The 71,928-nt window shown below is 38.2% G+C and overlaps 3 protein-coding genes across 4 annotated transcripts; 1 reads left to right on the top strand and 2 right to left on the bottom strand.

Moving 5' to 3' along the window:
• Positions 1 to 20,964: 20,964 nt before the first annotated feature.
• Positions 20,965 to 26,449, bottom strand: m6pr (mannose-6-phosphate receptor (cation dependent)). Its single transcript, XM_073847423.1, has 7 exons — positions 26,174 to 26,449; positions 25,455 to 25,621; positions 25,207 to 25,358; positions 24,766 to 24,872; positions 23,177 to 23,307; positions 22,933 to 23,059; positions 20,965 to 22,483 (listed from the first exon to the last, which is right to left on the bottom strand). Exons 2-7 carry the CDS (start codon positions 25,601 to 25,603, stop codon positions 22,358 to 22,360), a joined length of 792 nt encoding a protein of 263 aa, XP_073703524.1. The 5' UTR covers positions 25,604 to 25,621; positions 26,174 to 26,449; the 3' UTR covers positions 20,965 to 22,357.
• Positions 26,450 to 29,087: 2,638 nt separating this feature from the next.
• arhgef5 (Rho guanine nucleotide exchange factor (GEF) 5) lies at positions 29,088 to 53,626 on the top strand. Of its 2 annotated transcripts, none has more exons than XM_073846620.1 (15): positions 29,088 to 29,608; positions 30,485 to 33,213; positions 35,798 to 35,846; positions 36,751 to 36,791; positions 38,454 to 38,800; positions 40,792 to 40,952; positions 42,699 to 42,851; positions 42,953 to 43,082; positions 43,263 to 43,337; positions 43,460 to 43,549; positions 43,626 to 43,774; positions 43,907 to 44,050; positions 47,719 to 47,789; positions 47,879 to 47,983; positions 52,640 to 53,626. In XM_073846620.1, exons 2-15 carry the CDS (start codon positions 30,642 to 30,644, stop codon positions 52,774 to 52,776), a joined length of 4,224 nt encoding a protein of 1,407 aa, XP_073702721.1. In that variant the 5' UTR covers positions 29,088 to 29,608; positions 30,485 to 30,641; the 3' UTR covers positions 52,777 to 53,626. The 2 variants fall into 2 exon arrangements, with proteins under 2 accessions (XP_073702721.1, XP_073702720.1); XM_073846619.1 differs by having other exon boundaries at positions 30,485 to 33,606.
• Positions 53,627 to 53,781: 155 nt separating this feature from the next.
• ccdc106a (coiled-coil domain containing 106a) lies at positions 53,782 to 68,036 on the bottom strand. Its single transcript, XM_073846621.1, has 9 exons — positions 67,910 to 68,036; positions 67,335 to 67,412; positions 67,120 to 67,221; positions 64,279 to 64,464; positions 63,751 to 63,801; positions 61,823 to 62,053; positions 59,349 to 59,558; positions 58,964 to 59,267; positions 53,782 to 55,782 (listed from the first exon to the last, which is right to left on the bottom strand). Exons 2-9 carry the CDS (start codon positions 67,387 to 67,389, stop codon positions 55,758 to 55,760), a joined length of 1,164 nt encoding a protein of 387 aa, XP_073702722.1. The 5' UTR covers positions 67,390 to 67,412; positions 67,910 to 68,036; the 3' UTR covers positions 53,782 to 55,757.
• Positions 68,037 to 71,928: the final 3,892 nt, after the last annotated feature.

The raw sequence follows: 71,928 nt of genomic DNA, 5'->3' as shown, positions 1-71,928 counted from the left end.
AAGGGGTGAGTGTCTATGTTTTATCCACTTATTTGAAATTTGAAACTTGTGTAATACCAAACAGTCACAGACATCATTTTTAGAAATACAGATCTTTTAGTGGTTCCATGATTTTAAATGATCATTAACTACCAGCACATAACTAATTTCTGTTCACATTTTGAAGGGGAGGCAGAGCTCAATTGTAGACTGTTAGGTTATTTACAGTCAAGTCTGAAAGTATTCATGCCCCTGGCAAATTCTGACTTAAAGTTACTTTTATTCAACCAGCAAGTTTTTTTTTGACCGGAAATGACACAGGCTTCTCCCAAAAGATAATAAGACGATGTACAAGAAGCATCATTGTGGAACAAAAATATTTCTCAGCTTTTATTTACATTTGAACAAAAAGTGGCATGTCCAAAATTATTCATACCCTTCTCAATAATCAATAGAAAAGCCTTTATTGGCTATTACAGCAATCAAACGCCTATAAAGTGCTATAATTGCTGACCAGCTTTTTGCCCATTCATCTTTAGCGATGAGCTCCAACTCTTTCAGGTTGGAGGGTCTCCTTGCCATCACCCTGATCTTTAGCTCCCTCCACATATTCTCAATTGGATTTAAGTCAGGACTCTGGCTAGGCCGCTAACCATTTCATTACCACTTTTGCTGTGTGTTTTGGGTCGTTGTCGTGCTGAAATGTCCACTGGTGCCCAAGGTCAAGTTTCTCTGCAGACTGCCTGATGTTGTTGTTGAGAATTTTGATGTATTGCTCCTTTTTCATGCTGCCGTTCACTGTGATTAGGTTCCCTGGTCCACCGGCTGAAAAACACCCGCAAAACATTAGACTCCCACCACCATGTTTGACAGTGGGGATGGTGTTCTGAGGGTTGAAGGCTTTTCTTTTTTTACTCCAAATGAAGGCTACATCATTGTGGCCAAACAATTCAATTTTTGTTTCATCTGACCATAAAACAGAAGACCAAAAATCTTCTTCTTCTGACTTGTGAGCAGCCACAATGCGCAGCCGCAGGTCCTCAGTGAGCTCTTTTGTCTTAGCCATGACTGTCCATGAACCAACAGCAGAAAGCTTCTGTTTTTCACCTGTTTAGTTGATTAAAACAGCTGTTCCCAATGAATCAGGGTAATTAGGATGCTTTAGAACAGCTTGGACTATTTGGAATGGTATAGAACTTTGGACTTTCCCATAGAAAGCGACAGTTTGCAAAGGGTATGAATAATTTTGGACATGCCGCTTTTTGTTCAAATGTAAATAAAAGCTGAGGAATATTTTTTTTCCACAATGATGCCTCTTATACATCGTCTTATTATCTTTTGGGAGAAGCCTCTATCATTTCCGGTCAAAAAAAAAAAAACTTGCTGGTTGAATAAAAGTAACTTTAAGTCAGAATTTGGCAGGGGTATGAATAATCTGGGCTTGACTGTAAATGAGTCAGAAGACAACATTTTAAATAAACAACACACATACACGCATAATAGATACATTCGCTTCATTAGCTGATGACTTTTTCATTAATAAAATTACAATTCTCCACATCACAAACTGTCAAACACATCTTACCAACAAACTTAGATCGCTTCTCTTGTTGCCCTTCAACTGAAAATTACAACCAAAAGCTACACAATGTGACATTATATCAGGATTTTTTTTTTTTTAAGTTGTATATTCCAAATTGTGTCGAGGTAAAATTTGTAAATTAGCTAAAGGAGTGCAGCCGTTTCATGTCATCAAAATAATGGTGCCTCCCATAGTCCAAAATATGCAAATAACAATGTAGATTTTTTTTAAATAAAGGAAGTCTTTCATGGATTTTCTACTGCATATTTCAGTAAGAGACATCATTTACATTATATTATGCCATTCAAGTCACTTCCCTTTAAAAAACCCAGCACTTTTTAAAAAAACTACAGACTGGTATTCCTTCATTGCAAAAACACCTGAATGAGTTGTGTTCAACCAAGTCTCTGCCTTTCTCTCACAGAACAACCTTCTGGACAGCAACCAGTCTGGCTTCAGAAGTGGACAACAGGAACAAGAGAAGGAACCAGGAACCACACTCAAATGGTTCAAAAGTCTTACCTCTCAGATAGGTCCTTCAAGGAATCTTGGAGGGGTGTTCAAATCACAACATCTAGCTGCTGGGGTGCCTCAGGGCTCAGTTCTTGGACCCCTTCTCTTCTCTATCTACATGACATCACTATATCACCTTCAACTCAACCTTGCCAAGACAGAACTCCTTGTGGTTTTAGCCAACCCAGGAACTTAAAATACTAAAAGTCAGCCAGGAACCTTGGAGTTGCGACTGATGATCAGCTGAATTTACTGACCACATTGTGAAAAAATTACATGTCACAACTCTGTTCATCAGTTTGCACTGACTACCAATAGCTGTTCACATAAAATTCAAAGCATTGATGTTTGCCTACAAAACCACTGGCTCTGCATCCCTTTACCTAAATTCGCTACTTCAAATGTGCCCTCCAGAAGCTTGCGATCTGCCGGTGAACACTGCATTATAGTGCCGTCCCAAAGAGGCACAAAATCACTTTCACAGACATTTACCTTAACTGTTCCTTGCTGGTGGAATGACCTGCCCAACTCAATCCGAACAGCTGAGACTGAGTTCTTAGCCATCTTTAAGAAACGGCCAAAGACATCTCTTCCATCTACACTTGACCTTCTAACACCAGCAGTCTCTATTTTATTTCTGTTCTGTCTACTTATCTTATCTTCTCTTTTTTCGATTTATTATTTAAATAAATAAAAGCCTGAATTAATTTAATTGGGACATGTCACAGCACATAAATATTGTTGCACTTTTGTTGGTTTGATTGCTTCTCTTTTCTTAATTTGTAAGCGTCTGCTAAATGATTGAACGCGCGCGCACACACACACACACACACATTTTGCAACCATATTTAAATAGAGACATCTAGTGGTTATACTATGATATTACATTTTATTTTATTTATTCATTTCAACCTAATAGCAATAATCTACCTATTTTTAATTTACGTATAGTGCAGTAACTCAAAAAATAGCATAGTTTTTACATATTATTATATGCAAATATATGGTAATATAGATGGCAATAAATGGTGCATAATGGCCATGAAAAAAAGGAAACAAATTATTGAACTGAAATATGTGACCCTGGACCACAAAACCAGTAGCACGGGTATGTTCGTAGCAATAGCTAACAATACAAGTAAAAATCACGTTCCATGAAGATATTCTGTAAATTTCCTACCGTAAATATATCAAAACTTAATTTTTGATTATATGCATTGCTAAGAACTTCATTTGGACAACTTTAAAAGTGATTTTCTCAATATTTAGATTTTTTGCACCCTCAGATTCCAGATGTTCAAATTTTAAGATTTCCCAGTTGTAAAAAAGCATACATCAATAGAAAATCTTATTTATTCAGCTTTCAGGTGATGTATAAATCTCAATTTCCTTTTGACCCTTATGACTGGTTTTGTCGTCCAGAGTCACATAGTAATATTAATTTCACATTCATTCAGCCTGCCCTCATGACTAAGCATACAATCTCAATTGAATCTAAATCAAACAATGCATTTTTAAACCTGTTTCCCTGTTTGATTTTACTGTAAATCTCGATGCCCTCCAAAAGTTTGGAAACACCCCTGGCAAAGTGTGCTTTTGGATGATATCAGCATAGTGTGAATCATCTTTGGGCAATCCTTCAGGAGGCTTGGATTAATATATCAAGTCAATGTTTGAATAAACTGACAGCTCAGATGCCCAGATTATGCAGAGCTGTAATACCTGCTAATGGTGGATATTTTGATGGATCGAAAATTTAATTTTTTTCTATGTTGTAGCAGCAGTCTTGTCAGTTGTACTCAGTTGTACTCAGCAGCACTCCAGTCCTTTTTGTCTTTAGCCCAGGCGAGACGCTTCTGACGCTGTCTGTTCAGCGACAGCTGAAGGCCATGTCTTGCATACGTCTGTGCGTAGTGGTTCTTGAAGCACTGACTCCAGCTGCAGTCCACTCTTTGTGAATCTCCCCCACATTTTTGAATGGGTTTTGTATCACAATTCTCTCCAGGGTGCGGTATGATTTTGGTCTCTCCAATAGTGCCCTATTTGAGGGTATAGGGGGCGATTTCGGATACAGCCCTAGACTAAGGCCAGAGGTGGAGCTGGACATCAAGAGAGGTGGAGCTGAAGGCCATTTGGCTCTGCAGTGAGCAGTACTTGAGATATTTCCTTGCGGTTTGGCCTCTCATTTACACGAAAACCCCGTTTTTATCACAGAAAACGATTATTTCTAAAAACTCCGGCCAAATTGAAAACGCCGTTTTCAAGTTGTAGTGTGGACTGTGAAAAAGGAGGCTTTTGAAAACGATGACGCATATTTAGTCATGTGACGCATGTTGTACCAATAGACATCGTACTCGGTTACTAACGTAACCTCTGTTCTCTCTAGAGAGGGAACGAGTACTGCGTAAGTATCTTACGCTAGGGGAAAATCCTTTTCTGCGAGATATTGAAGCCAAAAATTATCCTTAATTTTGAAATAATGTAAAGCGCGTTGCAGCAGCATACAGACATAGGCAAAACAGCTTGCGCGCCTATTGGCTGCTCTGCGGCAACTGCAGCAGCCTATTAGAGCGAGGCCTGACGCGACGCCAGATCCAATGGGGGCATTTCGCGCCCTTTGCGTCGCTTCGCGCCCTTTTCGTAGCTTCCCGCCTAAAAGGCCGTGGTCTAGACCTATAAAGACCGCTCGTAGGCAGCTATTATCTGGTTTTTCATCATCGAAGCAACCAGAGCTTGCGCATGCACGGCAAGATACGCAGTACTCGTTCCCTCTCTAGAGAGAACAGAGGTTACGTTAGTAACCGAGTATGTTCTCTTACGAGAGGTCTCTCGTACTGCGTAAGTATCTTACGCTAGGGGACCCAGTGTAAAACGCCGTGCATGCTGAGATCTGACACCAAAGACCCAAGGGCGAAAGCCCGGGGTTCATACAGTTCATAATCACCTATAGAACTCACAGGGAGTCCGGAGAAGAGGGAGGGGCAACGCCGCACTCTTCCACATAGTGCAGCGTCACTCAGACGCTAAGTAAACGTACATACAGGGCGGGGTTACGGCCTGAGCTGACGTAAGAATAAGGGTCTTCACACAGTTTGCCCAGACACATCTTGTGCTATTACTTTCACTGTCGACCCTAGAGCTGTGCTCAGTAGACGCAGCATTCCGAGCTGATAACATCAGGTTAGACAACACTGAACATCTAGACTGACAGCAATCTGGCCTGTAAGGCGGGAACCTCCAGGTTGTAAAACCTTATAAATGTAGACGGAGAGGCCCAGCCCGCCGCCGTACAAATATCTTGCAAGGCAATCCCACTCGACCAAGCCCACGATGAGGCCACGCCCCTCGTGGAATGTGCTCTGACACCTAGAGGGCACTGCATGCCCTTGGAAGCATATGCCAACGCAATAGCATCAACTATCCATCTGGATAAGCTCTGTTTCGACGTGGCCAGTCCCTTGGGACGCCCGTAAAACGAAACAAAAAGCTGCTCTCTCTGTCTAAAAGCAGACGAGCGAGACACGTAAGCTCGTAATGCCCTGACTGGGCATAGGAGGCTCGCGTCCGTTTCCTCATCATTGACCGGTAGGGCTGACAGCACGATGACCTGTGCCTTAAACGGTGTGCTGAGTGATTTTGGAACGTAACCATGTTTGGGTTTGAGTATGACTTTAGAGTCATTAGGTCCAAATTCCATGCACGTCGCGCTCACAGAGAGTGCGTGCAAATCCCCTATGCGCTTCACTGAAGCGAGAGCCAGCAGAAACACAGTCTTAAGAGACAGGTATTTCAAATCAATCGTCTGCAGAGGCTCGAATGGTCTCTACACCCACAGACAGTACAACTACTGTGGAAAAAATTCGGCAGAGCGGAAGTAGACCTGTTTGCGTCTCCGAACAACGCTCACTGTCTGGAATTTTACTCAAAAAGCAGAGACGCGCTGGCCCACGAATGGCCCCGCCGTCATCTCTATGCTTTTCCCCACGTCTCTCTCCTACCTCAGGTGATAGAGAGGGTCAGGGAAAAAGGATGTTCAATACTGCTGATAGCGCCGTTTTGGGAAAACCAGCTTTTCATGGCCTCTAATACCACAGAAAGGTCCCATACGGGGACTGAGGGAGGTCTGGGGGGATTTAGTCTTCTAGCTCCCCTCAGGAAGCGAATAACTAAATCGTTCCTTCCTATTGACTGACCTAGCGTTGTGCTCGAAAACGCTGTTATGGCCGCCACATAGACTTTGAGCGTGGACGGGGTTCTGCCCTTGTCCAGCAGCTCTTGTAGAAAGGAAAGCACCTCCATCACACCACAGCTAGTGGGTGACGAGCCGCGAGCTGCGCACCAGCCTGAAAACACTGACCATTTTGAGGAATAGAGCCGTCTCGTAGAAGGGGCTCTAGCCTGCGTGATCGTGTTTAATACTCCTTTAGGGAGTTCATCATATATTCGCTGGTGGCCCAGACATGAAGGGACCACAGCTCTGGGTGAGGATGCCAAATCGAGCCGCTGGCCTGAGAGAGAAGGTCTCTCCTCACTGGTATCGGCCACGGGGCAGTGCTCGTCAGCTGCATCAGCGCTGGGAACCAGGGCTGGTTTTCCCAAAACGGCGCTATCAGCAGTATTGAACATCCTTTTTCCCTGACCCTCTCTATCACCTGAGGTAGGAGAGAGACGGGGGGAAAAGCATAGAGATGACGGCGGGGCCATTCGTGGGCCAGCGCGTCTCTGCTTTTTGAGTAAAATTCCAGACAGTGAGCGTTGTTCGGAGACGCAAACAGGTCTACTTCCGCTCTGCCGAATTTTTTCCACAGTAGTTGTACTGTCTGTGGGTGTAGAGACCATTCGCCTGCTGGAACATTGTTCCTGGACAGTCTGTCTGGCCCTATGTTTAGAAGCCCCGGCACATGCGCTGCTTTCAGCGAGCGCAGGTTGCGCTGAGCCCATACCAGGAGGCGTTCTGCAAGTCTGTATAGGTTTTTGGACCTGAGACCGCCCTGGCGATTTATATAGGAAACCACTGACATGTTGTCTGAGCGGACTAGTACATGGTTTCCTTTTATTAGGGGACAGAAGCGCATCAGCGCGTTCTGTACTGCCAGCATTTCGAGGCGGTTGATATGCAGGAGCTTTTCCCGTTCTGACCACTGGCCAAAAGACGGTCTGCCCTCGAGCAGAGCCCCCCATCCCGAGGTGGACGCGTCCGTAGACACCACTTTTATTCTCGAGGAAGTCCCCAGGCTTACACCTGACTGGTACCAGTCGACTGCTTTCCACGGTTTCAGGGCTGTGACACATTTCTGATTGACCGTGAGACGAAGCCGACCGGATGCCCACGCTTGACGCGGGACGCGCGCTTTCAGCCAGAACTGCAGTGGGCGCATACATAGCAGACCCAGCTGCAGAACTGATGACGCTGAGGCCATGAGACCCAGCATTTTCTGAAATTTTTTGAGCGGGACGGACGCGCCGCAGCGGAACGAGCCCACTGTGTGCTGAATGTCCGCTGCACGCTGTGATGACAGCCGCGCTATCATTGACAGCGAGTCCAATTCTGTGCCCAGGAAGGAAGTTTTCTGACTGGGGGACAGGGAGCTCTTCGCCCAATTGACTCTGAGACCCAAATTCTCGAGGTGATCGAGTAACATGGTCGTATGCTGTACAAGCACTGAGCGAGACTGCGCTAGAATCAGCCAATCGTCCAAATAGTTCAGTATGCGCACGCCTTTCAGTCTGAGAGGAACGAGCGCTGCGTCCATGCACTTCGTAAATGTACGGGGTGCCTGGGACAAACCGAACGGCAGGACTGTGTACTGATATGCCTGGCCCTCGAAGGCGAATCTCAAAAATCGCCTGTGACGTGACGCTATCTGTATTTGAAAATACGCGTCTTTCAGATCCACTGACACGAACCAGTCTCCTTGGCGAACTTGCGCAAGGATTTTTCTGGTCGTGAGCATCCTGAACCGACGCTTCACCAGCGCTTTGTTCAGTTGCCTTAGATCTAATATGGGTCTGAGACCACCAGGAACTTTTTCGGTACCAGGAAATATCTGCTGTACAGCCCTCCTTCGCTTTGAGCTTGAGAAAGGGGCTCTATGACCCCTTTGCTCAATAGTTTCGCCACTTCGGCTCGAAGCAGGTGTGCTGCTTCTGTCTGCATTGTGGTCTCGATGCGCCTTTTATAATGTCCAGCACCCATTTCGAAACCCCTGGAAGCTTTTCCCATGCGTTTGCATGAATAGCTAGAGGTTGAATACGAAGCGCGCTCCGTTCTTTCAGTAACGGAGTGGTTTCGGTGTGCTGTGGCACCAGAGACGTGCTCGTGACATTCGGGGCGTGGGGCACGCTGATAGCGGGAACTATTATGTCTGTGTGTGGATGTGGTTGTGTGGCAACAGGCACATTTTTTTTTTTTTTTTTTTTTTTTTTTTTTATTGCCAACAAATATACTATTTACAGGTGATACATCAAAGGCCAACAAAACATACATGACTGTAAACATGATTTGTGTGTGCATGTGAGTGTGCGTGTAAGTGGTAATTATAACTGTGTCGAGGTTGGAACACAAGGGAACATGTAGAAAAGTACCACAGACATAATAAAAAAAATAATAAAAATGATGATAGTAGTATTAACAAAAATTAGAGGATGGAGGGTGTGAATGGTACTCAGTGGTCAGGGTGAGTAATAATAGTAATGATAATAATAATAATAATAACATTTTAAATGAACTACTTTAATCAAGAATGAGGGGAGGTTTGAGGATCAAGAAGAGGGCAATTCTATTAATATAGTAATTTAGTAATATATAGGATATATAAATAGAATATCTATAAAATAAAATAAAAATAAGGTATTCCTTATTATTATAAATATATATATACATATATATACACATACATACATACATACATACATACATATATATATATATATATATATATACATTAGGGCTGTCAATCGATTAAAATTTTTAATCGCGATTAATCGCATGGTTGTCTTGAGTTAACTCGCGATTAATCGCACATTTTTATCTGTTCTAAATGTACCTTAAATTAACACTTTTTAAAGTTTTTAATACTCTAATCAACATTGGCATGGATGCTTTAAGCAAATATGTGCTTATTATCAGTGAAACCATACTTGACTAGACTAACTTGTTTCAAATGTCATAGATGTTTTTCAAATAACTTGTTCATGTCTATTAGACACATGAAAAAAAGAACATAGAAACACCAGGTTCCCATTACTTCTCTTTCTTTGCACTGAGCAATTTACTTACACAAGCCTGTTTACATTATTTGCAGGACAGGGCAGCTCACTTCTTCTGAACATGCAAAATCTACGTTTATTATTACATTTGTTTGCCTCTAGGTGCCCACATACTGTCATTTGATGCAGCCAAGTTCTCAACAAAACTGTTTCCATTGTTTTGATGTAATATTTCTGTTATCAGACAACCAAAGTAATATGAAATAATAACTGAAAAAAAATCCTGAATTATGATCATGATTCAATCACTGAAAAGAATCATTTACCGGCATCTGGACATAAGTCACTATTCCCTGCATTATTATCGTTGTTTTTAACTTCCTGTTTGAATGCCTTCAGGATCCTTTGACTTTTTAGGTGTTTAGCCATTTAAAGTTATGTGATCCCAAAAACCTGCTTCTTTTATGTTTTAATGTATTGTTTTGGTTATAATGTACTGATTGGAGAGCCTGGTCTCATGCAAATGCGCACTAGCACGACTTTCTGTTTCTATTTGGCGTGCTATTAACAAGCTGAAATTAACTTTGGCGTACATATGATATGCAATTATGCATGTGTTTGACGTGCATTTAATACGCCGTTTTCGCGTGCATACTCGTATGTGGCTTTACGCATCAACCCCACAGCAACAATCCTAACGTAGCCCGACTCCGCTTGCATTCATTAAATATGGCAGAAGTGCCGGTGTACGCAAAAGGATAAAATACAGAAGTACCTGCGTACCGGCCCACTTCAAGCACTGGAATGAACATAACATCTGTTTTAACCGAAAGCGCTGCTCCACTGCCGCTCGCTGAACAGAGCAGACGCAGATATGAAGAGAGGGAGGTGCGCGCGCATTCATTGGGAGACCTCACGCACGTTCAGCAAAACCGAAGAGCCTCAGAAACTATATTGGGTTTGTCCAATTATGTGTTTATGTATTGTTGCTAGACACTTTTCGCTAGGTTGGCAGCACTGCATCCATTTCTTTAACTATGGGCTAGGTAGTGGGTCAAACAGAAATGCGCGCTGCGTTAATCGCGCGTTAATAAAATTAGTGCCGTTAAAATGAATTTGCGTTAACGCGCGATTAACGCGTTAATTTTGACAGCCCTAATATACATATATACATACATATACATACATACATATATACACTACAAAAAAAAAAAAAAACAACACTATTGAGTTATTACACAGCTGCCCAGTTAATCCCCTGCTCACGTCACCCGGACGGCCATCTAGTAGAGGTGCCGTGGAGGCACAGGGCCCTAACTCCCACCCCCGGGCCACCATGCACACATGTCCAGCTTACCCTATTTGTTTGTACTTTTATTTTTTAATATTTAACCCTTTTTATTTGTGATAGATGAATGTTCAACTAATGTGAGATGCATTAAAAGAAAAGTGTGACGTGCAGCGTGGGACTATCCCTGTGCAGTCACACTTACCCTATGTGTAATTTTTTTTTTTTTTTTTTTTTTCTCTTCATGATGTATATGTATGTGTATGTCAACTAATGTATAAAGCATTAAAAAGCCAGACATGTAGTGCTAATCAGTGGCAATAAACTCAGGGTAATCTGAAGGTAAAAGGACCCCGGCCTCCCAGTGCACCCCCCTGCAGCCAATCCGAGCCACATACATTTACATTTTTACATTTTATTCATTTAGCAGACGCTTTTATCCAAAGCGACTTACAATTGGGAATACAACAAATAATTCATCCTAAGGAGGCAGATCGACATAGGAAGTGCTCAAAAGTACCATATGTCAGGCGTTGTCAGATGAGTACGGGCTAGAAAGGGAAGATCAGGAAAGAGAGGAGAATTTTTTTTTTTTTTTTTTTTTCAGATAGTCAGATAGTGTCGAAAAAGATGGGTTTTCAGCAGTCGCTTGAAGACAGTAATGGAGTCAGCGTTTCGGATGGGGGTGGGAAGATCATTCCACCAGGCAGGGACATTGAAGGAGAATGTTTTGGAAAGTGATTTCATGCCTCTCTGTGGTGGTACAATAAGGCGTCTTTCGCTAGAGGATCTCAGACTTCTGGAGGGAGTGTAGATGCGTAGTAGTGAATGGAGGTAGGCCGGTGATGAGCCGGTGGCTGTCCTATAGGCCAGCATCAGTGTCTTGAATTTGATGCGTGCTGTAACCGGTAGCCAGTGCAGGGATATGAAGAGAGGTGTGACATGGGCCTTCTTGGGAACAGGGTCACATAGAACAGGGTCACAGATGTCACAGCCAGATGTCACAGCCAACTGGGGCCCAGAGGCAGAAAAGGAGAAAACAGGGGAGAAAAAAATAAATAAAAATTAATAAACAAATACAAAATAAAAGGGGGGGGGGGGGGGTAGATGTGGTGTTAGGAAGAGAGTTGAAGAAAAGAGAGAGCGAGCTTGAATAAGAGAAAAAAAATAAAAATAAAATAAAAATTATACTTATATTAATAATGATAATAATAGTGTGTAATGTTAATAATTTAAATAAACTTAAATACTTAATTAGGTGTGATATTACAACAATGTTGCTACCTCCTCTTAACCCTCTTTACCCCCTCAATTATTATTTATTTATTTATTTTTCTTTTCTTCTAGATATTGATGAAGTTGTATGGTTGAGGGTGGCTTCAGACAAAGAGGGTCAGCTTGTTTATGAGATTTAACCAAGAGGGTTGTAATTTTGATGGTGGTTTCAGACAAAAAGTGGTGAGTGGGTTCATGATTGTTGGAAGTTTACAAGAGATAACCAAGAGGAGTGTAATTCTGATGTATTTTTTGTGATTGAAGTGAACTGGTTATCCATGGATATGTACTCTATTAGTAAGTTTTTCCAAGATGCAATATGTATAGTATTCCTTGATTTCCAGTTCATGAGGATAGTTTTCTTGGCGATAGTTAGGGCCACTAAGAGCAACTGAGTGTTTGTATTATTTAAGTTGGTTAGTGATATGTCGCCTAGTAAACAGAGGGAGGGAGATAGTGGGACGTGACATCCCAGAAGATTTGATAGTGAGCCAGTTATGTTTTCCCAAAATGTTTTAACTGAGGTGCAATGCCAAATGGCGTGAAAATAGGTGTCTGGAGTGTTTTGTGTACAATGAGTGCATATTTCTGAAGTAAAACCCATTTTGAATAGTTTGCGTCCAGTTAGATGAAATCTATGAAGTACTTTATACTGTATAAGTTGCAGGTTGGCATTTTTTGTCATGAAGTAGATATTTTTGCAGATTTGTGTCCAGAAAGCGGCATCAGGAGTAATGGATAAGTCTGATTCCCATTTTGCGTTTGGTAGGCTCAATGTGTTGTCTGATTTTGATATTATCCTGTATAATTTGGAGAGTAGTTTTTTTAAGGAAGATATATTAATTAGTTCTGAGATTGGAGGTGAAAGGTCTAGATTAGTTGTACGAATGTCAATTTTTGATTGAATTGATGATTTGATTTGTGAATATTCCAAGAAACAATTACTCCCAATACCGTATTTCTGGACCAAGTGGGAAAATGGTGCCAGGTTATTATTTAAAAAGATATGCTGAAGTTGTGTTATGCCCTTTTCTGCCCATGTGCGTAAATTAAGTGGCTTCTTGTTAACTATAAAATCTGGGTTATTCCAAATCGGGGTGAATTTAGATGGTGCAAGCGTGGAGTTTGTTATTTGGTGAAATTTCCACCAGGCTGTCAGAGTTGCAGCTATTGTTGGCATTTTATAACAGTAATGTTTTTTGATTGTCCGGTTAAGGAAGGGTAATTCTGAAGTGTTAATGTCCTTACAAATTGTTTGTTCAACATCTAGCCATGTGTTTTCTGATGGGTTAGGGTGGATCCATTTATGTATATATTGGAGCTGGTTGGCCAAAAAGTAATGATAAAAATGTGGTGCTTCCAGTCCTCCTTGTGTTTTTGATTTCTGTAAAGTAGTGAGTTTGATTCTTGGGGTCTTGTTTTTCCAGTAAAATTTGGTAATTATTGAATCTAGTGATTTCAACCAGGTAATGGTGGGCTGTGTTGGAATCATTGTGAATAAATAATTTAATTTCGGGAGTACATTTTAATTACTGATATTCTGCCCATAATGGATAGTGGTAAATTCATCCAGCGATGAAGATCATCTTCTATTGTTTTGAGTAATGGTGTGTAGTTTAGTCCAAACAACTCTGACAGCCTGGGGGAAACATTAATACCTAGATATGTGATATAATTGGTGCACAGAGGAATCGGTGGTGTCTGGGATGTCACATCTAAGCAGGAAGAGTGTAATGGAAGTATAGCAGATTTGCTCCAATTGATTGAGTATTCAGAAATTTTTGAGAATGAATCAATGAGTTTAATCGTTTCTTGTAATGATGAGGGGGGGTCTTGTAAATATAATAAAATATCATCGGCATAAAGACTTATTTTATGGTGTATACTTAATGTTTGAACTCCTTTAATGTAACTGTTTTGACGGATAGCTGCTGCTAGTGGTTCAATGAAGATGGTGAATAGTGAAGGGGAGAGTGGGCATCCTTGTCTAGTCCCCCGGTGCAGTGTGAAGCTACGTGATGTTAGTCCATTGGTGATAACAGTGGCTGAAGGTGACGTATACAGAATTTTGATCCAGTTGATGAATGACTCCCCAAAACCAAACCTCTCTAATGTGGAAAACAGGAATTTCCAGTTGACTCTATCAAATGCTTTTTCTGCGTCGAGGGAGACTATGATGGTTTTTGCTTTTTTAATTGATGAGTAATACATTAAGTTAAAAAGTCTGCGTGTGTTGTTTGATGCGAGTCTGTTTTTAATGAAACCAGCTTGGTCTGGATGGATTATGGATGGTGTGACTTTTTCTATTCTGTGAGCTAGTGCTTTAGCGATGATTTTAATGTCTACATTAATTAGTGAAATTGGACGATAACTTGACGGAACTGTTGGGTCTTTGTTGGGTTTGAGAAGGAGTGAAATTGTAGCTGTATTCATGTTATCTGGGAGTTTAGATTTTTGTTTTGATTCATTTATCATTCGGATAAAAAGTGGTGATAAGATGGACCAGAAGTGTTTGTAGAACTCAGCAGGGAATCCATCTGGACCTGGTGCTTTATTGTTCGGCATTAAATTAAGAGCATTAAAAATTTCATGTTCTGTTAATGGGGCTTCAAGAATGTTTATTTGATGGTTACTAAGTTGAGGTAGGTTGATATTGTTAAGAAATGAATTGATGTTGTCCTGACTTGGATCTTTTTCAGAAGAATATAATTTATTGTAATAGTTTTGAAAGATTTGATTTATTTCTTCTGGTGAGTTGGTGGACTTCCCTGCTGTGTCTGTAATGACTGGTATTGTTGTTTTTTCTTTATTTTGTTTGATTTGATTTGCCAAATATTTACCAGATTTGTTACTATGATGAAAATTTTCTTGTCTTAGTCTCTGAATGAGAAATTGGGTGTGTTTATTGATTAATTCATTCAGTTTAAATTTGTATTTTCTTAATGCAACCTGTGTTTCTTCTGTTGGGTTATTTATGTTGATGTCTTCCAATTCTTTGATTTTTTGTTCGAGTTCTGCCTGTTGCTCCTTCTCTTTCCTTTTTTTGTAAACAGAAAATGAAATGATGTTTCCTCTTAATACAGCTTTCCCTGCTTCCCACAGAAGGGATGGAGATGATTCGGGGGAGTCATTCATCTCTAGAAAGCATGCCCACTCTTTTTTAAAATAACTGTCAAAGTCATGATCTTTCAGAAGGGATGTGTTAAACCGCCATCTAGTAATTGGTTTATGTGGGCTAATTATGTTCCATTTTAATGTTACTGGGGCATGGTCACTAATGACTATTGGATGAATCTTTGTTTCAGAAATTTTTGACATGATAGAATTACTTGTAAGGAAAAAGTCAATGCGGGAATATGAGTGATGGACAGTAGAGAAAAATGAGTATTCTTTAACGTTCGGGTGCTGTAAACGCCAACTATCGCCAAGACCAAAATCACTCATGAACTGTTTTATGGTCTCTGCAGATTTCCAAATACGTTTATTGTCTGAGCTGTTCAATTTATCTATTGTTGAGTCTAGAGTTGTATTAAAGTCGCCTGCTATTATGACTGGACAATTAGAAAAATTTGAAATGAGGGAAAAAAAGTTATGAAAGAAAGATGGGTCATCTGTGTTTGGGCCGTATATATTGCCAATTGTAACTGGGTTATTATTAATTGAGATATTTATAATGACAAAACGTCCATCGGGGTCTGTAATGGTGGAATTATGGACAAATGACATTTTTTTACTTATTAAAATACATACTCCTCTCTGTTTTGTGTTGTAGTGAGCCGAGAATAATTGATTGAACTTTGGTGATTTAATTTTGTTGTGATCAGATTCTGATAGATGTGTTTCTTGTAATAGGCATATGTCAGCTTGTAGTTTATTTAAATGGTTAAGAACTTTGATCCTCTTTGTCTGAGAGCCAAGTCCACGAACGTTCCAGGTTACAAAAGTGATAGATGACATATTTTAGAAAAAATAAAAAAAATAAACAGATGTAAATGAATGTGTGAGCCTGTTAGTATTGTATATGTATGAGTGTGTAATTTCGAAAGGGAGTAGCAATGTATGTGTGAATGTATGTAATGATGCAATGTTGTTGGCAGACTGACAAAAATAATCGACAGATTGGACATTGATAAACAAACAAACAAACAAACCAATAGCACAAATGACACAAAAAAACAAAAACAAAAAACAACAACATTAAATGCAAACATCTAGCGGAACATGGGGGGGGGGTACACGAGACCTAGGTGCATAGACAAAAACACATCTTATATGTTAGAGAGAGAGAGAGAGAGAGAGAGAGAGAGAGAGCATTGAAGCAGTTATTGATTTTAGGAATGGGAATGGAATGTTCAAAAAAGCCAGGGGGTAATGTCCTTATCACGATATAGTTGTCCGTCTATGTATAATTTGTCCACTGTAATGATTGCCCTTTTTCCTTCATTTATTTTCTGTCTTCGGATTTGGAAAAGTTGTTTTCGACGTGTGAGAATGTCCTTTGGGTATTGTTCGTTGAGACCATAGTTTGTGCCTTTAAGCTGCCTGCCTTGCTTCTGAACCAGTTCTTTGTGTTTATAGTGTTCAAATTTTGCGATGATCGGTTGTGGGCGGTTGTTGTTGTTTTGAGATCTGATGCGGTGAACACGGTGAAAAGTGATGGTCTGTACAGTTTCGGATGGTAGTTTCAGTTGTTGTATCATAAAGTCCTTGACTGATTTTTCGGGGTCGTCTGGAGATTGTTCTGGGATGCCGGTGAAAACTAAATTGTCCCTCATGCTGCGCGTTTGTAAGTCCAAAATGTTTTCTTTCATGGTTTTGTTTTCTGTGGCAACGGACGCGAGTTGAGCGGTAAGTGCGTGAACTGAGTCCTTTAAAAAATTATTTTCTTTAGTGAGAGTGTCGATTTGTTCTTGGCTAAATTCTAAACTGTGTCGTAGTTCCTGGAGTTCCTTGTGTATTACTTCAATCAGTGCGATCCTGGTATCAAGTCCGGAAAGTTTATTTTCAATTGAGATTAGAATGTCGCTTACCTCCGTGCAGCATGACAGTTTTGGTGATGTAGATGGTGATAAACTCGGACTGGAAGGTGAATCGGGACGGGGTCTTTTGGTGATTGGGGTGAGGTTACCTTTACTTTTTTTGTTGTGTTCTGATTTATCCTTGTTCATGAGGCCGCAGAGTGTGTTGTAGTGTGCGTCGATGTATCCTTCGAGATGATCCAGATTGTATAATGTTATAGTCCAGTTTTGTAACGAAAAATGTGTACGATGAAAGAAATTGGAGAAAACACGAGAGAATAGAAAAGGAAAACAAAAAAAAAGTAGTTTGCAGTCTAGCAGACGGGCGCCGCCATGTTAGATCACGCACCAGGTCACGTGAGGTCTCCCGTTACATCAGGCACATTTAACACACTGCAAACACCGTTCGCCTGCATGCACGTTAGTTTCGTTTTTACAGAAACCTTTTGACGTGCATAATGTGATGTCTGTGGGCACTGTGAAGTGGGCACGTTTACCACATGTGAAGCGCAATCGATCTGAGTTGATTTTATGTGCACGGGGCCTGTGTGACAGGTTGTGCTTGTGTGTAGAGATGGGCACTGGGAAGTGGGCATTCTGACTACACGTGAAACACCATCGGCCGTGGCCGGTTGTGAAGCGCAATCGATCCGAGTCGATTTTATGTGCGCGTGACCTGTGTGACAGGGTGTGCTTGTGTGTAGAGATGGGCACTGGGAAGTGGGCATTCTGACTACACGTGAAACACCATCGGCCGTGGCCGGGACACCAGAAAATACACTCTTTTTTGAATTTATCTGGGTAGCCGTGAGAACGGCTTTTGAGTACAGGCAAACGGGCGACAGAGCCGGTTTGTTGGCTGCAAAATACACTGGAACAGTCACATTTCTTGGAACTGGACAAGCGAATACCTTTGGTGGGAGTCCAGCGACAGCGGGACTCGTACACCGTCTTTTTCCTAGCTTTGCTAGGACAGCTTCGGAGGCTCAGGTTTCAATTCAATTCTGGGCCTCTGGCTGCGTCCGACGGGACGGCGGCCTGAAGAGCGGGAACGCGGTCTCGCGCCCTGCATTCGGTGACGCTGCGAAGCTGCTGCGGCGGGCTGAGGCTGAGTTCGTGAGTTCTGCGCGGGCGGTCTTCCACGGCCGGCAACAGAACTAGAATGCTTCGGCAGGAAGTGCCTCATCGCCTGAGACGCTTTCTGTACCTCTGCGAATCTCTCCTCGAAATCCTTGACAGAGGATCCGAACAAGCCAGCAGGTGAGAGTGGGGCGTCGAGGAACGCCGTGCGTTCGGACTCGGCCATTTCTGAAAGCGTCAGCCACAGATGTCTCTCGGTTGTCGTAAGCGCGGCCATGTTACGTCCCATGGCTTGTGCTGCGGACTTTGTAGCGCGGAGAGCGAGGTCCGTGGCGCTTCTTAAGTCCGGCACACAGATCGCTTCAGAGCCTTCCTCATCCAGCCTTCGGAGGAGGTCAGCCTGGAAGATCTGCAGCGTGGCCATAGTGTGCAGCACTGACGCGGCCTGCCCAGCGGCGGTGTACGCGCGGCGGAGCAGGCTAGACGTTTGGCGGCAGGCTTTTGAGGGCAGCGCCGACTTAGCACGCCGTCCAGCAGAGGGCGGGCACAAGTGGGCTGCAATCGCCTCTTCGACCGGCGGCATCGATAGGTATCCTCTCTTCTCGGCGCCGTCTACAGCAGAGAATGCAAGAGAAGAAGAAGGGCGCACTCTCGTCAAGTGGGGGGGCGCTCCAGGACTTAGCCAGTTCTTCATGTAGCTCAGGAAGAAAAGGCGCCGGTTTCGACGCGCTTGAAGCGCGCTCCCCTTTTGGCAGAAAGCAGCCGTCCAGCCAGTTGCGAGCGGGCTGCTCTGGTGAGGACCACTCGAGGCCAAGGCTCGCCGTGGCCTGTGTGAGGATCCTCATCAATTCTGCCTCAATTGACACTCTCGTACCTGACGAGGCGTGTGCGGGGGGAGCGAGGTCCGCAGAGCTCTCCCAATCCTCACTGCACGACGCCAGGATAGAGCAGGAATCCTCCTCCTCCTCCATGACAGTCCCTTCGTCAGCAGCGTCGACGCAAGCGGCGGCAGACAGCAGCCATTTAACGTCCGAGACGGGGGCTGACGAGATCGGTGAAGCTGGCGGGCGAACCGGCGAGCTTTGTTGGCTGAGGGGGAGTTCCGGAGCCCGCTGGGCACGGCGCTTCTTACGGCGCGACACCGCGGCAGGCGGGGGAGCAGGTTCAGTGAAGAATGCCACGCGAGTCCTCAGAGTCGCTAATGGCAATAGTTCGCACTGAGGGCAGCCGCCCTCAGCGAGCGCGATCACCGCGTGCTCCTCACCCAGGCAGGAAACGCAGATATCGTGGTGGTCCCCGTCGCTGAGTGTGGCTCGGCATGAGCCGCAAAGACGCTTTTGCTCTTTTATGATAAGTGTGTATTGCAGCGGCAACACACACTTATTTATTGAAAGGATATAAGCGCCGGAAAGCGCAGCAGGAAGGCACGGAAGGCGGCGTGGCCAGCAGCTTCAGTGGCTCGTTCCGCTGAGATGCTTGCAGTCAAACGGCGGCTTCTTATCCGGCTCCAGCGATGCGTGTGCTTCGCTTGAAGGATGAAAAATCAGATAATAGCTGCCTATGAGCGGTCTTTATAGGTCTAGACCACGCCCTTTTAGGCGGGAAGCTACGAAAAGGGCGCGAAGCGACGCAAAGGGTGCGAAATGCCCCCATTGGATCTGGCGTCGCGTCAGGCCTCGCTCTAATAGGCTGCTGCAGTTGCCGCAGAGCAGCCAATAGGCGCGCAAGCTGTTTCGCCTATGTCTGTATGCTGCTGCAACGCGCTTTACATTATTTCAAAATTAAGGATAATTTTTGGCTTCAATATCTCGCAGAAAAGGATTTTCCCCTAGCGTAAGATACTTACGCAGTACGAGAGATCTCTCGTAAGAGAACTATGTTTACACCAGTAATTGTGCCTTTGCTGTCACACTGCTGCTAAAGAGATTTACCTTTTACACTCTTCAAATTGCAGTGCTAAAATGATGACAGAAAATTTACTTTTGCTGTCCTGAAAAAACATGACGACAACTGCTTTTCAGATCAAATATGATTGAGCGCGATATAGACGCGTCAGTGGAGGATGAGATATTTCCGTAAATTATTCCGCCAGAAGAACTGCGTGAAAACATATTACGTCTGAATACTTTTGGAGGCTTTACGCATGCGCAGTAAGGCGAATTTGATGTTTTCCTACGTTTCAGTGGCCTGGGGATGAGAAACTTTTGGAAAACGCTTGGAAACGCTAGTGTGGACAGAGAGCATTTTAAAACGAAAACTCCGTTTTCAAATGTATCCGGATTAATGTAAACGTAGCCTAAGAGACCATTTAAAGGCCTTTGCAGGTGTTTTGAGTTAATTAGCTGATTAGAGTGTGGCACCAGGGGGGAGTTCCATAAAACAAGTTTACCAAATAAGTCAGGCTTATTTCAGTTAGTCTGACTTATTTTGAGCCAAATCAAGTGACAATAAGTCAGACTAACTAAAATAAACCTGGCTTATTTGGTAAATTTGTTTTATGGAACACCCCCCAGGTGTCTTCAATACTGAACCTTTTCACAATATTCTAATTTTCCGAGATACTGAATTGGGGGTTTCATTAGTTGTCGGTTATAATCATCAAAATTAAAAGAAATAAACACTTGAAATATATCTATATAGTGTGGAATGAATGTATACATTATACAAGTTTCACTTGTTGAATGGAATTAGTGAAATTAATCAAGATATTATAATTATATGACCAGCACCTATATTATATATATATATATATATATATATATATATATATATACACACACACACACACACACACAGTAATCACACAACTATTAGACAAATAACATAACTTTAAACAGGCCCTCTTGATTTAGTCAAGAGGAAATGCCTGTTGCAGCAAGTCATTCAACCATTCAATAAAGCATAGGCCTAGTTCTTAAGTTATGAGCCATCAAAAAACATTTCATTGTTAACAATGCAAGATGCAATACTGCAGCACAACACCATTTCAGAATAAAGAATATTACACAAGTGCACACACACACCAGTAATCAAACACTTTATTCACACTTTCTCCTCAATAATTCCAAAGCAAACAAAATTAATATTTTCACACTAAAATTGTAAAGAACAAAGCAGTAGCAAGAACAGTGAAGTCACCTCTTTGCACAGGCTTGTATCCGAATCAAGCCAAACGCATCATACATTTCTGCTATTAATGTGGACTCTAGTAACTAAAGCAGATGCTAAACCAGCATTTTCAATCTGATAGTGCTTGTCAAGCAGCCTCTAACTAACTGACCAAAACTTAGGTGACACATAGTAATAGAACACCCTGTATGGCTTGGGTTTATTACCATCAGCTCTCTTCCTCCTGATTCTGTAAAGAGTTATAAGGTTATGATCTATATACCTCAAAAACAGGAGTGTTTATGCTCAGCCATAATCTTGGCTCCCCAAGAACATGGTTATGTTTAGAGTAAATATATGACTCCACTAAAAACAAAAAAAAAGCCTCAGTGCATTCAAACACACAGTACTTAAAAGCGGTGAAAGAAAAACATAAAGCTACTCTGTCATAGTCTGGAATTTGTCCTGTGGTTTCCAGTGAGGATTTACAGTCATTTATACTGTATGAAATAGATCCCACAGTCAAAGAATCCTAAACATTTGCAATATCAAGCAGACAAAGTTAAAAGAAAACCAACCAAATGGATTTCCTTTTGTTGTTTCACTTTAACTGTTAATTGTTGTCAACAGTAACTTGTCACAAATGGGTCTTCTATTTAAATATATCTTATTATTAAACTTTACGATATTAATAACATTATTTGGAAACATTGCATACAGACTGTAATAGGCTGAAAAGGTAAGCCTCATCAGATCCTTGTAACTTCTTCATACTAACACAATATTTCACAACAAACAGCTAATTTGGAATGTAAAGCAGTCCAATTTGTCAAATAATCAATATTAGTTAATTTTTGAACATTCGGAGTATGAGCGGGTGAAGTATCAGCTTAAAAATGAATGGGTTTATCCTGCAAGTAAAACTTGATTTAATCGTTCGAAACAAATTAAGTACTTGTACCAAACTACAAGTAATGCAGTCAAGCAGCGCTGATGTCTTTTAATTCCTATGAAGAGAGAAAACAGTGTTGCATTTGATGATGACATTTTGTCACAAATACCAAATTATCTAATAATTGTGGGTCTTTGGATATTTGAAACAAACATTTACATACATTTAACAAACACCAAATTAACATTTTAAGGGATAAATAGAGAATAAGTGCTATTGGGAAGTTAAAAAACAAAACAAAAACAGCAGCACTTCTGAACTAGGAACACGCCTGCTGAACTGAACACCTCTCTTTGGGTTACAAAACCGTAATAACTGTCCAGCATCATTTCTCACTGGTTGTTATGATTTGGTCACATGGGAAGTAAATGGTCATCCCTTTCCTCTGGCTCCTCCCCTAGAGGTTCAGTAGCCACGCCTCTATATGTGGGCGGCTCTTCTCTGTTGCCACGGGAGCGACAGACAAAATCACATCCGTCCTGTAACGATAAAAAAAAACATTTGTTCATAAAGACCAAAACAGAAGATAAACCGAGACAAATGTGACCCTGGACCACAAAACCAGTCTTAACCAGCCAAAAATACATTGTATGGGTCAAAATGATCGATTTTTCTTTTATGCCAAAAAAAATTTGGATATTAAGCAAAGATCATGTTCCATGAAGATATTTTGTAAATTTCCTACTGTAAATATATGAAAACCATACATTGTTAAAAACTTCATTTAAACAACTTTAAAGGAGACTTTCTCAATATTTTGATTTTTCTGCACCCTCAGATATTCAAATAGTTGCATCTCTGCAAAATATTGTCCTATCCTAACAAACCATACATCAATGGAAAGCTTATTTATCCAGCTTTCAATATAATGACCCTTATGACTGGTTTTGTGGTCCAGGGTCACAAACGTATACGTAATTTTACTTACAGCAGATAAGTTGCCGATCTCTGACCAAAAGGCATAGTTGGGAAACTGTTCAACTCCCTTTGCTCCAACTACCAGTCGCTGATAGAGGAATCCACCAAGAAGATATACAGCCAGGCAGCAGAATACACTATGGACAGCAAACAGGAACATGATTGCATGTAAAGTATGAGCAGAAGACATTAATGTTTCTCCTTAATTGTCTCTAATGGTGTGACAATCCCTGTGAGAATTTTAAAGCACTCACACAATAAGGAGTATGGAGCCAGCACTGAGTTTGGATGGGATTACAGGACAGACTACATTGGAGTCCAGCTCAAAAAGGTAATAACAGTCCTGTTGCTTCTGATTGTCCTCCAAAACCACTGATAATGTATTCTAAGAAAACAAACACACAAAAATAAATATAGCTGCAAGCAATGATTCAAGGGTTCAAGCACTTTAAGGCATTTAAGCACATACTGTATGGAAAAAAGTCAATACATATTATTTAGCAAGACTGTAGCCATCTAATTCAATGATTAAAAACAGCGTTTTTTTTTGCCAAATCCAGGTAATGTATGATGTTTTTTGACTGTCATTTATGACTGTTATAGCACCAACTGTTGTCTGATCTCTTTATAGCTTTGCTTTCTTGTTTAGAATCATTTGTTGCATGTGCTCACCAGGATTCGTTTAGGCTTTATTGGCTTTTGAGTATATTTAGACAGGCCCCTTTTCTAAACAACACCGTTACAGCTTCCCAAAGAGCAAAAATTTTTTTTTTTTTTTTTATAATTATTGACCTAGAGAGAATTGTTCTGCAGTGTTTGTGGTCAAGATTGAGCAAAAAACCTAGGACTAGTTTGCAAAAGTAATTTTTTTTTTAAATTTTCTCATTCATTTTAATAAACAGTTTTGTCTTGATTGACAGCTGTGGTTCTTAGAGGCAAAGTTGTTCAGAATAAGGAGGTCTATCGAGTGTAAAGTCCAACTTTTTTGATAATTATAGATATTCACTTTCCAGAGAATCTTCCTGCACTGGTTTGGAATCCGATCAGGCGAAAAAAAACCTAGGACTTTTTACATTTTAGTTTTTTTTACATTTTCTCAATCATTTTAACAAACGGTTTGATTGGCAGCAGTGGTTCTAGATGCAAAGTTCTTCAGAATTTTATCAGAGTTTTATCGAATGATATGAATATTGTACGAAAAACGAGTATGTGTGAAAAAACACGCAATATACAAAAGTTTACACCCTTGAAAATGCAATACCTCCCTCCCCCAGTGGCCGATTTCTTTCAAATTTCTCATAGACCTTTAGGGCCGTGAGTCAAACAGGCCCACCGAGTTTCGTTTCGATCGACCTGCATTAGGTCTAATAGGTGCTTAAATTAGGTGCTCACAGTTCATGGGCATATGGCGGCCATGTTTTTTTGCGATCCACAAATGTCCTTATAGCTACTTGTGGCACTGTGGACCAAGACCGAGCATACCAATTTTTATGTCGATAGGACAAACAGTTGCAGTGGCATTTTTATGTTTTTATCCTTTTGATCATTATTGATATTTACTCTCCAGAGAATCTTCCTGCACTGATTTGGTTCTGATCGGGTAAAAAACCTAGGATTATTTGGCATTACTTATTTGAAAAAGTAACTTAAAAAGTAATGCATTACATTACCAGTTACTTGAAAAAAGTCATTTGATTATGTAACTTGCATTTCTTGTAATGCGTTACATTATGAGGATCAATGATACCTTTTTAATTGTTTTCTGTCCCAGATCTAATAATGATGCATTTTGTTTAATTACTGTATGTGTAGAAAGTAAAAAATGTCATTAAAACGTTCATACCTTAGTACTTGTACTGCATGAAATCATAATCATAGCTCTTCTTGGCTCTTTTGAACAGTGGCTGTCGTAATTTTCTCCCCCCTCATAGAATAGAAGAACCCAATCACCTGCACCAAGAACAAAAGGAGAACTACGGTTAAAAATGAGTTAACACACAAGGCTTCCTGTGACACCTGGAAAAAACTCTGTAATGTAGTGAAATGTTTTTTTTTTTTTTTTGTGGATTGTTCTACATAACTAAACTACACAAAGGCCACAATCTAGAATCAGAAAACCAAAAAAATTAAGTCATGATTATAAATTTACATTGATAACTGAATTAACAATTTAACTACAAATTCAAAGAGATACCGAAAACCATAATGGGTTCAGAAAAATCCACCTGTAGCCAAAAGAAGCAACCACATGGATTGAAGCTGAAGGTCAAGCAATGTCACATACTTCCTTTAATAGCTCGTGTTCCAGTGTAGTTCCCAATTCGAACCAGCTTTCCAGTTTTTTTTTCTCGCTGCACAAGACCTGCTTCCTTCATTCCGCCAGCATCTCCACACACCTGAAAAATATAGGAATAATCCTTTTCTTCCACGATGAAGCTGTTCAGAGTGAATATGAAGACAATTATTAATGTTAACAAGACCAACCTGCAAACTGAATAAATGCTAGATTAAGATGATAAAAACCTGTCTTACGATTGATTGGTGAGAGGCTCCAATAAATGGAGAGCATTTCGCTGAAGGTTGCTCTCTGAAATCAGCTTGCAGCTGTCTGTGATTAACTCAGCTTGCACTCCAGCAAGTAGTACGAAAAGAGGAGTGATTATTCTCAGAGACAGCAACATGGCTTGCAGAAGTGACACCTAATGTGAAAAGGGGGAAATGATGAATATAATACACATTTTACTATACAGACTCAGTATGCACAATATTTTGTGACTGGCGAAGAACTCTGGGATACAAATGGGACAAACTGGGTCCTTTTTCCTGGTTAATTCTAATCACTTTTGGTATTTCATAACTCACATTCTAAGTTGAAAGGTGAAAATAATCACTAGTTCTTCAAAAATAAACAAATTTGTTGAGACTACAGACGAAAGCTGTTCTTTTGAAACAAAAATTTTATAAAACTAGATGCTGAAATTGCTGTTATTGTGCATATTTACTAATTGTTGCCAAACCGTACAAAAGCCCGGTTGTGATTACAAAAACGGGGTGACGTTTGTTTTATGACTGAAAACAGTAACGCAAAGACATAAAAGTTATACTGCATGCATCCAAGTTCAAGTAAGCAATGAAGCAAACGGTAAAGAAGAACTTTAGTTAGGAAACCCGATAAACATGCTGTTAGCATATGCTGTCATCTTTAAAATGCATGAAATGAAAGAAATGCACAAAGTTGATCACAAACCCACCTTTCGGAATTCCTATGACCGTGTTTAGTGTAGATAAATAAAAGTAAAGGTCTTAATTAGCTGTCTAGTTGTGTCCACCCAGCCGGATCTTCTCTTTTCTAAACTGTCGCACTAATGTCTTTACACAACACTTAACGACATTACGTCAAAATATCCGCTGGTATCGACTATCACGCATTGAATAAACAAACTTCTGACTATATTCGCGTTAAAAAAGCTTGCATTATTAAAGGATTTAATGGTTTGTGTTCAAACGCGGAAGTGAAACTAAACAGGCGCCACATGTGACTGTGCATAAGGCGGAGGCTGAGGTGCTGCAAGTGAACATGGGATATTGAGTGCTGCTCAAACAAGTGTAGGCTTTGCCTAGTCTAGTGCAGTCGATCTAGTTCATCATCAAACAAGACGTGTTTTTCCTGATAAGCTTCAGTCAACTGTTCTGTTCAACGTAGAGGTTCTCGTGGAAGTTATCTGCACGACAAAAAGGCAAATGTTTAGTCAGTAGTTTCACTGCAACCTCTCTGACTGAAAATGTATAGCTTAGTTGCTGACCACAGATCATTTGAAAACCACCAAGGCAATATGTTTTATACACATTACTGTTTATGTAAAGCATTAGATGCACAAATAACGTTTTTTTTCGTGATACTAATTAGATACGTTTGAAAAATCAGATTAGAAAAGTCTCTATCCCTATCTATTTAAATAGTGTTTTCATGACGCGTCATCAATCTTCCATATTGGTGGCACTGAATGTAATGCTACTGAGCAGAACAAAACTTGCATAGTTTGCTAAATGTTGCTGCTGAAAATGGTCAATTATTGTCATGTTTTGGGCTGTACTAATCGGTACAACATTTGGAGTACTATAGACTGCCAAAAGTTATCAAAAATAAAGGAGAAGAGTGTAAAAAACTGAACCCAGGGCAAGAATTCTAATCATTTCCGGTCAGGTAGGTGAAATATTAGACTAATATCTTAATTAATACTGCTCATATGTATCTTTACAACCTATAAACTTTAGTTAGTCAAAATATTGCACCCTTTCCTGCTTACTAAGTCCTTTTCTATATGATTTAGCAGCTTTTATCCACACATTTTTTTTCATGGTTTAGACAAACCGTGCCATCAGTGCTGTTGTTTATCTCCAAAATGGACACACATCTGGGTAACTGACCAAACAGTGACGTAAGTGCAAACCCCATTGTCGAAAAAAAGAAAAAAAATTGTAAGCATTTTAGAATCTATTTTGTGCAAATTTATTGGAAAATAACACGTTTTTCAGTCTCCAGCAGAGTTTAGCGAGATTTTTTTACATAGTGTAAGTTCTGTTTTTTAATTCTGGTTTTCACATGATGCGACAATGTTAATTTAGTCAGTTTTTAAATCAGTTTTGTATTAATAACAAAGTCATTTAAAGTGATAGTTGACTCAAAATGAACATTTTGTCATCATTTACTCACCCTCATGTCATTTCAAACCTGTATAAGTTTCTTTCTTATGTTGAACATAAAAGAAGATATTTTGAAGAATGCTGGTAATCAAACAGTTTATGGTCCTCACTAGGCGCATTTCCATTACAGATTTGTGCAAAACTTTGGTGATATTTAAATGTCGATTAAAAAGTATTGCTAAATGTCGGCGTTTCCATTAACTGATGTTATGCGATATAATTTTTTTCTATCGCGATAAGTCATGACAATGGATTTTTATGGGATTTTGCATATATTTAATCGAATGTGACCCGTAAATGCAGAAAAATACGTTTCCATTGCTGTTTTGCGAAATATTCCTTTTTCGAAATGCCTGAAAAACCACCTCATGTGAACGTAAAAACTTGTTTGCGATATATTGGAGTTTTTGCCCAATTGACGCATTTCCATTAGGCTTATTTTCATTTTGCAATTTCATTTTGTGCAGTTTAAGGGGTAATGGAAACACAGCTATTGTCTTCCATAGTATTTCTTTCCCTACTATGGAAGTCAATGGGTCCAACAACTGTTGGGTTCTTCGAAATTCTTCAAAATATCTTCTTTTGTGTTCAGCATAAGCGACAAAAGTATATGTTTGGAACGGCATGAGGGTGAATATGATGACAATATTTACATTTTTGGGTGAACTATGTGTTTTGCTGTTGTATGTGTTTATATATGTTCTCTTGCAGTGAGGTTTTGTGATAGGTTAGTTAGCTGACTAACCAAGGCCATGATGCTGGCACTTCTTTTCTCCTTTTAGGATCTCAGTATATCCTCTATCTTTGTAATTGCATTAGAAATATCTGATTAGATTATTGCAGTCTTCCCAAGTCCCTTTTTGCCTGTCATACAGTAGAACGTGCTTGTAGATGATTGACCATTTCTCCTAACCTTTGTCCAGGATATTTCATTGACTGTGTCAGTTTTGTTTAGATTATTATGTTATACTTGTTTGTGTTCCTATAACAGCACACTCTGGAGTTAAGTTTGTTCAGATGGTTCAATATTAGGACAGGAAACTTGGCTATTTATAACAGCAGACAATAAAAATTGGTCAATCAAAACATTTGGATTACAAGGAAATTGCTTCAAAATGCATAGCCTTTCAAATGTCTACAAGGAGCAGATTTCTTAAGTTTAAAAACATACATGTTCAGTGTTTTCCAATGTATCCTTCCTAACACACAAATGCTTTATATGTGCTTCCCACTGTCTTTTACAGCTTTTTCTAAGAACTTTTGTTACGTAAGCTGCAGACGACATTACTGTGTATGGACACACTCATACTTGTTCGCACCTCCCCCTTTGCTCTCACTCTTTCTCATGTCTTTACCTGAGAAAACAGTCACACCCATCATCTTCAACCCTACCAATCACAGTGCAGATTGAGCACTTCCTGTTTCTGCGAGACAGAAGCATGCAGTGCCAGTGAGGGTGAGGTGAGTGAAAGGCTGAATTACTGGAACAAGCTGTAGCGCAATCACTGTGGGTCTATTGAGTTTATGAGAAGTGAGGAAAAGCTGTGCGTGAGCTTGAACAGACGGTTACTTTTGGACTCCACTTTAAGACAGAGCTGGAGGGGGAAAGTATAAGGAAAACAGAAACAGAAGGAGGGAGGAAGATAAGTGTCAATCTGTTCAAACTTGTTTGGGAATTTGAGAAGGGCGGGAGGAGGGGACGAGAGAGAGAGAGCAACAGTGTGAGAATCTTTTAACTTTGTTGAAAACTATTTTTGCTTACATGAACACATTAAGTAGGACAGAGGACAGAGGCAGGCCGGATAATTAAATCAGTGTTTTTAGTAGAGCATTTATCTTACTCAACGTTGGTTCTCTCAATGGGCAAACACTGATATGTGGAATGTCTGTGAGTTGTGCAATTCCTGCTAGCTTCACTTTGTCAAGAAAGCAAAGACAAGCTTGGAGAGAGACAGAGAAGCGTCCTCCAAGACACTTCTCAGGTGAGTCCCGAGTGCATTATTCCTAAAACTTTTCATTCTTTCCTTTTTGTTGCAACCTTAGTAAACCAAACAGTTCTTGTAAACAAACATGTCCTCATCACAGGCAAATATTGCATTGTCATGCCTGAGAACATTTGTCTGTTCATGCTATTTAACCACAGTCATTTTCTAATGAATTTGTTAATGTTAATTTATTGTGCGTTATATGATTCACTACATCTTGATATGAGTCAGCTATGTTGAAGACTTGTTCCTTCAACCCCTCTTAATACTGCTTCGGTTCTAGGCATGAATTACTTAAAATGCCTCTAACCAAGATACAAGAATAGCATAGGGCAGTGGTTGGTTGAACTGCATTCTTTGTAAATTACTTAACTTTTTATTTTGATGAACTAACGAACAAGCTATACAAACCGTATAAATAAAAAATATAAATGGCAACGTGTGTTATGCACATTAACAGTATGTTAGACTAATTTAAAGTAACTTGTTTGACAAGAACTGTATTTCTGTTGTGTTGCTATAACTTATCTGGTGGAGTATATAGTGCAAGAAACACAAGGTCATGGCTGCAGTTGTCTGAGAATACAAATCTGATAAAATGTATACTTTGAATCCATCCAAGTCACTTCAGATAATCATCTGCCAAATGAATTAATGTTAGTCATTAGACTTAAGATATTGTTTTAAAAGAAAGCCCATGTTAATCACAACTGTTTAAGCTGCCAAGGAATATATACCTGACATGTTTCAACAAGATACTCCAAAGTTTTAAAGACTTCTCAGAATTTCTTTGACTCTATTTATCTTTGGAATATGAATCGTGTATGGTTGATTGATTGATTGATTGACTTGGAATTTTGGCTTGCCTTATAGGTTATCAATGCCATGGAAACCAGGTATATTAATTGGGCCATCCAAGACACTGTGCAGATACAGTCCTCTTAAGGTGCACTAGACAAATTGTCAATCAAGTCCTTGAGCTACTTGGCGAAGGTGACCTGTTGAAGAAGAGACTTGGAAACACCAAAAGATGGACAAAACAAAAGAAAAAGAAATGGAGCCAGACTCATGTGATGGGATTAGGGATAGATTTCCTGCAACCAGAAGAAGAGATGGGGAGATGGACAGGAGAGAAAGAGAGAGGCGAAGAAATGGAGATCGACATGCAAATGGAAGCTCTTCAATGTCAGAGCAGGGCGAATATGGAGGCCGAGATGATGAGAGGAGAAAAGGGGACACTTTTCCAAGGATGTCAAAACCGCCCAGAGTGAAAGACAGAAGGATGCCACTTCCAGACTATGAAAGAGAGCGTCACATGGGAAGACCGAAGGACATTCTGTATGAAAATGAAAGAGAAAAGGAAAGGAGGAAATACAGAGACTTGGACATGCAGAGTGAAAGAGAAATTGCAAGATACAGGGAGGAGTTAAGGAGAAATGAAATGAGAAGGCCCGTAAGGGAGGAGCCAGATAGACAGAGGGAACGAGAGAAGGAGTTTGACTCAGGAACAAGAGATAGAAGGAGAGAAAGTTATCCAGGGGGCAATGACCTTTCAGGCATGAGGGAAAGAGAGACAGACAGAGACAGAGACAGACATCGACAAAGAGACAGAGACGGCAGATATTATCCTCGACTTATGGAAAGAGAGACAGAGAGTTTCTCAGATAGGGAAAGGAGGACTGAGAGACCGAGAGAGGGGGAGAGATCTAGGAGGAGAGATACAAAAAGCGAAGGAGACAGTGATGGAGACAGGGGTAAGGAAAGGAAGAGAGAAGAAGATGCTAGACTTAGACAAAAACTCTACAAGAGTGAAGGAGACAGCGATGCAGACCGAAGGGTAGACAGAGTTAAAGAGAGAGACAGGCGTAGGGAGCGAGAAGCCGAAAGATCAAGAGCAATGCCCAGAGAAAGAGATTACCGGGAGACAAGTTATCATGATCCAAAAGGGGACAATTTGGAACGACTCAGAGAGACAGATAAAACAAGAGATAGAAACAAAGACAGAAGAATGGACAGAGATGCTTACTTATACACAGATGAAAGAGGAAGGTATAGAGATCGAGAAAGGATAAGAGAGAGGGATAGGTATTCTGAAAGAGAGATTGAAGAGAGGGAGAGGCGGAGGAAAGAGAACAGAGAGATGGGGAGAAGTAAGACAGAGAAGACTGGACAAAATAGTGGGGAGATGATTTTAGAAAGTCATCTTGAGAATGAACGTAGAAGGGCAATTAGAGAGGACAGAGACAGAGAAAACACACCTGAGATTGATAAAGAGAGACTGAAGGGAAGAACAGAGGAGGAACAGGAAGTAAGGAGTACACCGAGAAAAAAAGAGAAAAGTGAAAGTGTTGCTGCTGAGGAAGAAGTTAGAAAGAAACCTGAGAACAGGATAAGGAAAATGTGGCTGGAACCTCGAAGTGAGAGAAAAGAATCTTATTCAAACGACGAGTACACAGAAAGAGAGAGAGCAAGAGAAAGGTACATCCAAAGATACAAAGAAAGCATGACGACTGGGAATGAAGAAGAACCTGAGAGAAGGAAAGCAAGAAAGAGCAAAAGTCTTGAAGATAAGTATAGAGAGCTTGAAAGGGCAGGGGAGTTCGCGAGGGATGTGGATGTAGAAAGGGAGGAGAAGAGGACGGAAGAGGACATGGCTTATGATGAAGAAGGAATGGACCCAGAGAGGCAGATGGAAAAAGAGAATGACAGAGATGAACAGAGAAGCAACAATAGCTATGACTACTTGGAGAATGAGGAAGGAAGTGAGGGAGAATCGGAAGCAGAGAAGAACAGAATGACATCAGCGGATGATGGATTTGTAACGGTCTCCAGTGGAGGGGATGATGGAGAGGAAGAAGATTTTGAAGACTGCAAAGAATTCTGGGAAGGTGGAGTTCCTGAAGCTGTCTCTGGACACTCAGGAGCTACTCAGGACAGAGAGAATGGGGCAAATGAAGAAATAGAAAACCAAACAGTGAATGAGGGAGCAGATTGTATGGCTCCAAAAGAACCCCTAACAGTCTTTTGTGTGATTGGTCAGACCCTTCCATCACAAACCAGTGAGAATGCATATGTACATCCTACTGTTGAAGAGGCAGCCAATCAGAATTCAGGTCATAACATAGACAACCAAGATGAAATAAGCACGGTAAATGTTAAGGAACCATTTGAAAAGGTTGAACACAATGAACAGGACATTGAAAAAGCCATGGATAACCTCAGTTTATCTCCTATTGAGGACAAAGGGAAGGAAGCAGAAAATAATGACCAGGCAACGGAGGGTGTAACAACACTGGAAGGCCAAATGATTCCTCCAAGTGAGCGATCAGAACAAGACACCCTACCAGACACCCTACCAGAACCTTCTGACACTTCAGGGCCATGCAAGGATAATGGTCATGGGGCTACAGAGACTCATAGTGAAGAGGCAATACAAAGAGGAGAACAAGAATCTACCGGAGACACCGTGGAGCATTCAGATGACACATGGAACGCTTCTGAGGAACGAAAGCGATGCTCTACTGCTCCTCACCTTAGATGGGCCAAGAACGTGGTGAGAGAGATCCTGGGTCCGAAGGCAGTGGACACAGAAAATACAAGAGGTAGTGTGACACACACAGTAGACACGCAAACCAACACACAAACAGAGGGGGAGAGAGAAATGGACACGTCAAGGAAAGAGGAAGAAGTAACTGAGGGAGGGATGGAGAGTGAGTTGAATGAGAACCGTGATTGGCAGGATACTAGTTGTAACAAGCACATGGTTTCCTCAGAAGGAGAGGCAGACAGTAAGATAGAGGTAGTATCTAATAAGAAAGAGAGTATAGCAGAAGTCGTTTTAAGCTCTAGTAGTTTTCGAGATTTGGGGAACGAGGCTCGCATCAGGAGGCGAGGGTTCCGAAAGACAGTGGAGAAATCCAAAGAAGAGGAAGAGGATGAGGAAGAAGAAGAGGGAGTTGGAAGGGACCGCAGGACGAGAATATTCACCAAATCAGGTGAGAGGAAGACTAACATAAGAAGGCTGAATTGGAAATTCAGTGACCCTCTAGAAACTCCAAGTTCCATGTACAGTCAAAAGTTTACATACACCTTGCAGAATCTGCAAAATGTTAATTATTTTACCAAAATAAGAGGGATCATACAAAATGACCTGAATACGATATTTCACATGAAGATGTTTACACATAGTCCACAGGAGAAAATAATAGTTGAATTTATACAAATTATCCTGTTCAAAAGTTTACATAGATTTGATTCTTAATACTGGACTACTGTATACTGGTCAACATGTAAGTAAGTATCTTCTGTAGCTTCTGAAAATTATATATTTAGGCAAATTAGAACAATATACACATCCTCATTCCGTTCAAAAGTTTTCACCCCTCTCTTAATGCATCGTTCTTTATTTCTGGAAGCATCAGTGAGTGTTTGAACCTTCTGTAATAGTTGCATATGAGTCCCTCAGTTGTCATCAGTGTGAAAAGATGGATCTCCAAATCATACAGTCATTGTTGGAAAGGGTTCAAATTTACAAAAATGCTGAAAAACCAAAGAATCCGTGGAACCTAAAGGATTTTCTGAAGAACAGCGGGCAGTTTAACTGTTCAGGACAAACAAGGGACTCATGAACAACTATCACTAAACAAAAAAAGCACAGCTGTGGATCATTCAAGTAACAACACAGTATTAGGAAACAACTGTATGTAAACTTTTGAACAGGGCAATTTTTTTATAAATTCAACTATTATTTTCTCTTGTGGACTATATGTAAATATCTTTTTTGTGAAATATCTTATTCAGGTCAGTACTAAATAATAAAATAACATGCATTTTGTATGAAGGTTTATGTAAACTTTGGCTTCCACTGTAAATCTGTCTTGAGATGTCTATTGAGCCTATTTTATCAAAATGAATACACCAGTGGTGTAATCTCATGCAGAGAAACTAAATGTGTTTACGCAAGAATGTAACAGAATTCCATGAGTCATCTTCCCCTTAAGAAAAAAGTGTCCATATGGGTGTTAAAATGTTTATTTTCCTGTCACGTAATTGAGTGTTCCTAACATTTAAACAGTAATAAGCAGTAAAAACTACCGCTTTGGATTGTGAGATCATTATTTATAACCTCAGTCATCAAAGATGTTTGTCATTATAATGTTTATTAATATGCAATTGCTCACTCTACTTCAGAAGTCATTTCTTTATCTCACCAGGTCAGTGGCAAGGCTTTATAACCTATATGGTTATAATATACAGTACTATTTTTCTATAAAATCTGATATGATTGGGTGTCGAATGGTGTTCAAACAGATAGACATTTTAAAGAAGGAAACAAGCATTAAACACCCTAGTGATTTATATCGTTTTGCTGCAGTTTTCATTAATATTGACTAGGTCTGACATAACTAGTCAATGATGGGTTTAACACCAACAGAAAAATATAAATTATATTCTGAACAGTCCTCAAATTGTTTAATCAGTTTATTTACCTTTCTACAGTAAGTAAATATTTGAATCAAAAAGTAATTTTGTAAAGAGGCCCGTTCTCAGCACTTTAATGAAATCTGAAACCGCACAAACAGTAGACTTTAGGTTCTCATACCGCAGGAGTAACTAATAATGTATTCCCCCGGCTTTTTTTTTTTTTTTTTGGTAGTCTCATTTCAATAGCCTGGAAGCTCCAGAGGGCTCCTGAGGATTCTTGTGGGGGTTGGAGTCATGACCGCTGAAGACTCCTCAAACAGCAGCATTTCTTGGAAGAGACACAATTTTGGGCTGCCAGATTTCCTTTGTTTTACAAACTAAACCATTCATATTCATTCATAACAAGTCCTCCCCCAGTACATTTTTCTGTTTTTTTTTTAAACTTCCTCTATATTTTTTATTGCATTAGGGTTGTTTTTTATGTATTGCCACATTTTTTTGAGAGCTACTGAGTTGCTCCATACCAGAGGTTTTACAGTCTAGTTTATCTTTTCACTTATTCGCTGGAAACCTTGAGGCAGTTCCCATGTGTACAGCTTGTGTGCGGCTATGTAGAATCATCCCCATCTGTTTTGCTTGAGATGATGTGTTACTAGATTTAGGTTGCTTAAATTCTGATCTTATCTTGGTTAAGGGAAGCATAAGGTGCTAAAAAAAACAACAGTGTGATGTTTGCTGATTTCTCTGTTTTGGTTTGTACAGATGGTGAAGAGGATGCATTATGTTTTACCTGGAGTGAAATGGATCTAAGGTAGGAAAACCAGACTTTACAGCATGTATAAAACACTACCACATGTGTGACCCTGGACCACAAAACCAGTCCTAAGTAGCATGGGTATATTTGTAGCAATAGCCAACAATACATTGTATGGGTCAAAATTATTGATTTTTCTTTTATGCCAAAAATCATTAGGATATTACTTAAAGATCATGTTCCATTAAGACATTTTGTAAATTTCCAACTGTAAATATGTCGAAACTTATTTTTTTATTAGTAATATGCATTGCTAAGAATTTAATTTAGACAACTTTAAAAGCGATTTTCTCTCTATTTTGATTTTTTTTTTTTTGCACCCACCTTTTTTAAATTTTTTCTCGGCCAAATATTGTCCTATTCTAACAAAGCATACATCAATGCAAAGCTTCTTTGATGTATACATTTGCCTATATAAAACTGTACTTTTGATAAATATTTCAAATCATGTACACTCACATGAGATGACAACTCCAGATCAAGCTTAATAAAAGCTGTTCTTATTTTACATAGAGCAGGTGGGTAGATCTTTTTGGAGGAATGAATTGAATATTGAATTTCTGTAACTGAAGTGTGAAAACTACTTCTTTGATGCTGCAGCCGCAGGTGTCAGTACAAGTTTAAAGTGACTGACGTATTCGACTCAATTTATGCTTTATGATTCCTATTTAAAATTCGCTAATATCTGGATTTATAAATTTTTAGGTGGAATGTTGTGAATTTTGGGGTTATATGTCTAATAAGGGAGTATAATATCTCAAAGAACTAAAAATTGAAACAATAGCATGACAACAGCAACCTTTTCTTTTCGGTTTGACTTGATAATGTTTATAACTTTATGTGGAGTCTTACAAAGGACCATTATATTACAGCTGTCATTTGTTCTCTCTCTTACTTTTAGGAAACTTGGGAGGACAAGAAAGAGGAATTCTAAATTTTTTAGTAAGTCACTGAATTTTCTTCATCTGTAACACATGGGTGATCTTTGCATGGACTTATACATGGCTATAACAGACTATAAATACATAGCTAAAATACTTGGTTCTTAATACATGGGTGGTTACAGTTCAGATGCGAGCAGAGAAAGTTTTGTCATTCCTGACTATGCTACTTTGCTAGTCCTCCAGGCAAAGAACGGGTTTGTGCTTGCACATCACTCGGAATGGCAGATAAACAGCTGCGAATGCTCACTTAGTATTTAAAAATGCTTTCGTGGATGTTCGTGCTTGTACTTCTTTTTTTCCCCCAGTTGATTCACTGACCTGCTGTACTTGTTTGCTTTCTTTGTCGTTCTGACTTGATCTGTCTGACCTTTTGTCATTTTTCTAATCTTAGCCTTTTTTCCTGCTGTTTTTGCTGTACCTAACTATATAAATCCATTTAACCAAATGTAATAAGGTATGATTATTTGAATTTACATACACTACCAGTCAAAAATTTCGGATTTTTAAAAAAAAAATTTATAAGACTTTTTTGAATACCAAGCCTGCATTTATTTGATTCAAAAGACAGTAAAAGCAGTAATATTGTAAAAAAAAATTGCTGCTCAGAAACATTTATTATTATTGTTATGTAAAAAAAACAGCTAAGTAATTTTTTTTTTCAGGTTTCCTTAATGAATACAAAGTTCAGAAGAACAGCATTTATCTGAAACATAAATCTTTTCTAACATTGTAAACGTTTTTATCTTCACTTTTAATCAATTTAAAGCAAATGCTGATCTTTAGATCTTTCTATTCATCAAATAATCCTGAACAAATGTACTCAACTGTTTTGAATGTTGATACTAATAATAATAATAAAAAAATGTTTTGCATATTAGAGTGATTTCTGAAGGATGTGACACTGAAGATTGGAGTAATGGTTCTGAAAATGTAGCTTTGATCACAGGAATAAATTACATTTTAAAGTATATTAAATAGAAAACCGTTATATTAAATAGCAAAAATATGTCAATTTTACTATTTTTGCTGTACTTTGAATGAAATAAATGCAGACTTGGTGAGCAGAAAAAGACTTCTTTTAAAAAAAAACACATTAAAAATGTTACTGTTCAAAAACTTTTGACTGGTTGTGTAGCATAGTTTTTCTTTGTGTTCTGATGAGGGTCATGGACAACAGTAAAAATCAACACTAAATCTAAGGGCAATTTAACAACTTACGCATAGTTAGATAAAATAAATAGTCTTAGTACATTTTTAAAGGGAAGAGAAACACTTCCTATAACTACTTCAGTCATTTTTTTTAGTAAAAATCTAGCCAAATTAGGCAGATACCAGCATAGACAAGTTGCATGCCATGCACATTTCCTCTAAAACCATGAACAAACCTTGAAGGTAATAGAAAATATGACCTACATTAAATACGGGATCACTTGCAGTGAGAGTAAACATGCTTAGTTTCTGCCAACCACAATGTTTATTATAGTTGCTTAAGTAGTTCCTGCTAGTATAAATTAATGCCATTGTTTGATCTGAAGGACATTTGTTTAGTTTTGTGTGCTAAACCATTTTGGTTCCTTGTATCCAGTGTAAAATCTAGGTCCAGTTGAGAAGGACAGCTCTAGATCCATTTCGATGATCTCTCTTTCTCTTTTTCTTGCAGACTCTCAGTTGTATCAGGAGTACAACGAGGTGGTTCAAAACAGAGAGATCCTGCTGTCTCATTCTGACTCTCTATTAATAAATTCATCTTCCTCTCCAAATCAATCCCCTAAACTATCCCGCAGACCTCTCCCACCTCTCCCTCCACAAGTCCCCCTACACCCCCACACTCTGTCCCAAACCAACTCCTTTAAAAGTCTAAATGTGCCTCAGCAATCCATAAACAGACCCCCGTCCCCTCGCCTGTCCATCTCTGCTGTCTCACCCACACTGTGGCAGGATCTCCCTGGAGTGAGGAGCAGCCCAGAGTTGGAGGAACTTACTGAGGATGAGAGACGTCTGCAGGAGGTACAATTATTAGATCAGTATCCTCTACTAAACACAAAAGGAGATCCAAGTCATAAACTTAAAAATGTAATACATGTCATTGTACGAGATAATAACACTTAAAAAGAAAAACAGCTCAAACTGACTTTAACAAAACATTTCACAATGACAAACAATGAACTTGAGGGGAACTAACATATATCATACTGGAAGTAATTGTAAAAATGGGAAAAGTGAAGTTAGAAAAGGTCTAACACTTTACAGAATAGTATGTTGAATCCACTTTGACTGATATTTTGTTATCAAGTAAAATAAAATGTATACATTTTTAAGTTTGGCTTAAGTGTCCATTCCACTGTATTTACAGTACAGTACGTATCATTCATTATTGTATTACGGTTGTATTTACAATGCACATTAAGGTAATTGTGTAAGAAAGTTTAACAATAGGTTGAAAAGTCACATCGCAAGAGATAAAACCACAACTGTGAAATATATTTGCAATTGTAAGTCACAATTAAGAGAAAGAAATTCATGAATCCAAGATTTAAAGTCACATTTCAAGATAAAAGTCAGTTGGGTGAGATATAAAATGACAATTGAGAGAAATATAGTCTCAGTTGCCTCAGTATTAGTCTTCAATACACGATTTAAAGTCTTGTTTCGAGATATGCAGTTGAAGTCAAAAGTTTACATACAACTTGCAGAATCAGCAAAATTTTAATTATTTTACCAAAATAAGAGGGATCATACGAAATGCATGTTCTTTTTTTATTTAGTACTTATCCGAATAAGATATTTCACATCAAAGACGTTTACATGTAGTCCACAAGAGAAAATAATAGTTGAATTTATAAAAATTAACCCATTTAAAAGTTTACATACACTTGATTCTTAATACTTTGTTACCTGAATGATCCACAGCGGTTTTTTATTTATTTTTTCCCTTGTTTGTCCTGAACCGTTAGACTGCCTACTATTCTTCAGAAAAATCCTTTAGGTCTTACAAATTATTTGTTTTTTCAGCATTTTTGTGTATTTGAACCCTTTCCAATAATGACTGTATGATTTTGAGATCCATGTTTTTACACTGAGGACAACTGAGACACATATGCAACTATTACTGAAGGTTCAAACGCTCACTGATGCCTAAGAAGGAAAGACGATAGAGCTGGGGGTGTAAACTTTTGAACAGAATGAAGATGTGTACATTTTTCTTATTTTGCGTAAATATCATTCTTTTTCATTTGGTACTTTTTTCCAGAAGACAAAATAAGTTAAATTTATCCTGATCTTCAAATTCTCAAATGATCTTCAAATGCTCTTAATACATTCCTTTTGAAGCATCAGTGAGGATTTGAACCTTCTGTAATAGTTGCATATGAGTCCCTCAGTGTGAAAAGGTGGATCTCAAAATCATACAGTCATTGTTAGAAAGGGTTAAAATACACAAAAAAGCTGAAAAACCAAAGAATTTGTGGGACCTAAAAATGTTTTTTTTTTTTGAAGAACAGAAGGCAGTTTAACTGTCCACAAAACAAGGGAATCATCAACAATGACCATCACTTAACAAAAAAACATTCAGGTAACAAAACAGTATTAAAATTAAAATAAAATATGTAAACTTTTGAACACATCATTTTTATAAATTCAATATTATTTTTATTATTATATAAATTATTTGTGGACTATGTAAATGTCTTTTATGTGAAATATCTTATTCAGGTCAGTACTAAATAAAAAAATAACATGTATTTTGTATGATCCCTCTTACTTTGGTAAAATAATTAACATTTTGTAGATTCTGCAAGGTGTATGTAAACTTTTGATTTCAACTGTAAAGGAACACTGCAACATATTAAGTCACCATTTAGGTTGTAATTGTGAAAAATGTCACAATTACCTTTATTTTTTAACTTTGAGATGGAAGCGGGTTTTAATTATCTTGCAATAACTAGATGTTTGTTTTCAGTAGGAATGAAAGGATCATGAAGAGTCTCTGTCTTTTTCAGGTGAGGTTTGAGGTCGTGACCTCTGAGGCGTCATACTGCCGCAGTTTGGATATCGTAGTGGAGAACTTTGTCATGTCGAAACAACTCAACGTCATCCTGTCTTCACAAGACAAAAATTGGCTGTTCTCCAGGCTAAATGATGTTAGAGCCGTCAGTCACAGGTTGGAATCATATCATTAAACGAAAGAGAAGAAAAAGACATTTTGATGTTTTTATCTTTACATCTACTATGTGTGCTGCTGGCACCATGAGGGTATAAGACAGCTTTAAAGGGATAGTTCACCCAAAAATGAAAATTCTCGTAAGACCTTCATCTATCTTCGTAGCACAAATTAAGAGATTTTTGATAAAATACTCAAACATTCTGACCCTGCATAGACAGCAATGCAACTGACACGTTCAAGGCCCAGAAAGGTAGTAAGGACATTGATCAAATTATCCATGTGACCTTAGTGGTAAAACCGTAATTTTATAAAAGTATGAAAATTGTTTTTGTGTGCAAAGAAAACAAAAATATTAATAATAATAATTAATAATTTGTTACATTTATATAGCGCTTTTCTAGACACTCAAAGCGCTTTACAGTGTCAGGGGTATCTCCTCATCCACCACCAGTGTGCAGCATCCACCTGGATGATGCGACGGCAGCCATAGTGCGCCAGAACGCCCACCACACACCAGCTTACTGGTGGAGAGGAGACAGAGTGATGAAGCCAATCAGAATATGGGGATGATTCAGAGGCCATGATGGTCAGAGGCCAATGGGCAAATTTGGCCAGGATGCCGAGGTCACACCTCTACTCTTTTCGAAAGACATCCTGGGATTTTTAATGACCACAGAGAGTCAGGACCTCGGTTTAACGTCTCATCCAAAGGACGGTGCTTTTTGGCAGTATAGTGTCCCCGTCACTATACTGGGGTGCTAGGACCCACACAGACCACAGGGTGAGCACCCCCTGCTGGCCTCACTAGCACCTCTTCCAGCAGCAACCTAGTTTTCCCAGGAGGTCTCCCATCCAGGTACTGACCAGGCTCAACACTGCTTAGCTTCAGTGGGCTATCAGTCTTGGGCTACAGGGTGATATGGCTGCCGACTTATATTGACTTTATTCAACAATTTCTTCGCCAGTCTTTGCCATGCGTTCACAAGAGTCTTGGTTGACTGACACAGAAAAGAAGAAATTGTTGTATAAAGTTGTTACTTTTGTTTTCTTTGCGCACAAAAAGTATTCTAATAGCTTTATAAAATTAAGGTTGAACCACTGACGTCACATGGACTATTATAAAAATATCCTTACTACCTTTCTTGCCCTTCAACATGGTAACAGCGTCAGAAACCTTTTGGATTTCATCAGAAATATTTTGGTTTGTGTTCCGAAGATGAACAAAGGTCTTACAGGTTTCGTACGCCCTGCTGTTTCAAGAATAAAGTCGAAATGATGAAAATGTCAAATTTTTCCAGAATAAAGTCGAAATTACAAGAATAAAGTTGAAACGTTTTAACAATAAAGTCAAAACTATGAAAACAAAGTCAAAATGTTTCGAGAACAAAGTTGAAATGATGGAAATAAAGGTAAAATGTTTTGAGAATGAAGTCGAAATTGAAAGAATAAAGTAAAAATTACGAGAATAAAGTCGAAATTACGCGGAAAAAGTTAAAATGTTTGGTGAATAAAGTCGAAATTCTAAGAATAAAGTCAAAACGTTTCAACAAATACAGTAAAATACAAAATATTTTGACTTCATTCTTATAATTTTGACCTTTTTGTTGAAATATTTCAGCTTTATTCTCGTAATATTTCAACTTTATTCTTGAAATATTACAACTTTAATCTCTTTGTCTTCAATTTTTTTAACGTGGCACTGAATGACTGAATTCTCAATAATATTCACTTCTTTTCATTTAGCTTCCTGTCTCAGCTGGAAGAAGCAGTGGAGAAGGACATAATGCGCTTTACCGCCTGTGATATAATTATCAAACACTGTCCACGATTCCGAAATGTGTATGTGCCATACCTTACCAACCAATCGTATCAGGACAAGACTTATCAAAGATTAATGTGAGTATTTGTTCGCACCTATGTTAACTAGAAAGTGAGCTATTGCTATTTTATATTTTTGTCCATATGATATCTTTGTTTCATTCCACCATCTCTCATAGGGATGAGAGTCAGGAATTCCGCAGAGTTGTGGAAAAGTTAGAGCGTAACCCAGTGTGTCAACGACTGCCTCTGCGGTCTTTCCTCATTCTGCCTTTTCAAAGAATCACACGCCTCAAACTGCTTGTGCAGGTACCGTCTACCTCAATCCTGTTTCATTTTGCCTCTCACATTTGTTAATGACGCATTCTCTAACTTTGCTAGGAGCCTTCTGGGTCAATATTATGTTAACATGATATTAGATGTTATCCTGTTACAAAGAATATGGCATGCTGCTTTTAAAATGCTCTCTTTTGTCATCTTTGTTGGTAGAATATTGTAAAGAGAACCGCTCCAAAAACCAAGGATGAAGCACAAGCTATTAAGGCCATGAAACTACTTGAGAAGGTAAGACTTTTCTTTATGCACTTAGAACAATGTTGTTATGTCACCCACATCTCTGCATTGGAATTTCATATCAGTTTTCTCTCTCACCACTGTCCCTCCCATGTTTCCTTGCTTCTTAACAGATGATCCAGGAGAGTAATGAAAGTATCTCTCAAATGAAGAACATCGAGTCACTTGTGACCCTCAATGCCAAAGTTGACTTTGAGTGCAGGGTGAGCATGATACATGTTTGGGAACCTAATCTGAGTAATATTTAAGATGTATATTGACTTATTTTGTGTCTCGTAGACTCTTCCATTGATCAGTCAGTCCCGCAGACTGGTACGAGAGGGACATGTGACCGAACATATAGACTTTTCTCTGAAAGACAGGGAAGAAGAGAGAAACGTTTATATGCACCTTTTCAATGACTATCTCCTGGTCTCTTTGCGAAAAGAGTATGTTTGGCTTTCTTCACTTCTATAGTCATTGTTATTCTTTGATAAACTTCCAGGTTTTTCTTGTTTATTTTAATGTAAATGATATCTAATGTTTTATGGTGCAATTAAAGCTTAACTTCTTGTTTGCAGAGGGGGTAGGTTTACAGTTATCGACCATGCACCTGTGTCAGATCTGCGGGTTGAGAACTGCAGGTTCAAACTGCATTCCTTACAGAAAAACCTGTTCCGCCTGCACATGCCACAAAAAGCCCTGCTCTTGCGGACAGATACCCAGTAAGTATGTCATTGTGTATGTTTATTAATGAGACAAAAGCTGTTGCTATCTTGTAAACACGCAATGGCTGCCATGTGCGCATGCCTTACATGCCTGTAGGACAGGGGTGTCCGGTCTTGCTCATAGAGCCACCTCCCAAAAGAGTTTAACTCTAGCCTTAATTAAACACACATAAACTAGCTCTTGAGTATGGCATTTTAGTGTCACGTAATAAATATATATATATATATATATATATATATATATATATATATATATTAGGGGTGGGCATAGATTAATTTTTTTAATCTAGATTAATCTAGATTAAATCTTGGAATTAATCTAGATTAATCTAGATTAAAATGGCTAATTTGAATTCTGCTGAAGGCATTCAGAATATGTGTGCTACCCAAATAATGACTTAAAGTCTTTGAGAATGGATCATACAGCTCATAAAGCTGTTCTATGATAATTTGTTGATGAAAATAAATTATGTTCAATTAGATGTACTTGTGTTTACTAACTAACTAACTAACAATGAAATAATTTTGTGTTTTTTTAACGTCAACACCTACCCAGCCCATCACATGTTACACCGTACTTTTATTTTGACAGGTTGCCGTGAAGTTTCTGTGTCATACAGTATGATATGATGCTAGTTTTCTCAAATGAAACGGTAAAAGTGACACTCACAGCAGTTTGGGAGATTGAGTTTATTTGTTCATGTGAGATGAAAATGCCAAAAATTACCGGGAGCGTCACGTGTGTTTCAGTATGCGTGTAGTAAAAGCGCGTCTCCGCAATGCATACATAGTACAGCTAGGCAAACGGAACATATCGGATTCATATTAAAACGGTCTTTTTGCATTTCAGTTTTCACATACACTAGTCCATATCGCGATTTGAATTAAGTGACTGACCAACATTTGATTTATGAATCCAAGAAACGACGAATTTACGTGGCATTTCGCTATAGTAGATTCGGTTTTTATGAATGGAGGACGACGCGATCCCGTCTGTGTTTTGGCGGAGGAGACATAAACGCGCGACCCTATTCTATAGTCTTCGGTATACATCCGCGTTAAACTATCAAGGTGAAAGTCATCATAGCTTGCGTAGTTTAGACCCAGCTCCCAACCCAAATTTGAGAATAGATTAACGGCGATATTTTTTTTATCGCGCGATAAGAGTTTCACGTTAACGCAGCACGTTAACGCCGATAACGGCCCACCACTAATATATATATATATATATATATATATATATATATATAAAACAGATTTGCAAATTTTACAAATGTATTAAAAATAAAACACTGAAATAAGTACATTGCATAAGTATTCATACCCTTAACTCAGTACATAGTTGAAGCAACTTTACAGCCTCAAGTCTTTTTGGGTATGATGTGACAAGCTTTGCACATCTGCATTTGGCAATTATCTGCCTTTCTTTGCCTCACCTTTTCACCTCTTAAGCTCTGTCAGCTTGGATGGGGGCTGGCAGACATTTTCTGGAGTCCTAGTTGTTCCAGTCGTCTTCCATTATCGATAATGCTTCTGTGAACCTTCAATGCAGCAGATTTTTTCTGAACTCTTCCTTAGATTATTGCCTTAAAGGAACACTCCACTTTTTTTGGAAATAGGCTCATTCTCCAACTCCCCCCGAGTTAATAAGCGGAGTTTTACCTTTTTGAAATCCATTCAGCCGTTCTCCTGTTCTGGCGATATCACTTTTAGCATAGCTTAGCATAGATCATTGAATCCTATTAGACCAATAGCATCGCGTTCAAAAATGACCAATGAGTTTCGATATTTGTCCTATTTAAAACTTGACTCTTCTGCAGTTATATCATGTACTAAGACCAGCGGAAAATGTAAATATGTGATTTTCTAGGCCGATAAGATTGGGAACTACACTCCCATTCCGGTGTAATAGTCAAGGAAGTTTGCTGCTGTAATATGGACGCAGCAGGCGCAGTAATATCCCGCAGCACAACGTGACCAACTGCATGCACAGTGAGCGTTCCTCATTGGAAGTTACCTAGCTGGGAACTAATTTCAGGCGCTGATATTACTGCGCCTTCTGCGTCCATATTACAGCAGCAAACTTCCTTGACTGTTACGCCGGAATGGGAGTGTAGTTCCTAATATTATCGGCCTAGAAAATCGCATCTTTACATTTTCCGCCGGTCTTAGTACACGATATAACTGCAGAAGAGTCAAGTTTTAAATAGGACAAATATCGAAACTCGTTGGTCATTTTTGAACGCAATGCTATTGGTCTAATAGGATTCAATGATCTATGCTAAGCTATGCTAAAAGTGATATCGCCAGAACAGGAGAAAGGCTGAATGGATTTCAAAACGGTAAATCTCAGCTTATTAACTCGGGGGGAGTTGGAGAATGAGCCTATTTCCAAAAAAAGTGGAGTGTTCCTTTAATGCAAGTCTGTGACTGAGCTCTACAGGCAGTAATCTTGACCTCAGGACTTGGTTTTTGCTCTGATATGCATTTTCAGCTGTTAGACCTTTTCTGAAAGGTGTGTGCCTTTCTAAATCATACTCATTCAAATGAATTTGCCACAGTTTAACTCCACTCGAAGTGTAGTAACATCTAGAAGCAATATGAATGTGCTCCTGAGCTAAATTTCGAGTGTCCCAGAAAAGGGTTTGAATACTTATGCAACGGGATCTTTTCAGTTTTTTATTTTTAATAAATTTGCACAAATGTTAAAAACCTATTTTTTGCTTTGCCTTTATGGAGTATAATTTACTAAAACAACTGTCTCATTGTAATTGGAAAGATGACTGATTCACAAGCCACTTAAGCTAAGGCGAATACAGCGATCTGTCACTCCACATTAAAGAGCACAAAAAAAACATTATTGTAATTCAACCTATTGTTTTTATTTCACTATAAAACTGACAGATTTTGAAAGCTGTGAATATCTGCCTGTGCTCTCATGCGCAATAGGCTAGAATATACTTTTCAAAATATTACTTTAATCTCATATTTGCTACGAATTTGTGTAATTTTGACTTTATTCTCAAAATATTTTGACTTCATTTTCGTAAAATTTTATTTATTGCCATATATTTGAACTTTTTTTCTCATAATTTCGACTTTATTGATTAAATATTTTGAGTTAATTCTCATAATATTACGACTTTATTGCTGAAATATTTCGACTTTAATTTCGTAATCGTAGTTTTTTTTTTTTTTACGTGGTGCTGTTGTAGATACTTCCAGGCAGGTGTGTCTCTGCAGGAAATTGGCCCTCGCCGAGCAGGATTGGACAACTCGAATGTAGTGCTTTCCCATTTGCCAGGGGGATCTAAACTCAGTTCTGGAGGTCCACTGTCCTGCAGAGTTTAGCTCCAACTTGCCCCAACACACCTGCCTGGAAATTCAGAGTAAGCCTAGTAAGACCTTAAATAGCTTGTTCAGTAGTGCGTTTTCCGAAAGCAAGTTCCGTCATTACCAGTAGAGTTGGAACTAACGACCATTGTTTACCAAAGATGCTTTTAGGAAATGCACCCCAGGTGTTTAATTGGGGTTGGAGTTTAACTCTGTAGGACAGCAGCCCTCCTGGACCAAGTTTGGACACCCCTGACCAAAATTAAGTTTGGTCAGGCAATGTTGTGTTAAATGAATCTGTGCCCATCGCTCATTTTTCCATCATCCCTCAGAGCCAATAAATTGCGCTGGATATCTGCACTCTCACGTCCTTATCCTGAGATTGACTTTGGTGCGGTTCAGGGTATGTGCACTTCCTGCTTTAAAAGAAATGTTTGTGTCAGTTAATATTCTAATGGTAATAATTAAAAATTTTCTCTTTTTCCATTGTAGATTTTTCACAAATGCAGTGCATCAGAGCATATGTCGCCCAGCAACCAGATGAGCTAAGTTTGGAGAAAGCTGATGTCTTGTTAGTTCACCAGCAGAGTAGTGATGGTGAGTTAAAACCAATCACATAAACACAAGAAAAGATCCTTATTCATGAATTTATTTATTAGAATTTATTTTAGAATTTATTACTAGAATTTATTTATTGCTATTGGCATACCTGAGGCAACTTCAGTTTGGTTTCTACAACAGAAAACTACCACATGCACAATGTCATGATTGAACTACCTCTTAAATCACTGTAGAGTTATCATACTAGTCCTTTGGGCACTGGTCTCAAACTCAATTCCTGGAGGGCCACAGCTCTGCACATTTTTGCTCCAACCCTAATCAAACACACCTGATCCAGCTAATCAAGATCTTCAGGATTACTAGAAACTCCAAGCAGGTGTGAGTTGGAGCTGGTTGGAGCTAAACTCTGCAGAACTGCGGCCCTCCAGGAATTGAGTTTGAGACCTCTGCCTTTGGGAGTAACCTATGGTTATATTTTTTGCTTAAGGGTCAATGTTCATGTCTTTCTTTCTTCAGTTGAAAATGAACTAAGGTTTTTGAGGAAATATTCCAGCATTTCTCTCCATATAGTGGACTTCATTGGGGATCAACGGGTTGAAGGTCCAAATTGCAGTTTCAAAGTGACCAATCGTTTCACTAGATAAGAACCTTATTTCTCAGCTGGGAATGTGTAGAGCCCTTTGAAGCTGCGTTGAAACTGTAATTTGAACCCACTGATCCCCATTGAAGTATACTATCTGAAGAAAAATTCTGGATTGTTTTCCTCAAAAACTTAATTTTCAACTGACATTCAAAAGACATTAACATTTTGCATTACATGGGGATGAGGAAATCATCAGGAAATTTTAATTCTGGAGTGAACTAATCCTTTAACCACAAAGTTGTGGTAGAACAGTGCTAAGAACTCTGCCAGTGCTTCCAGGAAAGCCAAGGTTGGTTCACAAGGTAGGAGTCACCCTTGCCCAAGGGTGCGAAATCCTGTTCCTGGAGATCTGATCCAGCACACCTGTCTGTAATTATCAAGTTCTCCTGAAGATCTTAATTAGCAAGTTCTTGTTTGATCAGGGTTTGAGCTGAATGTTGCAAGAAGGTAGATCTTCAGGAACAGGATTGGGCACCCCTGTCCTAGCCTAAAAAGAAAACCATAAAGTAGAGCCTATGTTGGCCTTTTTGTATAGTGCATTTATTGTTTGACTAGTTTAAGAACTTGCATGACTGCACCAAGCCCACATTCACTTGGTCTTAAGATCATAGGCATATGTGGTAGAATAGAAATAACCAACAAGTTTTGTTGTGTTAACGCCCAGTTTATGAGACTCATCTCCATTGTTAATGCAACATTCAATGAAAGAGCTCTTGGAGAACTTGTGCAAGTAGATCAAGACGGCGTAGTACTGGTAATCTGCAATGTCATAAATAGGGAGATATAATGCTTCCTTAAGTTTTATTACCACCATCTCTAACACATTGCAACCTGTTGGTAGTCTAGAATTCAAGAACCTCCTACAACTTTCTAGGTTTTTTCAAGTGATATATGTAAATCATGACATTATCCATACCCGTGTATATGGTAAGCAAACTCCAGTGGGTTCAGTCAGACCAGCGAGTACTCCTGCAGTCCTCAAATTAAGGCCCCGTTTACACAAAGGGAAGACGCAGATATTTCCCTGCGGTTTGGCCTCTCATTTACACGAAAACCTCGTTTTTATCACAGAAAACGATTATTTCTAAAAACTCCAGCCAAAGTGGATAAATTTGAAAACGCCGTTTTGACGTTGTAGTGTGGACTGTGAAAACGGAGGCTTTTGAAAACGATGACGCATATTTATAGTCATGTGACACATATTGTACCAATAGATATCTATGTTCACACCAGTAATTGTGCCGGTGCTATTAACACACTGCTGCTAAAGAGATTTACCTTGTACACTCTTCAAATTACAGTCCTAAAATGATGACGGAAAATTTACTCACAGTTGCTGTACAAATGTATCCGGATTAATGTAAACGTAGCCTAAAAGCAACTTTTTTTTTGCCTTAGTTATACTTAGAACATCTACTAAAGTCCTCAAGATTGCAGTCTAGACCAGGGGTGCCAAAACTCGGTCCTGGAGGGCCACTGTCACTACAGAGTTTAGCTCCAACCCCAATTAAACACATCTGAAACAGCTAATCAACCTTACTAGGCATACTAGAGACTTTACGGCAGGTGTATTGAGACAACTTGGAGCTAAACTCTGCAGGACACCAGCCCACCAGGACCGAGCTTGGGCACCCCTGGTCTAAAGCAGGGATAGGAGTTTGTAGGATTTTGGCCCGGTTTCGCAGACAAGGCTTAAGCCTAGTCCTAGACTAAAATGTAAGTCTGAGTTGTTTCAACTGAAATAAAATTGCACTGATTGATTTTAAAATATATCAGTGCCTTTGTTTTGTCTCAAGATGCACACCAGTAATGTTTTTTTCTAAGCATGTTTATAAAAATTACTTAAATGTCCTAATTGAACTATGGTCTAATCCTGGCTTAGTCTAAGCCCTGTCTGGGAAACCGGGCCATAGAGTTTAGCTCCAACCCTAATCAAACACACATGAATAAGCTAATCAAGGTCTTCAGAATTACTAGAGCTACAGGCAGGTGATTTTTATTTTTTAGAGTTATGCAGGACACTGGCAGTTGCCTATCCCTGGTCTTGAGAATAGTTTCTGAACGCTTGAAGTGATTCCATTAGTTCCCACAGCATTGGCAAAGGGTCACTGCTTCTTACCTCAGCTGACTGGCAAAAACAGATGATTTAAGATGAGTAATGGTGAGAAGAGTTGTAGATGAGTTCTTCTAATAGAGGTAGTGAAGGAGTGAAGTATCAGGAAATGTCCCAGTTCACCAAACAGGAGCTGGAGTTTTTGTGTCATTGTTGTATTGGACCTGTGTTTGAGAGTCAGATTACCTAATTCTGTTGATTAGCCTTGTATGTGTTTCCCTGCTTCACAAGTTGAATTGAATGGTCTTTTCTATAGCAGATTATTGCACAGCTTGTTGCTTTAATACAGGGTTCCTCAAATCCAGTCCTGGAGGGCAATTTTTCTGCCGAGTTTAGCTCAAACCCTGATCAAACTCACTCACCTGTGATTTTCTAGGGAGCCTGAAGACCTTGGTAAGCATGTGCAGGTGTGTTTAATTTTGGCTGGAGCTAAACTCTACAAGGCACTGGTCCTCCAGGGCAAGATTTGAGGAAACCCCTGCTTTAAGTCATCAAAGGCTGGCCACACACTAGAATATTTTAAGGCCAATTTTAAGCCTGATTTGCACCCACGAACGATCCGAAGTTTTTGTCCAAAAAATTGTCTATTGTGTGGTGTCATTGAGATTATTTAACTGCTCCCGATTGAGATGGAGCATCCCCAAACTCAGATCGTAAATATTGGTTGAAACTCTTTTCATGTCTGTGGTCTCCTATTATTCAATTAAGATTTGAAAATTGTCTAGTGCAGGGGCGTCCAAACTCGGTCCTGGAGAGCCACTGTCCTGCAGAGTTTAGCTCCAACCCCAATTAAACACATCTGAACTACCCAACCAAGGTCTTACTAGGAATACTAAAAAACTTCCAGGCAGACATTTGAGGCAAGTTGAAGCTTAACTCTGCAGGACAGAGTTTGGACACCCCTGGTCTAGTGTGCCCCAGGCCTAAATCAAAGGGTTTCCAAACCTGTGCTGTAGAGCTCCGCACATTTTTTATGTCTCTTTTAACAGTGATGACGGGCCTCCAGGACAGTGTTCCTCATCCTTGGAATGTCTACTAATGCACTAATGAGTTTAATCAGGTGTGTTTGATTAAAGAGACATACAAAATGTTCAGTTTTGAGGGTTCTCCAGGTCCAGAGTTGGGAACCCTGATCTAGGTCACTGTAGAACAGGGTTCCTCAAATCTTGCTCAACCCTAATCAAACACACCTGGGCAAGCTCATTAAGGTCTTCCCTAGAAATTACAATTGAGTTTGATCAAGGTTTGAGCTAAACTCTGCAGGAAAGTGGCCCTTCAGGACCAGATTTGAGGAACCCTGCTGTAGAACAAGGGTGTCCAGTCCTAGTCATGGAGGGCTCCTTTCCTGCAGAGCTCCAACACACCTTGCTGGAAGTTTCTTGTGATCCTGAAGACTTGTTTAGCTAGCTTCTGGAGTGTTTAAATAGGACTGGAACTAAACTCTGCTGGAAGGTGGCAGTATTGGACAATATATATATTGTAAAATGTATGGTAAAACTCAGAAGCAGATGGATTTGGCTCTAAATCAAGACGCTTTGTCACTTGCCCTAGAGGGCTCTTCTGTCATCAAATGTGAAATTCATGTGACTTTTCCAAGGTTAAGAACAATATTTGGAATGGATGTTCCAGCTGCACCTGGATAGACTCTGTATTCCTTATTTGAACCTGAAATCTAAATGCACACATACAGATTTTTATAATTTGATAAACTGTGGTAACTGAAATACCCTAGTCATGAAAGAATGTTAATGTGCATATTTTCCCACAAACTGTTTATGATTGTAGTACTAATCAGGTGTCTTTATAGTGCAGATAAATGCTGAAAAACTAAGTCTGTTCTCAGGAACAATTTCAACAAATTCCAAGAATTGCTAATGGACGTTTTTACAAACTCAGTGGAAAATCCCATTAAAGATTTTCTTCTTTTTTTATTCAGGCTGGGTGGAAGGAACTCGTTTGTCAGACAGACATCGTGGCTGGGCCCCTGAGTCTCACCTGGAGACAATAGCCAGTGACAAAGCAAGAAAGCGCAACCTGCTGGACACAATGAAAATTGCAACAGCTGCAATGTGAAGCAATATGTACAGCCTTCAAGGTTCTCAGGTGGACTTTTTCAACCACTATTTTTAGTATTACTTTAAAGTCTTAATACAAAAAGTCCTTTAAGAACTTTAAGGATTTATGTCTCAACTTCATGGGAAGTTTCTATTTATTTTGTGTACACACTCACGCTGATAAGGGTGATGTGGGTGTTAAGGCCTCACCCATGTCAGGGTACTACTACACACCCTGTAAAAGGGTATGGTAAGATGCTGAATTACAGCAACTGAACTCCTTAAATACTTAGAACTCCTTCCATAGTGTTTATGTAAGTCTCTCTAAGAATATGGAAGTGGGGAGTCACTCCTGGGCAGAAGTTTGGACTACAATTTGTTCATATTATAAGCAAGCCATTTCACTGAGGAACCACGACTGCTGGATCTGAGTCAGCGTGCACCAAAACTACTAGTTCTCTGTTATTCATTAACATCAGATCCTTTTCATGTGGAATATGAATGCTGTCAGACTGCAGCCTCATGGGAATACAATTTGAAGAGGAGTTTCTGTTGTGCTCCAGGACACATGGACAAATTACTACTAATGCAAATAGTAGTAGATGCAAAAGGACAAATTACTACTAATTGTGAAAAACGGTGGACTTTAACAAAGTGCAAATTTTATTTAGGATCATCAATGATTTTAAGACCAAAAAGTGTACAATACCCAAGGTTGTCTACAATGTACATAATATAGGTTTTTAACATAAGTGCTAAAAGTATTATGTTTTCATGGAACATTTCCATCTTTGCTTCCTGTTCAAACTAATTAGCATATAACTGTAGTATGCCTTCAAAATAAACAGATGTTTAGTTTCCTGAAAGAACATTTCATGGTTTAGCAAATGGGACTTTTAGCCTTATCAAGTGCACTTTAAAGAATAATGGGAAAGCTATTAGGTAGCAAGACCTTGGGAAAGAAGAATCAGACTTTATAAAACAATAAAGTGGCACAGGATTCAGTAGGAAATCAAATGCTTTAGTGTGATTTATAATACGAAGAATCAATGCATTCAAACATTTTATAAATGTTTCCCTCAGTATGACAAAAAAAAAAAAAAAAAAACGACCATAAACAGCTTCCTGGCTATATGGAAATATAATGGAAAACAGTGGAAAATGGTTTCGCGATCTACCAAACTTTACTTGAAATATCCACAAATAATTGGTTCCTGAGGTGAAACAGAAATCTACTTAAGCCCTGACCCGTAATCAATAGTAGCAAGAAAATTACATTAAAAAGTATAAGATAATGCAAATATGGTAACACTTCACAATTAGGTTCAATTTGTTAACATTAGGTAATGTATTAGGTATTGTGAACTAACAATGGAAATAAAATATTTTAAAATTTAGTCTCAATTTCTACATAAACTAATACATTTTTACAATTTTATAAACAATGTATTATAAATGGGAATAAATCAACAACGAACAATATTTTTGATTCATGACATCTAATGTATTAAAGGGTTAGTTCAACCAAAAATGTAAACTCTGTCATTAATTACACACCCTCACGTCCCTCTAAACCTGTAAGGCCTTCGTTCATCTTGAAACACAGATTAAAATATTTGTGATGAAATCTGAGCGCTTTCTGACAGCAATGCAACTACCACGTTGTAGTAAGTAGTGAGGACATTGTTAAAATAGTCCATGTGACATCAATTTTGTTTTATTTGTGCACAAAAAGTATTCTCGTAGCTTAATAAAATGTCTTTACTACCGTTCTAGGCCGTGGACACTGGAAATGGTTGTGTTGATGTCTATGCAGGGTCAAAAAGCTCTCGGATTTCATCAAAAATATCATAATTTGAGTTCCGAAGATGAATGAAGGTCTTACGGTTTTGGAACGACAGGAGGGTAACTAACTAATGACAGAATAGTCATCTTTGTGTGAAATATCCCTGTAATTCCCATTAACAAACTGAAACATTTTGTAGTGTTCCCACAAACATTATATGACGGTAAGGAAGCAGAAGATTGTGATGTAAGAGAAGCTTGCCGTTTTTTATTAGCCATGTGCTCGAAGGAGCCATGAATAGTCTAATCTCAAGTACGCTGCATACTAACAAACACCCAACATGCATCCAGACGTACACGTTAATTCGACTAACGCACACACTCATGAGAACTTCAGCACCAGGTAGAACAGGAACTCACTTCCTTACATAACGTCATCTGCACTATGCAGTACTAGACTAGACTAGTACTATCACCAATTGTTTTAACATGTATTATCACTGATTTACACTATAGAAACGTTGCACATGCTGAACAGTCAGTGTCATCTAATAGGAGACAGGCCATGATTAGTGGGAGACACATGCACAAACACTCCACAAATCAAATCCAATGAGGTTCTAATGAGAACGTACAGGTGCCGCTTGCGAAGAGTAGCACAGTGTTGAAATAGGAGGAGTGCATGGGTCTATGCGTGCACCACTTTTAAGAAAAAACTCATTTTTAAGAGTCTTTCAGTCTGTCGAGTAAGTGCTATGTGATACAGAGAACAATGATAGACGTTTGAGACAACTGAGGGGATCTAACGACCCAACGAAGAACTTCTGAGCAACACACATTGCTATAGAGCTACACATTACAAAGTTGCTGCACATTTCTGACCAATTTAACCTAATATGTACATTTTTGAGCTTTAACCGGAGCAACAATTAGAGGCTATTAAGAAGTCCGTTATGAAAGAATGGTGTAAAATCAGTTAGAGAACTAAGTTCTCAAAAATGGCAAACCTGAAAGCATAATTGTGCAACCCACCCGCAGCTTTGAGCGTCCAGCTCTATGAGTGAGTGAACAGAGGTAATAGTCGACTTGATTCAGAGTTCAGCAGATCTGAATGTGGAGGTTGAGAAGAGGGATGTGTGTTCTATGGTACATTAAAATACAGTGAAGGGGGTTCACTTTTCAGCAGGATAAGAATCACCCCAAAAATTCTTCCAATTATCGATTATCCGTTCCTTTTAACCTGGAGAGAAAAAAATTCCAACAGTCAGTTTTGTGTGTGTGCCCATGTGAAGTGTTTGTCAATACAAGATTTTGTGCTTTATGTAAGAATGTGCAGTTTTGAATCATTCATAAATTAGTTTTTATCCAAATTGCCACACTGAAACTAATGCAACAGATTATGTAAGAATGGTATTATGGATGATTCACACAGATGATCATTTATAGCCCACTGATAAAAATCGAAATTATTCAACCCCCTTGACCTGTAAGACAATTTGCATCAGTACACTATTAGAAAAAAGTTTATTAATACACATTCTGAGGATGTAAGGTGATGGATAATGAAAAAAAAAAAATCAAATTGGCTCTAAATGTTCATTATCAAAATTGTTCAACCCCCAAAAGATATATTTGCTGCAGAATCTTTTATTCTTTAAAACCACCAATAAACACTGCCTGGAAGCTTTAGAAGTTTCTATTACCTATCTACTGCAATTTTGGCCCATTCCTTGCCTGAAAGGAAAGTTTTCAGATCACTGATAATCTTTGGTTTTTACTTCGTCGCTGCGTTCTTCAAATGCAACCAAATATTTTTAATGAGAATTAAACCTGTTGACTGAACAAGCCATTCAAGAACATGATATGACTGATCCCTGAACCAAGCATAAGTAGATTTGGATGTTTACTTTAGGATGATTGTCCTGCAGTTAAGTCCATTGACATTAGGTTCAGTCTTTGCACCAAAGGAATCACAATTCTTGCCAAAATGGCCTGATGTTTAAAATAATCCACAATCACCTTCATACAGTCATGATTTCCACTTCCTGCAATGGTAAAACATGGTGAGATGGTGTTCTTCTACTCATAAGTTTTGCCTTTTTTGCCTTTATCCATAGATCCAAAAAGTTCTAGTTTGGTCACTTCATTCCATAAAAAATTCTTCCAGAACTCCACAGGTCTACCCAAATGGTCAAGAGTGGTATTCGACTAGATGTCTGAACATAAAGGCCATACTTGTCTAGTGTTCTTCTTATGCACCGCATTCAAATGTCTTTCCTCATTTTGTTAGGTCATTTTGCAAGTCTTCGGCTGTAAGTTGCAGGTTTTTCTCAATTGTTCTGATCAAACATTTTATGATATTGTGCTTTTTTGTTCAACACCCTCAAAGGTTTTCTGCTTTTTAACCCATCTCAAGGAACTTCTTCATCTTCATCAAAATCTTCATATAGACTTTGTTAATATAATAAAACTATTTCTTCTCTATAGCTTTCGTGAGAGCTCTAGCTCAAGCTGATTCAGTTTTTTTAATAGAGTTTCTAAAGGCTTAATTGTATTTAAGGACAATTTTGTTTCCCACCATACAAAGACGTGACTAAAAAACAGCAATGTTGAATAGGGGTTGAATAATTATGACATAGCTGTGTTACCAAACATCCTATAACTCAAAAACCATTACATTATATTTATTATATATTTTCTGGGATATTAAAAGTGAAGAAAAGCTTGTATTTGTAAAGTACTGCAGTCTCTGAGGGGGTTGAATAATTTCGATTGCAACAATACATAATCTTTACAATCACAAACTTTAGCAAATTTCAAAATTAATTTACATTTTTCATAGTGTAAATGTATAGTTTATTTATTATTAGAGAACCCGTTTATTAATAATAAATTGATTCAACTATATTTCCAATGTAATTCATAAGCACATATAAACAAACTGTACATATGAACAGTTCACAAAGCTAATTTTATGTCCTAGAAAACACTCTTGCCAACTTCCTTCAGTGGAAAGTAACTAAATCCTACTCGGAAAGTCTACGTCATACATAATTAGCATATTCTTGACACCATTGTGTTGTATTTCCTCTTTATACGAGTATGAAATAGTCAGGCAAGACTAAGACTAAAACCAGCTCTTCCCTCTCTGAAACTAGAATAGGTCGCTAGATTTGTCTCTAGCAGTGTTCATTTTGACAGCAAATTTTGATTAAGTTTTAGTCATAGTCTTTTGACTAAAATGTCATTTAGTTTAAGTCATATGAATTGTATTTGGTTTTAGTCTAGTTTTAGTCAACTAAATCTACAGTAGATTTAGTCAGCTAAAATCTAATGGGTTCAAATACAGTGTAATGCATTTATTAAACATTTCTCATTATACTCATTATATAGGTTTCATAGTAAGGCTTTATCATGATATACACAGATTTAACTGCTGTGACACACAACATGCCTTTATATTAAAATTAAATGAAACCACTTCTCATAAAGAAACAAGAACATGGTCTTCTTTTCAATGAAACGGTTATAAAGGCTAATTATGCATTCTTTATAACAACTTGTTTACAACATTCTTTATTCTTTCAAGCAGACATTTATACAAATAAAGAGCAAATCAAATAAAGATGAATCTAAATTTATTAGAGCAGTGAGTGATTTTTTTGGTGCTTTATTAACATCAATGCCAGACAATAGCAACTAAATTAGGCTGTTGCCCCTTTAAAACCGAACGCACGGATAGAATGTACTGATACAGGGGGGTGTTCCATAAACCGGGTTTACCAAATAAGTCAGGCTTATTTCAGTTAGTCTGACTTATTGTCACTTGATTTGGCTCAAAATAAGTCAGACTAACTGAAATAAGCCTGACTTATTTGGTAAACTTGGTTTATGGAACACCCCCCTGGTCTGATAGTCTCCCAATTGTTTACATTCACCTAAGATGTAACCGAGTGTTTACGTGAATACTCATCAAAACGGACAATTCAACATCAGTTTTTGTGCATTTCTTTGTTCATGAGACGCGAAAGAGACTTACTTGTGTGCTTTGTGAGTGACTCAGAAAAATGGACTGAATCGAGTTCTCTTTTGCATCATTCTCCACATGTCTGCTCTTCTCTTACTCCCAGATATTGACTTTTTTTTACGTTTTATGAGACATGCAGCAAATGTATGCCAGCTTATGTCCCACAGGCTAGATCATAGACTACGTTACAGTTCATATGTACGCATCTAATCTCCTTACCGCGCAGCAGATTCGTTCGGAATGAATCTCTTCCTAAATCATCCCTCCCTTACATTTTTGTCTCGAAAAATGTCAATAGATTTGTCATTCAAAACAAGTTTTAATTTTGTTATAGTCTTGTTTTTGTCAGTGATTACAGTGATTGCCAAGCATCTATGTATGTGTGTATTAATACCTGTATGAGATGGGCAGGAGGAGGTTGTTCTTCTTCAAAGCTTGCACTTTGCTGAGAGTCTGGGGGTCGAGGGCGATATAACAGCGTCGAGCATAGTCTAGAAGCTTTTCTTTAGATGGGTCAAACTCGCCCACCTCAGCCACCTTCTCTGGAGCCACCAGCAGAAGCTCAGCAATGGGTGTGGTAGAGGCCACCGTATTACGATCTACACCGTGGATCTGAAAGGCCTTGGACATGTTCTTTAACCTCTGATATGTTACCAGGATCTTTTTATAGCGGAACAGCACACCTGCTGCATCTTTCACTAGAACAGCAAAAAGGAGAGACAAACAAGCCATCAGAAAGAGAAAAAAATTAGCTTGCTTGTCTGAACTGTCACGCTTACCTCTCTGTCTTTCTCTTCCTCTGGCGATTCTGAAAACCCTCCTTCTTTTCAGGGCTGGATGACTGCCGGTGGGTCTTCCAGCTGTGCCGATATTCCGAAGTGCCATGTTATCTGTTATCACATCCTCTCCCGACATCATTTCCTCTTCCTCCAGATAGCTATCCTCAAGATAGTCATCTTCGTCTTCATCTCCCAGAAGAGTGAGGGATTCTGTGACATCATGAAAAAATAAAAGACATAGAGTAAATATTTAAAGGGGTCCTATGATGCTTTTTCACTTTTTGAATTGTAGTCAATGTGTGGTGCGTATGTTTGGGCATAAAAAACATCTACAAAGTTACAAATCTCAAAGTCCACTCCAAAGGGAGGAATTTTGTTTTTTTAAAAATCTCTTTTTAAGAACAACAACAAACGGCTCCTTTGGACTACAGCGTTTGTTTTCTGGATGCTATGATTTCACAACGCGGTCCATTTGAAAATCATTTAAATAAATCACGCCTATGGAAATTCCAATCCTTGGTGGGTGGGAAGGGACGAGGTGGGGGATTAGTCTAAATTTAGAGATGTGGCATGGACAGCTGCTTCTGGGATGCTTTAGTGAGCCACAGGACGGCTGGTATAAATGCAAGCATTGACTAAAGTGTCCGCAAACTGCTCCAGTTGCCATGTCGGAGTCGCGCCGTCGACGTGTGCGGTATAGAGGGTCGAAACACATGCTGAGCCGTGGCTGATGTAAACACAAGCATTGACTAGACCAGGGTTCCCCAAATCTTACCCTGGAGGTCCAATGCGCTGCAGAATTTAGCTCCAACCCTGATCACACTCACCTAGCTGTTATTCTCTAATGATCCTGAAGACCTTGATTAGCATGCTCATGTGTGTTTGATTAGGGTAAAAGCTAAACTCTGCAGGAAAATGCATCTCGAGGTCCAGATTTGATGATCCCTGAACTAGACTGACGATCATTGGTGGTCGATGTGGTAAGAGATTTATTTATCATACAGTGTATATTGCTTCACTAGCCTTATGCTGGAGCTGGTTTCAGGCATTTAAATAATAAAAAAAAGGAATAATGATAATATCATCATCATCGGCGATCTTGCAGGCTGATGATAGGACCAACACTACTGTAGCGTATTATTTACTCAACCCCTATGCATCCTAGGTGTATATGACTTCCTTCTTTCAGACGAATGCAATCGGAGTTACAGTGCCTTGCAAAAGTATTCATACCCCTTCATTTTTTTCACGTTTTGTTGTAGCATTATGTTAAACTGCTTTAAATTACTTTTTTTCCCACATCAATCTACATCTCATACACCATAATGACAAAGCACAAAACAGGTTTGTAACAACTTTGCAAATTTATTAGAAATAAAAAACTGAAAAGATCCCCTTGCATAAGTATTCATACTCTTTTCTGGGACACTCAAAATTTAGCTCAGGAGCATTCATATTGCTTCTAGATGTTACTACACTTCAAGTGGAGTTAAACTGTGGCAAATTCATTTGAATGAGTGTGATTTAGAAAGGCACACACTTCTCAGAAAAGGTCTAACAGCTGAAAAAGCATATCAGAGCAAAAACCAAGTCCTGAGGTCAAGATAACTGCCTGTAGAGCTCAGTGACAGACTTGCGTTAAGGCAACGATCTAGGGAAGAGTTCAGAAGAAAAAAAATCTGCTGCATTGAAGGTTCACAGAAGCATGTAGCCTCCATTATCCATAATGGAAGACGATTGGAACAATTAGGACTCTAGAAAATGTCTGACAGCCCCCATCCAAGCTGACAGAGCTCGAGAGGTGAAAAGGTGAGGCAAAGAAAGGCAGATAATTGCCAAATGCAGATGTGCAAAGCTTGTCACATCATACCCAAAAAGACTTGAGGCTGTAAAGGTGCTTCAACTATGTACTGAGTTAAGGGTATGAATACTTATGCAATGTACTTATTTCAGTGTTTTATTTTTAATAAATTTGTAAAATGTGCAAATCTGGTTTTTGCTTTGTCGTTATTATGGTGTATGGAGTGTAAATTGATGTGGTGAAAACCTAATTTAAAGCAGTTTAACATAATGCTGCAACAAAACAAAATGTGAAATAAATGAATAAATAAATACTTTTGCAAGTCACTGTATATTACAAATTATCCTGGCAGGACTGAAACTACATCTAAGCTGTTCGCCAATCGCAACGCAGTGGGACTGCTAACCAATCACAACACATTTTGTTTTTCGGAAGGTGGGCCTTCAACAAACCCGAAATTAATCGAACCATTTGTGCCAGGCTGGGGAGAAAGCTATTGTAAAAATGTAAATGATGTGAAAAAGAATGTGTTTTTCCAACCACCAAGCATGAGAGCATGCTCTAGTGTACCTCCAATACAAAATAAAGACATTGTAAAAGATCATAATAGGACCCCTTTAAAAACAAAAATGATGATGTAGCGCAAATACAATACAAAAAAATTCAGACCCACCTTGCAGTTCATTGAGGGACCTGTTGTTGCTACTGCAGCTGCTGCTGGTGCTGCCGCCACCGTGGCCCTGCAAAAGAGGCTGAGGATGGGGAGACCCATACATGGAATTTATCTGAGCACTGACTGGACCAGCGACAGAGCTCAGGGCCTTGGGATTGGCTGAAGTCTGTTGGGTTGGCCTCTGCTGGAATGACTGACGGTTGGCTGCACGCTGGCTCTCCACTTGTTGATCTAAATGTTAATGATTAAAGTGAATTCTGTGGCAAGTCTTAAAGGTTAGTTGCCTAATGTTTTTCCTTAAGACTATTGATAACTTTTTAAAATCTTTATATTGCAGCAAAGACTCTCACCACTGCAAAAAGTGATTATCATACTTAGTATTTTGTCTTGTTTCTAGTCGAAATATTAAAAAAAAATTTAAATCAAGATGCATTTACTACATAAGCAAAATGACATAAGGTGTTTAGTCCTGTTTCAGGAGGAAAAAAAATAAAGTGAATATAGCTTAAAACAAGTGGGGTGAGAGAAATACGCAATAAATAAATAAATAAAAGATTCATTTTTCTTAACCCACTGGTAGGTTTTTACTTGTTTTAAGCAAAATTCACTTAATTTAGCACCCCCCGCCTTCCAGGAAACGAGCCTAAATATCTTAAGTCAAATTAAAAAAAAAGTAAGATATTTTCAGTAGAAACAAGACAAAAAATGTGCCATGTTAGGACAACATAGCACAGACTTCAGGTCAGAAGTAAAAAGAAGCATCTTCAAATTATTTTGTATTAAGTATGATGTTTTAGTTAGGATTGTAGATTTAGTTTAGTTACAATGTTATTATAATTTTATTATAACATGTTTATTATTTAAAATAAAGCTTTAAAATAAATATTAGATGAAAATTTTAAATAAATGAAAATTAGATATGCTGTCTTGAGAATTACTTACTGGAAATAAGCTAATGTTAACTCAAACTAAAATATATATAAATAAAGAAAAAAGTTGAAAATATAAAAAAGCTCATTCAAAACATTACCAATTAATTATTCATATTACTATTTAATGTATTTTGAAGGAATCTCTCTCTGCTTATCAAGGCTGCATTTATTTGATCAAAAATACAGAAAAAAACAGTAATATTGTAAAATATTATTACAATTTAAAATGATGGTTTTGTATTTTATTACACTTTATAATTGTAACTTCAATATAAGTTATTATTTCTGTGATTCAAAGCTGAATTTTCATCATTATTCCAGTCTTCAGTGTCACATGATCCTTCAGAAATCACTCTAATATGCTGATTTGTTATCAATGTTGGAATGCGTTTTGCTGCTTAATATTTTTTTTGGAACCTGTGATACTTTTTTCAGGATTTGTACGGCATTTATTTGAAATAGAATTTTTTTTTTCAGCAATATAAATCTTTACGGTCTCTGTTTTATCAATTTAAAACATCTTGCTAAATAAAAGTATTAATTTCTATCGAAAAAAATATTACTGACCCCAAACTTTTAAACAGTAGTGTATATTATAAAAAAAATATTTTAAATAAATGCTGTTCTTTTTTTAAACATTTTATGCATATAAGAATCCTAAAAAAAAAAAAATCACAGGTTCTGAAAAAATATTAAGCTGCACAACGGTTTTCAACACTAATAATCAATCAGCATATTAGAATTTCTGAATGATTTCTGAAGGATCATGTGACACTGAAGACTGGAGTAATGACTGAAGAAAATTCAGCTTGCATCACAGAAATAAATTATATCTTAAAGTATATTAAAATTGCAATCATTTTTCACAATAATATAGTTTTGTAATGTTTTTTATTATCAAATAAATGCCTTGATTAGCATATTTAAAAAAAACCTGTGAATGGCAGCATACATCAAATGAGTCTAATGTAAAAAGCAAACGTAGTATCAATTTACCCCGATCGTTTTCTCGTCTCCTCCTCCAAGAAAAACTCCTGGAATCATTACCTGCAAAGACAACAAAAAAATCAGTTTTGGTCTTCCTGTCTGTCTTTGCAAAATCTGTATTAATACCCAACCTGAGTTCTGCATCATATGATTTACTTCAGCCATGATCATAAAAATGTACAAGAACATACATATTTTAAAAATAAAACTTGAAATAAAAATTGAGCATGGTGTAAGTAGCTGGATGATAGATTAGAATTAAGTTTTATTTTATAAATGTAGATATTCAACTCCCTGTCTTTCACTTTCATGGCATGTGTGCATGACTAATGAAACTAAGTAAATGAAACCGCGTTTACGGGAAAAGGCACAAACTAAGATGAAACATGACAGAGCTCTCCCAAACATTCCACTATTTCTCAAATGACCTTTGACCGCACCCACTAACTTTTTCTTGTGTCACTAAATATCCTCTATTAGCACAGTGTTTGCTCACTCTCTGTCTCTTCTCTCCCTCTGGTTTTGTCCTCGCCTCACCGTTGCTTTCCTGACTCTTGGTTGAGAAGATAAACCGATCGAGCTGGCAGCGCAGGAAGTCTCTCTCCTCCTCCAGGTCCTCGATGCGTTTCTGGAGCCATGAATTTTTCTCCAGTGAGATCTGCAGTTGTGTGCGCAAGTTAGTGATCAACATGTACGAGCTGCTCGGCGCTGGCGGATCACTACCTGCATTACAACACAAGCAAATATCAACACATGCTGACATAAACAGCACTTACAGGGATAGTTCAACCAAAAATGATAAAGTCTTGTCAATCGAAAACGAATTTAAAAGACATTTTAAATATTCTCTGATCCATCCACACACAGTGTATAAAACCAAAAGTACAAATCATAAAATACACAGGAAACAAGTCTTTGAAATCCAAGGGACACAACTGCTTTAAATACGGAATAATTCAAACTAGTTTACATATACAGTGCATTCAGAAAGTATTCAGATCCCCTTCATATTTTTTCAATTTTATGTTGCAGCCTGATACTACAATTGTTTAAATTATTTTTTTCTCTCATTAATCTACACTCCATACCTCATGACAACATGAGGTGAAACCTGAATTTTAGAAATTTCTGTAGATTAATTAAAAAGAAAAAACTTAAATATCCCATTTACATAAGTATTCAGACCCTTCAACTGAGTTGAAGCACCTTTGGCAGTAATTACAGCCTTAAAGGAGAAGTTCATTTTCAGAACAAAAATTTACAGATGTTCTCTCCCCCTTGTGATCCAAGATGTTCATGTCTTTCTTTCTTCAGTCGTAAAGAAATTATTTCTTTTGAGATCTATGTCTTCCTCAGATCTGTGCCTCGATATAATCCTGTCTCTGAGCTCTGCAGGCAGTTTTCGCTCTTATAAGCACTGTTAGCTGTGAGACCTTTTATAGAGAGGTGTGTGCCTTTCCAAATCATGTCCAATCAATTTAATTTACCACGGTTGGACTCCAATCAAGGTGTAGAAACATCTCAGCAATGACCAAGAGAAATAGCTAAATTTCAAGTGTTTTTGCAAAGGGTCTAAATATTTATGTAAATGTGATATCTGTTTTTTCCTTCTTGATAAATTTACAGACATTTCTAAAATTCTGTATTCACTTTGTCATTATGAGCTACGAAATGTAGATGAATAAAAAAAATATACATTTAAACAATTGTAGTATCAGGCTGTAACATAATATAATTGAAAAAAGTGAAGGGGTGTATACTTTCTGAATGCACTGTGTAAACATTGATTGACACACATATATCAAATATGGTAAACATGGAAGCTCAATTCTGTCATTAATTATTCACCCTAATGCTGTTCCAAACCTGTAAGACCTTCGTTCGGTCAGAAAGGTACCAAGAACATCAACATAATGGTCCATGTGACACAGTTTTTAAGCTACGAGAATACTTTTTGTGTGTAAAAAAAAAAAAAAAAAAAAAAAAGAATGTCTTTATTCAGCAATTCTTCTCCTTTTCATTAATGGGATAGTTCACCCAAAAATGAAAATTTGATGTTTATCTGCTTACCCCCAGGACATCCAAGATGTAGGTGACTTTGTTTCTTCAGTAGAACACAAACAAAGAACAAAAAAAGTAAAAAATTACATAAATACTGTTCAGTTTCTCGTAAAAAACGATCGCTTCATGTCTTAGGGCATCAATGTATCGTCACGAGCCACAGGGTGTAATTTGGATTTGTCTGTGCATGTTTTTTTTAACTTTCAAAGGTTTGGTGCCCATCCACTGCCATTAAATTAGTAACAAACTGCAACGGTTTGAGTTAAAAATCTTTGTTTGTGTTCTACTGAAGAAACAAAGTCACCTACATCTTGGATGCCCTGGGGTTAAGCGGATAAACATAAAATTGTCATTTTTGGGTGAACTATTCCTTTAACCTAATGCCATATTAGAGAGTACCACAAAACATGCCCGTGCTTTCCTCTGAATGTAAACACTCATACGTGTGGTGCTTTTGACATAGAACATGCATGTGCCACACTTTTACATGCACATGTGTCGTGGTACTCTCCAATATGGTGCTAGGGTGACGAAAATGAGACAAATTTTTGAATAAAGTTATTTTAGTTTTTTATTTGCACACAAAACCCTTGCTGTCTATGCAGGGTCAGAAAGCTCTCAGATTTCCTCAAAAGTATTAATTTGTGTTCCAAAGCTAAAGAAAGCTCTTATGGGTTTGGAACGACATGACGGTGAGTGATTAATGACAGATTGTTTATTTTCGGGTGTACTAGCTCTTTAAGAATTAATAAAATATTAATATTATCTAAATTTGTGTTCCTACAATGAACGTCTTGAGAGCTAGTCTTTATGCCATGGATAATAGCAATCCACTTTATTTTTCCAGTAAGTGTGGGCCATTTGTAAATTTTATGGCTCTGGCTTCCAGTTTCATTCGCGTTAAGTTTGATATTGCAAAATGGTGTGTCTCACCATGTTATTTTAATGTATTATCTCAATTCTAAACAAACTGGTTTGTAGTGCAAACAGTTTTACCATTTACTGCACGTTGTTCTTTTTCTCTTTATTTCCGTATAGTGGCTAATAGACTAGAAGTCTCGCCCATAGGCTTACTTCCGCGTTGAAAAATAAGGTGGATAATTAAATATTATATGTTTTTAATAATTGTTCAAAATCAAACTCCTATTGAGCTTGAGCAAGACTCAATTGAGTCTGTTGGTGTGGATGCTAATATTGTAATTATTGAAGAATCGTTTTTGTGTGAACGGGCCTTTATGAGTTTAAAACGACATGAACTTGAGAAAATGACAGAATTTAAATTTTTGGTTGAACATACAAACAATAAACTTAACTGACCATCAAAGTTTTGGTCATTCTGGTTGTAAAAGCCTCCCTGCTGATCAAAATTGTTGTCTTCAAAAGGAATGGAGATTTCGTAGGCATCCTCATTCTTGGGAGCTGAAGAAAGATGATTAAAGACACGTAGGATGCAGATTATTGTTCTAGGAAATTCACAGGTGTCACGTCATCACTCCCAAGAACATAACTGTGATTAGAGCGCGTGCACTCACTCTGTAGCTCTCGGGAACTCGCGTGCTTCCTTGTGACTGAATCCGCATCATTCATATTTCCGCTTGTTCAGATTTGTTCTGGGTTGAGACACAGAGAGCGGCTGTCAGTCACCCAAAATACTCACAACATCTGATTTATTTCTCTGTCGAATGCAGATGCGCATGCGGCGACACATCACAAAAGGTAACAGTTACATAAAAATAAATGGTATCAAACCGGCTGTCAGATATGACTAGCATTCACGTCTTCTCTCATACACAACATACAGTAGTAATACAGTCAAACTGACTGTCACGATCTTACAATCACCCCAACACCAGCTATCCACAACCAAAACATTTATAACAACCACATTATGTTATGGCATGAGCTGTACTCTTCTTGAAAACAAAAACACTAATCAGACTATTCATGGTTAGTGTCGTGGTGGAGGGATAATACACCATTTGTTTAATTGCACTGAGATGACTAGCACACTGGCTAATCTTTAAACCCGTTCCAGACAGAATGTACCCACATAAACGAAGTATTTCTGTCACGTGATGACACAAAACACGTACAAACCGTTGCTTACTTGTGTACGTGCTTCCCTGTCACGTATTTGAAGCGTGTCTCAATGCACTTTCATCTGTTTGTGTGAATGCTGAAAAATCAGCCTGCTAACAATAACAATTAAATCACCCTCAGCAGCAACGCTAAAAACAACGTGAAGGAAGGCACTATTATGGCACCTTCAATTCTGCACGTTCAAAATAAAAGCCTTGAGGAATTCTGAAGTCACAAAATGCACAGTAGTAATAAAACTATTGTATATAAAATGTCAAAAAAGGTCAAATTTGTTGTCATCATTTACTCAGTTTCAACTCATTCCAAAACTGTATGACTTTCCTTTTTCTGTGGAAAAATGTTCTAATAATGTTTTTTGCCCCTTTAAAAAACTCAACCCTGTTACATTATGACATGAAGTACTAAAATAATATTTTAATTCATAAACATTTTGTTCATGCCTTATCACACTCAGTCTTTTTATTTCTTCTCATGTCATTGTCATGTTACAAATTTTTTAGCACCTTTCACAATATAAATTGTTTCAAAGCAGCTTTACAGAAATCCATACTGTTATTGTTTATAGTACCTTCATAATATGCTTTATACTCCACATTTAGCACATTATACTTTTATTTTTAGTCTCTATATGGCAAAAACCCAATATTAATGTCAGTTAATAATCTTATGAACAGTAAAATAAAGGATAAAGTGTGGTTAAGGTCTATCCAAAAATGAATAAAAAGGTTAAACATGAAAATGCAGGCACATGTGATGTGTCCATCATTATCAGTGAAGATCTCATAGAGGGAAGACAATTTAATTATGAATTTTGACGTTTTCATGAAAAATATGAGCCCAATGATCCACGATGTCTCGAAACACATGAGTACTTACCGATAATTTAGAATTTCAACCAACAAACCATGGGTAATCATTTTGTCACCAAGCATTTTGTCTAGTCCCTGAGGCAAAATGTGCCAAGTGTTTCCTTTTTGACAATAATGTAAGTATTTATTTGCGTTCCTTTCTTGTGAAAAATACTAAAATATGCGAGATCTTTTATAAAAACGGACTAATTAGCTACTGAATTCAACCCTGTGACATTAATCATATAATAGACTACACCCATATCATAATTTACCAGAAATCACATCATTGTGGTTTCGTTAAGAGAGGTGCAGAAGATGGTAAATGCAGTTTCATACTTTTTATTCATTTTTTTTTTTTGGCATATTATAGTCAGGTAGAGTACTGTTCAGCTTAACAACTCAACCCCATAAAATTAAGATAGAAAAGTACTATTTAAAAATACACTACACAATGAGCAGTTGACATTTTGATCAATAAACCGCCACCCCATCACACTCAACCCTGTCACATGTTTAGTTCTCATTGTTTCGGGGTTGTAAACTTGTGACAGGGTTGAGTTATTCACTTTATTTTTTAGAGTTATTTACTTTATTTATCAATAATTTTAATTAAGCAAAGCTATAAAATAGTGATGATTTTGTACAGATATTGCCTACTTACCAAAATAATGACAGCTTGTTTTTGTTATAAATAGGGTTAACATTCACAAGCATCCTACATCAGAAATGGCGTCAGAAACATATCCAAATGTTGACCCAGGAAGAAGGCCACAATATTACATTTACACTACATTTAGTCATTTAGCACATGCTTTTATCCAAAGCAACTTACAAATGAGGGCAAAAGAAGCAATCAAAACCAACAAAAGAGCAACAATATGTAGGTGATATGAGATGAGTAATGATATGAGAGAGAAACAAAACTGAAAATTAAAATGGAAAGCTATATGTTTCCCTTCAAACATATTCTTATGTTATAAGAATCAACCCCATAGCACCATTCCCAAATTTGTCTAATATTTTAGGAGGAAAAATATGAAAGACAATTAAGAATGAAAGCATTTCTTGTTGATAACCACCTGACATGTTAAGGACTAACACAATAAAATTGTGGTTTTAGTTAAACATACAAATTTTAAATTTATCAGTCCCATAAAAATGTGATTTTTTTTAAATTAAATTGTTAAGAGTAACACATGAGGATTAGGCATTTGTTTTATAACAAGTTGTGTGTAAAATCATTTTTAAATCAACCTCATTTAGTCTGTTAAAGTGTCAAAATCTTTAAAAAAAGATAAATACTAAAAATGTTACTAAAATATGCAAGATTTTTTATAAAACAGTGACAAAATAGCTATGTCCCTCAGTCCGAACTCAACCCGTCACACTAATCTTTTTAGACCTATAATTTTGTAGACCACACCCATATGTGACATCATTTACCAGAAATTACATCATTCAGGAGCATAAGATAAAAGCATTATCATACTTTTTGTTCTTTTTTTTTTTTTTTTCAGGCATATAGGGTGGGTCTAGCATGCATTCCACGTCAGAAATGGGACTCACATCAGTATCAGAAAGACATCTAGATGTTGACCCAGAAAGAAAGGCAGAACATTACATTTATTCATTTAGAATTACAAATGATTATAACAGAAGCAATCAAAGCCAACAAAAGAGCAATAATTCAGTATGAATAACAATATATAGGAGAAACAAAACTGAAAATTAAATTGAATATTATATATTCCTTCAAACATGTTACAGGCATAAGTCCCTTCACACTATACTCAACCTTGTCACATTAATATTTTTGGACAAAAAATAAAGACCATTAAGAATGAAAGCATTTCTTTCTGATTACCACCTGACATGTTAAAGACTCAATACAAATAAAATAGAGGGTTTAGTTAAACATTAAAATTAAAAACATTTTTACAAAAATAAAGACACTGTGGACACACAATTTGTCTATCAGTCCAATAAAAATGTGTTTCTTTTTTGTCATTAAATTGTTAAGAGCAACACTTGAGCAGTAGGTAGATGTTTGTTTCATAACAATTTCTGTATATATATATTTTTAAACCGATCAATTTTGTAAGGTGTCGAAATCTGAAAAAAAGAAAATAATCAAAGGTCTTTATTTAAAACCCTTTAAAGGTTGTATCAGCGATTTCTAGGCTGAAAAACAAAGTGTCAATTTCAGCTGACCTTTCATCACGATCCGCTCGTTGCCTGCCCCATAAATTGTCTGTGAAAAAAACCGCGTCTCTCTGGTCAGCCTACGGTCCGAGATATGCCAAAAAAACAATCGGCACTACCAAACTTTCCACACATAAACAAACATTGTTCCAACCAATCAGCGTCAGGGGTTTGGTGTTGTGGACTTTCCTACTGGTGCAGGGATGTGAGGGAGGCGGAGCGAAAGTCCACAACACCAAACCCCTGACGCTGATTGGTTGGAACACTGTTTGTTTATGTGTGGAAAGGTTGGTAGTGCCGATTGTTTTTTTGGCATATCTCGGACCCTAGGCTGACCAGAGAGACGCGGTTTTTTCACAGACAATTTATGGGGCAGGCAGCGAGCGGATCGTGAAAAAAGGTCAGCTGAAATTGACACTTTATTTTTAGGCTAGAAATCGCTGATACAACCTTTAACTGTCACACCCTATTTTGAACATAGATGTGAAAATGCACTACCCAATGTTACATTTTTATAATTAATGAACGAAAACATTTTGTAATACGATTTTCATCTACAATTTCCATGGCAATGCAATGTCTGATTTTAAAATGGCTGAATTTTGAGATTTTTTAAGTTTATCATTTCTAAAGCATGATAGGGAAAAGGTCTTTTTGTGAAAGTCTTCTTGCCATAAATTAATCTATTACTTTCTGTATCTGTAACACAAAACAGTGGTAAAATGTACAGCTGAACTTTAGAACTTAAAACTGCAAATTAGTATAGTAACAAAATATAACTGATGAAACATCTGGGTGAAATATTTTCAGTCCACATAACCATCAATGTGCTAGATCTTTGTAATGTAACAAGACATTTTTACATTACATTTACATACAATTTACATTTACATTTTAATCACAGAAACATGGTCTTCTTTCAATTTACTACTATTCCAGTGTGTCATCAAAAAGGTATGAAGATGACTCGACA

Source organism: Garra rufa, chromosome 9 (assembly GCF_049309525.1).
Source record: "Garra rufa chromosome 9, GarRuf1.0, whole genome shotgun sequence".
Lineage (NCBI taxonomy): Eukaryota > Metazoa > Chordata > Actinopteri > Cypriniformes > Cyprinidae > Garra > Garra rufa.
Note: the sequence above shows the minus strand (reverse complement) of the source record. Positions and strands in the feature narration are given on the sequence as shown.

What these genes read in the sequence shown, in the direction of transcription:
- ccdc106a (XM_073846621.1), bottom strand. Translation starts at nt 67,389, where the DNA reads ATGAATGATGCGGATTCAGTCACAAGGAAGCACGCGAGTTCCCGAGAG. An exon ending in GAGTTCCCGAGAGCTACAGA is followed by an intron (nt 67,222 to 67,334) that starts GTGAGTGCACGC and finishes ATCTTTCTTCAG; the next exon opens with CTCCCAAGAATGAGGATGCC. An exon ending in AGGAAGAGAAAGACAGAGAG is followed by an intron (nt 59,268 to 59,348) that starts GTAAGCGTGACA and finishes TTGCTGTTCTAG; the next exon opens with TGAAAGATGCAGCAGGTGTG.
- arhgef5 (XM_073846619.1), top strand. Translation starts at nt 30,642, where the DNA reads ATGGACAAAACAAAAGAAAAAGAAATGGAGCCAGACTCATGTGATGGG. An exon ending in TGGAGTGAAATGGATCTAAG is followed by an intron (nt 35,847 to 36,750) that starts GTAGGAAAACCA and finishes TCTTACTTTTAG; the next exon opens with GAAACTTGGGAGGACAAGAA. An exon ending in CCATGAAACTACTTGAGAAG is followed by an intron (nt 43,338 to 43,459) that starts GTAAGACTTTTC and finishes GCTTCTTAACAG; the next exon opens with ATGATCCAGGAGAGTAATGA.
- m6pr (XM_073847423.1), bottom strand. Translation starts at nt 25,603, where the DNA reads ATGTTGCTGTCTCTGAGAATAATCACTCCTCTTTTCGTACTACTTGCT. An exon ending in GAGCCTCTCACCAATCAATC is followed by an intron (nt 25,359 to 25,454) that starts GTAAGACAGGTT and finishes CACTCTGAACAG; the next exon opens with CTTCATCGTGGAAGAAAAGG. An exon ending in CATGCAGTACAAGTACTAAG is followed by an intron (nt 23,308 to 24,765) that starts GTATGAACGTTT and finishes TTGTTTTCTTAG; the next exon opens with AATACATTATCAGTGGTTTT.